The 59055-nt window shown below is 35.7% G+C and overlaps 4 protein-coding genes and 1 long non-coding RNA gene across 6 annotated transcripts in view; all 5 read right to left on the bottom strand.

Moving 5' to 3' along the window:
- Positions 1-1108: 1108 nt before the first annotated feature.
- On the bottom strand, positions 1109-4767 carry LOC136800862 (uncharacterized). 2 transcript variants are annotated; one of them, XR_010845761.1, is made up of 3 exons: positions 4583-4767; positions 1699-1934; positions 1109-1405 (listed from the first exon to the last, which is right to left on the bottom strand). It is a non-coding gene; the product is annotated as an uncharacterized lncRNA (long non-coding RNA). The 2 variants fall into 2 exon arrangements; XR_010845762.1 differs by having other exon boundaries at positions 4596-4767.
- A 6924-nt stretch (positions 4768-11691) lies between these two features.
- LOC136800884 (uncharacterized) lies at positions 11692-13983 on the bottom strand. The gene has a single exon (XM_067057493.1). The coding sequence runs from the start codon at positions 13981-13983 to the stop codon at positions 11692-11694; it is 2292 nt and encodes a 763-aa protein (XP_066913594.1).
- A 47-nt stretch (positions 13984-14030) lies between these two features.
- LOC136800883 (uncharacterized) lies at positions 14031-17243 on the bottom strand. The gene has a single exon (XM_067057492.1). It carries the CDS (start codon positions 17241-17243, stop codon positions 14031-14033), a length of 3213 nt encoding a protein of 1070 aa, XP_066913593.1.
- Positions 17244-28708: 11465 nt separating this feature from the next.
- Positions 28709-31909, bottom strand: LOC136800908 (uncharacterized). The gene is made up of 2 exons (XM_067057520.1): positions 30324-31909; positions 28709-29762 (listed from the first exon to the last, which is right to left on the bottom strand). Exon 1 carries the CDS (start codon positions 31846-31848, stop codon positions 31150-31152), a length of 699 nt encoding a protein of 232 aa, XP_066913621.1. The 5' UTR covers positions 31849-31909; the 3' UTR covers positions 28709-29762; positions 30324-31149.
- A 15790-nt stretch (positions 31910-47699) lies between these two features.
- Positions 47700-59055, bottom strand: part of LOC136800882 (splicing factor 3B subunit 3-like) — a 20767-nt gene continuing 9411 nt past the window's right edge. Inside the window, exons 11-22 of the mRNA XM_067057491.1 lie at positions 58493-58644; positions 57868-58179; positions 57165-57305; positions 56496-56560; positions 56143-56200; positions 55767-55921; positions 55143-55317; positions 54450-54661; positions 53616-54091; positions 53244-53371; positions 50450-50593; positions 47700-47738 (exon numbers count right to left, since the gene is read on the bottom strand). Of these exons, the coding sequence (XP_066913592.1) occupies positions 47700-47738; positions 50450-50593; positions 53244-53371; positions 53616-54091; positions 54450-54661; positions 55143-55317; positions 55767-55921; positions 56143-56200; positions 56496-56560; positions 57165-57305; positions 57868-58179; positions 58493-58644 (2057 nt within the window). The remainder of the gene's footprint in view (positions 47739-50449; positions 50594-53243; positions 53372-53615; positions 54092-54449; positions 54662-55142; positions 55318-55766; positions 55922-56142; positions 56201-56495; positions 56561-57164; positions 57306-57867; positions 58180-58492; positions 58645-59055) is intronic.

The raw sequence follows: 59055 nt of genomic DNA, 5'->3' as shown, positions 1-59055 counted from the left end.
CCATGACTCATTGAATTTAGTACCAACATTCATATGTAGATCTTTTAGACTCCGTCTCCTAAAAAATTAAATAACGAAAACATAATTTTTTGATTTCACATGATCTTTAATAGCGATAAATCATTAAAAATACCGTAATACCGACATAAAAAACGTCTTTTAACGATATCGAGATGCTCTTGGAATACGGATAACTAGTTTTTTCCCCTAATACCGAAGCACCGATCTAAAAAAGACCAATAGCAATGAACGGTACACCACCCGTCTAGTTCTAGGTCGAAGATTTGTAGTGATGATATCATAAATAAATTACCTTATTATACGAATATTACTAGTCATTTTATTAACACAAATTGAAAAATTTCCTTAATTAAAAACCGCAGCCGTTTCCTTGAAAAAGCAGAAATTCGTATTAATTTCAGATCGTGCAAATTTCAAGGCTGTTGAATACTTGCCTAGTAGTATTAGTGTAATAAGGCAACAGAAACTGGAACTTCATTTCTTCAAATTTCAAAACTTTAAATGTCATTTCTGATCGAAACTTATTGGGAGAAGAATTAATAAAACAGACACCCAACAGACGCTTTTGATAGATACAATCTGCTTTAAAAATCTCAACCATGGCAATACACCATGTGTCTCAAACCCGATATGCTAAGAATTCGAATTAAGAAATTAATCCATGAAACTATTCCAATTGAAAACTGAATTGGGCTTTGAGACAAAAAAATAGTAATCGTCTCAGACACAACAAATTAGGAAGATTTTTTTAGATTTCAATGAATTTAGAGACGGGAAGGTTTCCTTCGGTTCCCTTGAAAAGAATGAAATCCACTTTACACGGAAAAACTTAAATTGCCACGGAAGCGTATGTAGCCGTGCTTTGCGATAATTACACAAGATTCAGTGTTACTACCAAGTAAAATTCAACTAGTAAATCGAAATTTGAACCAAGAAGCTTTGAGTTATGCACTTTTATTAAAGAAAAACTTGTCTTGAACGTCCAATTTCTATAAAGAGGTTTTCAAATGTAGTATTCTTTGAAAAGTAATTTCAAAAAGCTTAGAAAATAAGTGCCATCAGAGGCGGATCAAAGGGGGATTAAAAATCTATGACGAAGAGTTTATTTATTTTCTTATAAGAAATATAAAATATGCACAAATTGTTGTGTCACTGACGTGTCCTGATATCAACCTTCAGTGAGGATCATCTGCATCGACATCAACCATGGTTAACTGAGCTCTACATTCTCTCTGCTATACAGTGCTATAATCCGCACCATGTTTTCCAAAAGACCACAGAAGAGATTCAAAAGTTGTACCATACGTTTTGCTTCGAAGTCTAAACAAATACGAATAGAGTGCTTCCAGGATCTTTGAATTTCACCGTCGTTTGAACAGATTTCCTGAAAAAAGCGAGAGAAAAATTTTTTAAATAATAATCATAGACGATCAAGCTGAGCAACCTTTAAAACTTAAAACAATGATATAGCTGACGAAGTTTACAACGGCGACTTAATAACAGAATCTACGTAAAAAGCATAAAGCAGAAGAACTGCCGTCTCAATTAACACTACAATATCTATACATATATACTTAGTAGCAGTACACTATTTTGGCAGTGAATTAACCAAACGTCCATCAGAATATCATTAATGGGTCCCAAAAATGAATAAATCCAGGGGGTATACAAACTTACATCATATCATAATCTGCAGCGATCTTCAAAGCTCTATATGACATTTTCTCTATAGCGTAAACCATGGCGAGGCTAAAGTCGTGCAGTCAATGCCAAAGTGTTAAGGCTCGGTCCTGTATGCTGGTTATTTCGACGATGTTAATAGTAATCTCTGGCTAGACATGATCAGAAAGAATGGTATAGATCCGTGACATCCAAAACCAATAAGTTGATTCGCTCATCACGGATGAATGAAACTGAAAAATAAGATTGAAGATCTATAAGAAAAGGTATAAAATCAAAAAAAAATTTTGTAAGCACCCCTATTCCAAAAAAGTTTTAGACTTTCAAAAACCATACAGAGTAGTAAGAACATTCTAAAGCCTTGCGGAATCTAAAATATATCTTGGGAACATGTAAAAAAATAATCCCACAGTGGTGAAAATAAGACCATGTTGAGAACATTTTCAGGGTTGAAAATCTAAAAGTTAAGAACATCAGAAGGTCTCAAAAACTTTGGGTATTCTTATAAAAAACATAGTAGATGATGAATTTGAAAATTCATTACACACATAAAACGTTAACGCAACAAGTCAAACGCACAACAATCCTTACAAATTTCGAACAATTTGACAAATAATGATGCTGGATTGTTTACACCATAGTATAAGAAAGCCGCGGCTGGAATATGTACCGCATTGTCTTTTCAGTTAATTGTTGTTCCATCTCTGTCTCCGAGCTTTATAAGAACATCAAGATGATCAGTTTATTATTGGAAATAGTTTTTGAAATTTTTCTCTTATCTTCCTTCACAAAAATGTTTGTTGTTGCTAGATATCTTTGAATCTGTACCCAATAGAACACTTGAACTAATTTTGGAAATATTTTAGGGGTATTCTGTGGAAAAAATAGTTTTTTGCCAAAATTGAAATTATAAGAACTATATTCAAGATGACAACTTTCCTGTCAATTTAAATGATAAATTTTGAAGGTGCTGGCTTGAAATTTTCACAGTGTTATCTTGATGTACTTTTTCATAGATTTCTAAAAAGATTTCATTGAAATATTGCGAAGGCATTTCGAGGCACCTCATTAATTTTTGAGTTCTTTCAGCCCAGCCATTTTGTGCTTGTTTCCAATTTCGTAGTGTTGATTTTTCCTTTACAATGATTTTATAATGCAAGTGTATTATCAAGAGCATCATTAATGTCTAAAACGCACTGAGAAGTAAGTATTAACGACAAACCAATAAAATTTACCATTAAAGATGCTACTGATTACTGATTTCTTGATCAACAAATAGTCATCAAATACGACAGAGATAGAATAACAGAAATCATGAACATATAAACGACTGGACATCCATCTTTAATTGTCTCTTTGAAGCAAGCTTCGTTGCCGCCTGTATTTCAAAATTGGTATGAAAAATCCGACAGTATTCCGTCATAATTTTATATCTTTAAATTATTTAGGTATAAGGATTGATAGAGCTTAAACATTACTCCTCCTAATGCACGAAAAAATTATTCTCCAATTTTTTCACAAGTTTGCAATATATTTTATCAACATTTTTCAACTCTGAAATGCAGAATTTCAACTGCGTGTATACTTTTGAATTCCTTTTGTCACACCAATAATTTTTTTTATGACTTGAAAAAAATAGCTTGCTAAAGTTGAGAGCCTGTGTCATAAGAATATCAAAATTAGAATGTGACACTCTCTAAAGTTATTTGACACTTTTAAGTAAAAATTTAGAAATATTAGTCGCAGTTTTGACAAGCTGACGATGATTTTGCCTCTGTTATGATATAGATAAAAGACTTGAGAAGAGTAGAACAACAGAGACTTTTGTCGAAGTTTTGACGTTGTTGTTAGCAAAGTATTCCCAAGTGGTATATCATCAAAAATTATTGTTTCGTTTTATGCTTTTAACGAGGCGGCAACGAAGCTAGCCTACAAAAAGACAAAGGAGATGGATGTCCAGTCGTTTATATGTTCATGCAGAAATTTAGATGTTATCATTCCAGCCGCGGCTTTCTTATACTATGTTTACACCATATGTACAAACCTTAAATTGACATTTCAAGAAAACCTACAAAGAAGAATTCACAAAAATCATAACCAAAACTAAAGATTCTAAAACCCGACTCCCGACCAGACATTCTTATTTCAAAGTTACTATCTTTTCAGTTAACTCTTGCTTATTTTGAAAATCTGAAATAAAAACAGAAATGCAATACAACTGTTCTGGATTTCAATGCACAGCAATAAATTTTCTTTCAAAGAGTGTTGCAATAAAATTTGAAACAAAGGATAATTGTTTTCCAAGTGACAAAACTATTTTCATCGTTAATTACTTTAATCCCTATAATATGGGTTTCATTTGTGTGTAATGTTAATCAGGAACAATTAAGTTTGCATTTTCAAGGTAAAAAAAAAAACGCACAGAAACGTATCATCCTTAAAGTGCAAATTCTCAAACCAACATTAACGGTACAAAAAATCTAGCTTCACAAAATACTCAATTGATGTATGCGAGCACCAAAATAAATATAATTTCGCACCCTCTTGCCATTAAAAGCTAATTTCGTTTTTTACTACCTGACAGAGAATTAATTGAATACTCTTTCGAAAACTGCCGCAAACAAAGCAATTTAAATTTCCTAAAGAAACGTCAAAAATAAGTGTTTCACGAGACAATTTTTCTTAATGTATGAGAAAGACATGATTTCTCAAGTAAACAAAAAGATTCAAGAGCGAAAATCAAAACACTGAAATTAAAGTTGAAGATTGCCTTGTTTTGAGAAAAAACGATCCCTTAAATAGAGGAAAATCTATAGCTTAAAAACATTCAAATTGCCTTTTAAACTTGTCAAAACTGCAAAACCGCTAGATCGAAACATACCAAAGATTCATACCATAACATTCAGACAGCACATTGTGATCCTCTACCACGTATCTTTCCTTTTGTTCGTTTGGTCATGTTAACATCTTGGCAGGTATAGTGAATTAAAAATATTCAGTTCTAAAGTCAAATTTCCAAGACAATAATCTCCCGAACCACCGTCCTTCACCACAACGAGAAGCAAATAGTCCTGATGAATGCCACTGCGTTGCTTTTAAGGGGATCTCTCACTCTTGATTCTGATTGGTCGAAAATGCATCCAGTGAGCCGAGAAATGCCATAGAGATAGCGATCAAACTAATTTCAACGGATGCCATTTCACGGTGCGAAGTCCGTTTCTATGGTTTTTCTCGTTACACTAGATGCGTTTCAGAAAAAAGGGCGTAAGCTGACTTATATAAGCAGCGGCGCGAAGTAATCATATTTTCAACTGGTCGCGACGGAGTATGGTTCGACTGAAGCTTGTCACGGACATCAAATTGAGCTTGAATTTTTCAAAATTCACTGAAATTTTATGAGAATTTGTCTATTTCTAAGAAAGGCTATGAAAGACTTCCAAAGAAGAAGAAGACGCTGAATTTGCCACTCAACTGGTCACTTTTAAAAGTAAGTTGTATTTTTTTGTATTCATCAAACCATTTGTAAGGTCACTTTTTTGTTTTGTCCATTAACAGTCTTTTAAAATATGATGTAGAGGTGTCTTATTGAAATTTTGAGACATTATATGAGTAGAATTTAGCTTTATCAACCTAGCAGAGTCCGTTTTTGTATACTTTTTCGAACCTTAGTCGAGAGGGTGGCAAAACACTTTTATTTCATTGTTGCCACAATTTTGAGTACAAAATTGGTTTAGCAGACTTTGATACAATTTCTATAAATGATTTTAAATTATCGTAGTATCGTGAATACTTAAAATCTCACTAATGTGAATTTTTCTCTTGTTTCTTCAGGTGCCAGGACCATTCTACCGACGAAATATCACGCTGTCTAGCTGTCTATCCCATAAATTCTATGGTTTTTGCAGTGTTTATCTTATTTCGGATATGATTTCGAGTCGCCAAGACTCGCCTAAACATTTCCTTCCCGTCTAGCACCTTAATGGCATCGCACTTTGCGCATTAAGGCATTCTTTGGTTGGAAGCAGTAATAGACTGTGGGTTTAACCTTAGAATTACCCAGCTGGGATCAGTCTCTTGTCACTTCAGTCGAGGAAACATACTAGCAAAGCTAACGGCGTACGGTGGCAATACTTGTCTCGGGCCCTCCCTCTTACTGAACGTTCTCAGAGAGAGTTGATATTTTATCTTGAGACAATGACGGTTTGATATTGACGCGGCATTACCCGTTTAAGTTGGTTGAAACGTCAGAATCTCTTGATGACGTACCAACTCTCTCGCCCGTGGTTTAAAAGCTTTTTGCGTTCAGTAACTTAAGGTTTTTGAGAGACATATAGCTAGACAGCTGGCAGCAAAGAACGAAAAGACAGGGCTGAAGATAGCAGGTAAGTGAATTCGAAATACTTTAATATTTTTACATGCTTGACTTGAGACTAGAGAAATTTAAAACGACTAAAAAAAATTTTGGCAGTGCATCACGAACAACTGATCATAATGAAAAAAGGTATTTCATTAGATAAACACCCAAAACTTTATTTTATGATAAGAGAGTCTTGCTTAGTGCATTTCTGCTTTCAAAATTACAAGTTCTTTAAACTGTATAAAAACAAAACGTATTTTCGAGTAAAGGAGCATTTTAGAGACATTAAGACTTAAGATTTTTATAAATTTCGTTACGAACATCTCTTATTGCAGTTACACGTTTTATTTATAAGAACATCAAGTCTTTGGGTGTTCTTAACTTTTTGAAATTTAAGCCTACATATGCTCTTAACATGTTTTTATTTTCGCCATTTTTCGAGTATTTTTACTGCACGTTTTTTTTTTTATAAGAACGTCAAAAATTTTCGAAGCCTTCGGATATTCTTAGTTTTTTGGATTTGAAGCCTAAAAATGTTCTTAAAATGTTCTTATTTTCAGCATTTTGATGTAGCATGTTTTTAAGTCTCCAAAGCCTTAGTATGTTCTTAGAATGTTCTTAAATTTTTGGGCTCGAAGCCTTATGTTCTTATATAGTTTGTTCTTATAAAAAAAAACGTGTATCTTTCTAAGAAATTCTTAACTTGTTCTTAACATTTTATGTAAGCCATCTAAGCCTTGTGTTCTTTTATAGTTTGTTCTTATAAAAAAAATCGTGTATTCTTGAAATGCTCCTTTTTTGTTTTAATCTTTCTCATTGTCAAATTTCCAGCTGCATTGACCGAAAAAATATACTCTGCTTTACTCTGCTTAACTAATCTTTACGAAACAAATGTTTGGTCGCTCGTCTCGCTTATTTAGACAAATAAATCATTTACTTACTTACTAAAAAATGATCGGTTGAAAATTTTGTTTAAATCTATACTTCATCTTAAGTGCAGAGTGGAGATAATTTTCTCGACAATGTGAGTTTGGATTTCTTGTTTGGAATTTTCAAAGTATTTGAAGCAATTGAATCTTGGGATGTCACCGGTTGGGAGGACGAACAAAGTTGTTCTAAGGTTTTGGGTTTTTGGGTTTTCCTCGGGTGGCTGGATGAACAAAGTTGTTCTAAGTTTGGGTTTTTTTTGACGCGACCAGATTGTCAAATTCTTGAAAATTTGAAATCTGTTTAGGTATGCTGTAATCGAATATTTTGTAAATCAATGGATTGAAATCAATCGATTAACCCTTTTCTTGATGGACAAAATTAATACATTATGAATATTTTCCGGCCAAAATATTTTAAAATCTATCTTTGATAAATCAAATAAAAAAAACAATTCAGTGCATTCATTATAAAATTTAAAGAAGATTTATTCGCAAAAATCAGAAAGTTGTTTAAAAACGAGCCAAAGCTATTGATTGACTTCAGATTGATTTATTTACAAAAGCGATTAAAGATTGTCATTAAATTTGGGAGAAAAGGTTTATTATCGAATGCAAGTTGTTGTCGATAATTTACCTCCAAATTTCAAGTAGAACAAACGATGTTTTTTTATTAAAAATCATTGTTTAAAAGCGTTCAGTTCGATTACTGCCCGCAATCAAGACAAGTCATTTCGAATTTTTGTAAAATTTTGATTCAACCTTTTTAACTATTTTTGAGCGCATGGTCTTGGTGATCCATTGAGTGGCTTTAGGTCGGTTTTTTTAGGTAACTAGGTTTTTCAGTGGGCCCATATATGCGTCTTTCTGAGTGGCTACTGGCTCTCAATTATAGATGATTCTGTTTGTACTCTCGCTTTAGTTGTCTCGATCCCCTTTCAGCAGGTTTTCCCTTTCTAGCGGGTGTTCCTCATTTCAGCCGGTGTTGCCATTTTCAAGCCGGTGTTCCTCTTTTCAGCGGGTGTTCCTCTTTTCAGCGGGTGTTCCTCTTTTCAGCAGGTTTTCCCTTTTAGCGGGTGTTCCTCTTTTCATCGGGTGTTCCTCTTTTCAAAGGGTGTTCCTCTTTTCAGCAGGTTTTCCCTTTTAGCGGGTGTTCCTCTTTTCAGTATGTAGATTCATTTTCAGAGCATAAACAAGATTTTTATTAAGTTAGTTTTCAAATGACTTGTCTTGGTTTGAACCGCAACGCGCATTGGCAAATGCAAGCGATCTGTTTCACAACTAGTTAATGAAAATAGTTATATATAAACCTTTTTATCAACCCTTAGCGGCATGGTAAACTTTTAAGGGGCTGGTAACACGTTTACAGGGGGATTTCTTCTTGGCTCACTTTATTTTTAGGCTACATCCAAATCAAACCAAGCAATTTAACGTCAAAACTTAACAACATTTTACCAAGTCTTTACAGTTGTGTTTTAGATACCATCATCGAGAACAATTTTCATTATATTTTCTTCACCAGTCTCCCTAAAACGTGGACCGCGCTGCTAAGGTTGATAGGTATATTATTTTTATTGCCGAACTCAACGAGGGGATTCAAGGGCTTCCCTCCGTGCAAAAGTACACGTTTTCTTTTTATAAGAACGTCAAAAATTTTCGAAGCCTTCGGATGTTCTTAGTTTTTTGAATTTGAAGCCTAAACATGTTCTTAAAATGTTCTTATTTTCAGCATTTTTTGAGCATTTTGATGTAATTTCTTGAGAAATTGCATGTTTTTAAGTCTCCAAAGCCTTAGTATGTTCTTAGAATGTTCTTAAATTTTTGGGCCTCGAAGCTTTATGTTCTTATATAGTTTGTTCTTATAAAAAAAACGTGTAAACAAAGGGCTTTTCATAAAAAGGTTTAAATGCCAATTACTTACTCATTGATTAAAGTGAATATTTCAAACAATTCCATTCTGTTTTTTTCGATTCGATCACATGACATTTTCATTTGTTGATAGAAATTCAAAAATAGTACCCCGACAATGATGTATATGTTAAAGTCTATCTAGATATAATTGGCAGTTGAAAAAAGAATGCCTGGAACTTTTGATAGTCAAATATAATTGCAAAAGTTTTTCTTTCTTGTTACGGAGGATCAAAAGCACTATATCTAAATGTATTTTTGATTGAAAAATTCGCGATTTTTAGCGGTTAAAGTTGCGATTACAAAAATTAAGCTTTTTTCTACTTCTGGCTATGACTAAGGTTGAACTACCACTGGTGTAAAAATGAGCATTAAAGCATAACTAAAAAAAGCTCCATTTTTACACTTAAGTTGAGTGTTCTTCGTATCCATAATTCTGTTTGTACTCGAGGTGTAGTCTGTACTTTGGTGGCTGTTTTTGTCGGTGTTTTTAAGAATATACAATAATGACTTTTAGGGAATATTTGACCTAATTTTTAGAAATGGTGTATGTTTTCATGAGGTTTACTTTGATATTAGTTAAGGGTAATTGAAGATGTAGAACTGTGAAAAAGAATGCGGCTATTATATCTTAATTTTTCCCGACATGTTTCGGAGTCTGTTTTCAAGGCAATGATATTTTTATAGAAAAAAAAATTGATTTTATACAAAATAAATTGACGTCAATTTTGGCAAATACGTCATTTTAGGCGATTTCGGCTTGAAAATGGGTTGGTGTAAATGGGGCCATCTGATAAGGTGAATTTGGTCTAAAATAAACTTAAAGAAAAAAAACTCAGACTTAGGCGCTCGCTTGGAGACGATTGAGTTCTTGGTTCAATCCATGAGGTGTGACTGTTCTCAGTTCTTTGATCCAGAAGGGTTCTCTCTGTAGTATAATCCTTTTCATGTTTTCTATCTGTTTTGTTGATCTGATCGATGATGGTGAACATTGCGTCTCTGTTGAAATCGTGGTTGGTTTGGTAGAAATGTTTACACGCCAGAATTGTCTCTTGTCGTGGTCTGTATGCATTACTTCTATGGTTATTGAGTCTTTGATTGAATTGGGTCTCGCTTTTTCCAATATATTGGATGTGATATTTGTTAGATTCCAGGAGGTAGATGATACGAATGCTTTTGATTGCAGTTGACGTTGTGGAAGATCTGGTATGTCCTTTTGGTTTGTTGGCTGGTGAAGGTTGAGGTTGATATTATTTGTTTACAGCAAAGGTTTCCTGTCCTTGTTAAGCAAGGCTGGCACTTTCCTTTCAGTTTTTTATTGTTTTCTTGAGACTGACTGGTGTTTGTTGGAAAGTATCTTGAAACCGTTCGTTGATGTTTAGGATATCCCAGTGCTTTTCCAGTAGTATGGATAGGTGTTAAGTGTTTGTTATAGGTAGTGATGAAGGCAATTTGTTGTTTTTTCTTGGTGTTGTTGTATTTTAGGAGATCTTCCCGGTTCTTATTCTTTACTTTGTCGAACTGTTTATGGAGGCTTCAGCTTTCATCCTCTTCTGGGGAATTCATCTTTCATTTGGAGGAGGAATTGGTTGTATTCTTCGGGGTTAGAGCAAATCTTTTTTTTTAGTGCTTGACCTTATGGGATGTTGTGTTTTAGGTTGTTTGGGTGGTATGAGGTATTATGGAGGTATGATGACCGATCTGTATGTTTTTTGAAGATTTTGTAATCCAGTCGATTATTTTTTATGGTTGTGTCCAGGAAGTTGATCTCTATATGAGAGTATTCCGTCGTGAATTTAATTGAGGGGTTGTGGAATAGTGCAACACACTTGAGGGGGTTTGTAACAAGATATTGATTGAAGGATTGATATCTTTGCGTTCAAACTGAATGAAAATAAATTAAGGAATAATAAGTATTTGAATTGATAAAATAAATGAAAATAGTGACTAAATGACAAAATTAGGAGCTTAAATTGATAATTGATTTATGAAACTTAGACTAATTTGAGAAACAATTTGAGTGAACAGAAAATCATATGAAAGAATAAAAGTATGATATAATCTTAGAAAAAATTAACCTAACCTAACCTAGGACAGCAATGGGTAGAAGCCTGTGCCAAAAGGGCAAATGCAGAGCCTAAAAGTTGAGCCAACCTAAGACTAGGAGAAGAGAAAACAAAAAGTGAGAAATGCAAACAAAAAGCTTACCGGCTGGCCCAATGTGATTGCTGTGAAATGACCAGTGAAATGAGTGGATTACCAGCTGGGTAAATCCACAGTGAAATGCAAATTATTATTAAAAATTCAATTCAGCAAATTCCATTTACCAATTTAATAAGTTTTAAGTTTGACTCTGACTGACAACATGTCAACAAAGAATTGAGCTCCTTGCTCTACAATGTTTCAACACAGAATGAAAAAAATGAGAGAGTTAAAAAAAAAGAGAAATCTGAGGTGATAATTGCTCCCCAATTATAAAATCATTAAGTGAGAAAAACCTAGAGTAATTATATAATACAAAAGAAAATATACTAAGTGTGATGTGATGTAATAAATGATGATGTGAAGTGATGATTTGCTAATGATAAAGTAATTAAATATACAAAAGAAATGAAATTTTGAAGCTATTTTTTATATAAGAAACTAAACGATTTTTAACTGAATTTTTATATTTTTTATAAGAATATTTTTCTAATTTTGATAAGAACATTGAGCAGACTAATGCTGTTCATGTGACACTCCCCCAAGGAGGTTTTAAAATTTCATTTGAGTTTTACAAATACCAAAACATTTAATCATTTAACATTTCTCTGCTAATTCTTCCAATAAATCAGACTCATCAACAGAATGAATCAAAATCAACTCTCGGACAGAGCGAAACGTTTCACGACAAACATTTTCATTCGAATTGCAATAACGTACCATGACTTTACGACAAACGTCATCCTTACCAATTTCGACTTTGGATATGATACCATACTGATAAGTTTTCGACAATGATGAATCGTGTTTTTTGAAGAGGACAATGTCTCCAACTTGAAATTGATGACCGTTTATGAACCATTTGCTTTGAGTCATCAATTGAGGAACATGATTGAGTAACCATGATTCGAACCAACTGTTGTAGACGTTTTCGTTGTCTCTCATCAGCTTTGAAGGGTTGTTTGATAGAATCATGTCACCGATGGGGCTTCTTTCGTTATTACGTCCCAAGAGTAGGCGATTAGGCGTGATCAGATCGAGATTCTCCAGATCAGTTTTACTACCAACACAAATTGGCAGATCATTGATTGAGTTAGCAATGACAGCAGCTAACGTTTCCCATTGCATGAGTGATAGTCGCTGATTGTTGATGAACTTCTGTAACGATTTGTTGACTTCTTGGATTTTTCGTTCAACTTTTCCATGCATATTATGCCCGCCAACTGGGCATATAGAAAAGTCGATGGCTTTGTTTCGATGTAATTTGGATTGAAGATCGACAAAGTCCAACTTCATGTTGTTACATCCTTTGATCAGTTGACTTCCACCATCACAGTAGAGCTTCTTCGGATATCCATGGTCGCAAGCAAATCGAGTGAATGATAATATGAACGAATCAGTAGAATAATCGTCCATCACTTTAATAGATATAGCTGAGGTTGTAGAACAGCAGATAACAACAAGCCAAATCTTCACAGTTGTGCGCTTGTGACTAGGTGAAAAGGATAAATATGGACCGGACAGATCAACTTGTGATGCATAGAAGGCTGGTGCAACTGTTAGATTTGATTCTGATATGGGCCCCATGACAACTTCAACTGATTTCTTCATTAGGAAACGACATCTTTGACAGTTTTTACGAATGAGCTTGATCATGGACCGATATTCGATAATGTAGGCTTTCTTTAGAAGATATCGAATTGTTGTTTCAACTCCAGTGTGTTGGCAAATGGGATGGTTCCAGTGAATGTCGAGAGCGATACTGAAAGCGATAGGTGAGTGATTGCTGAGTACAGGTACGCAGAAGGTATCGTTTGAGAGGTCTTTCATTGTTGAGGTGAATTTTCCAATGATTGATACTTCATCTGATGGAAGAATTCTACCAGTATAATGTAGAATACCATTCTTTTCTTGAGTGATCTTGTCGAATTTCTTTGGCTGAATGAATTGAAGTACTTCTCTTGTCCCAATTCTGAAGAAATATTGCTCTGAATCCTTAATTTCCTCATCTGACAAGTTTGCTTGATAAACACAATTTTGATTTTTAATTCTCTTCTGGATGTTCCGACAAAAACGAATGACGTATGCAATGATTCTGACAACTTTTGTGAATGAGTGACGATTGGGATCAATTAGATAGTTCGAGAAAGCATAGTAATCTTTGACGACATCATTGACTTTTGAGACGTGTGAATCGACTTCACCTGGGTTGAATTTGAGCTTGACTTCGTCTGGTTTGAAGATGGGAAATTCGCTATGCTCGAGTTGCAACCAAGGATGACCATTGATCCATGCTGAACCAGCATCAACGTCCTTGATGGATGCGCCTCTTCGAGTTCCAATATCAGCAAGATTATTATCAGATTGGATGTAATACCATTGATTAGCAGTCGTAAAGCGAAGGATTTCTATTACTCGATTCCTGACCCATTGATCCAAAGGCTTTTCGTCGTTGGTGATCCAGAATAGACTTGCTTGATTATCGGTGAGTTTGATTGCATTCTTGTGATACTTGTTGAATGATCTACGAACAACTTCTCCTGTGTAGGCGTTAATCAAAGCTGCGTAGAGCTCGGCTCTTGGTAGTGACATTCCTTTAGGTACAACACGTGTTCTGGATAGGACAAGTTGACATGACGAGCCTCCTGATTTCTTCTTGAAACGAACATAGATACAGGAGCATACTGCTGACTTGCTAGCGTCGCCAAAATCGATGGTTTCCAGGTCGAGAGAAATTGCATCTTCAGGAATGATAGCACGTTGATATTTGAGGTTGTTGATTTCCTTCATCAGGTCGAAGTGTGATTCCCACAATGGTCTTAGTTCATCTGGGATCTTGTCATCCCAGTCGAGTTTTCGGTGAACCAGTTCTTGTAGATCCAACTTCATAGCAGCAACGATTGGGGTGACTTTTCCTGTAAGATCAAAAATTTCTGCTACTTTCGATGCGCAGTGTCTTCGAGTAGTTTGGCAGGAATGATGTTGACAGTGTTTGATGGCTTTTTACCACGACATTTCTTCGCAAAGTTGAGTTGACTGATATTGAGTGATAACATATCGTCTTTAGGAAACCATCGCATTCCACCAACGTGAATCGTCTCTCCATCGTCTGTGAGATTCTCCAACGGTTTTTCTCCAGAAAAAGAAACACCTTTCAGTTGGAATCCTCCTTTGTTGATGTTGAGTTCGATGTCGTCTGCCAAAATGTGGGCTTGTTGGATTGATTGAGCACCAGTGATACAGTCATCTACGTAGACGTCATTCTGTATCACTTCGTTGGCTTTTGGATATTGATCTTTTGATAATTCGGCTACCTTTCGTAATGCATACTCAGATTGGTTTCCACTCGATCGAACGCCATATATAAGTGTTTTTATGACTTTTTCTTTGGGTATCTTCGAAGGATTAAGGTTTTCTTCCCAAATGTATCGTTGGTAGCACCAGTCTGATTGGTTGAGTCTGACTGTATTGTACATTTTTCTCACGTCGGTATGAACTCCAACTCGGTGCATTGACCACCGGATGATGATTTCTTGGAGTTTATTTAGATTGTTACGACCCTTGGCCAATAGATCATTAAGACTATAACCAGAGGACGTAGCTTGAGAGGCGTCAAATACAATTCGGCAAGGTGTGCTTACCGAATTCCCCTTCCACACAGCACGCCAAGGAATGAAGTTCTGGATTGGATGGTTTTGCAGTGAGTCTTGAACGTCTTGTGGGAGGTTTTCAACGTATTCGACATAATTGAGTTGCTGAAGCTTCGATTCCGAATCCAAAATGTCTTGCTTGTCTTTGATATTGGATGGGTTGTTCAGCTTTCTGAGTTGTTGCTTGAAGGTTTTCATTGCACGATCTTTGTTGGCAGCAAGGCGATTTGGGCTTGAGATGAATGGAAGTGAGGCTGTTGTAGTTGATGTTTCCAGATTGATGGTGACAGATGCATCGATTAGGCTTTGCTCCACTTCCTCCCTCAAGCTGATTGTTTGGTATTGGTCGAAGTGCTTGCAATCCTTGCACGTTCTGCAAGATGGACATCTGTAGGACACTTCACAACCAGTAGACTCGACTTGTTCGAACAGTCGCTGTTGATGTGTGAGATGGACATCTGAGTGATTCTGATCGTCAAGAAGCAGTTGTTCTTCCTGATAACCAAGTATTGATGGATTGTTGAATAAGTACCTTCCTCTATTAATAAAGAAGGCTGTTGATGACGTAAAGAAGCTGTTGTGAATTTCGGTAAATAGTTTATGCGGACCTCCGATGACACCTCTTCCTCCGTCTGAGTTGATGAATGAAGATTTATAGATAGATAATCCAGAATCCAATTGGTGAACAAGCTTTGGATGATAGCGCAGATACTTGACACCAATCATCAAGTGGACTTCTCCTCCAACATGAGGTGGTAGTTTGGGTAGAGGATCAATTCCTCCTGATGATTTGTAGTGGGTAGTTATGTCCTTCTCAACCTCAATGAGTGGGTAGATGGGAAAGTTTGATGTGATTTGATCCAAGCAGATTCCTGAGAGGGTGACGATTCTTCCATCCTGAAGTGGAAGATTGACTTTGTAGCTTCCTGAAGATACAGTGGCTGTGTTTCCAACACCTCCAATGTTGATTGATTCGCTACTGAATTTGATGGCTGATGATCCAAGAAGTTGAACAGCTTTGGTTGATAGTATGAAGTCAGAGCAACCATTGTCGTAAAAGATGTTGACTCTATTGCCATTGACAGTAATTGTCTGAAGAAGATAGATTCCCTTTTCGGTGATTGAATCATCATGAGGTGATACATCAGACTTGAATGAAGAGTGGAATGACAGTTTGATTTGCTTCACGAAATCTGGTAGGTGTGAACTTCGCATGAATCTAGACTTGAACCGATCGAGAATATCTTGATTTGATTGATTGTCCTTGTGCTCTTCGCATAATAGGACATGTTTCTTGATGGTATACTGGTGGTGACTGGGGTGTGGACATGTAAAGTCCCTCTGGCATCGACCATCAGAGTGCTTTCCTTTGGATGCGTCAGCACCTGGCAGAAGACATTGAGTGCAGAATCCCTTTTTATTGATGATTGCTAGACGAGCTGCAGGTTTCTTCTCGACGAAATCTTTGCATGTATAGTATTGGACGATCTTGGAACCATTTGGACCATTTGATACCATGTGCTCTGATGATGATGGAGCTTCTCCACACAGTTGACATTTGACTGGATCGTTTTGGTTGCCAAGGAATGTCTTCTTCTTTGGAATTTGATTTGTTTGAGGTGGATCCTTCTTCTCGTTAGTACGTTGAGTTTGAATGCTGACTTTTTGTTGATTCAGCTTTTCCTCTTTCTCAAGAAAAGTTAGCAACTTTCCCCAAGTTTGTTTTGGAGTGAGTTCATCATCGCTGATGCTTGACAAGAATCTTGTGAGACGACCCTCACCGAGTTGTTGGTAAATTCGTGGAAGTGACTCTCCAAAGTAAAGATTGTCTTCAATTTGATGTTTGTGAGCAAGTTGCATCACTTCACGAATGATATTTGAGAACTTGCTGAGTGCGATGACAAGTTTTTCAGGATCACGACTTTTGGCGATTTCAGATTTATTGAGTGTCTGAAGTCTTTTCGTTAGAAGAGTTCTCGAATCCCCAAAAGCTACTTTTAGACGTTGCCAAATATCATCGATATTGTCAAGACTTCGAACGAGAGTGATGGCTGGCTCACCAAGATGATTGTTTTTGAGAAGATCAGGTAAGTAGCTTGAAGGAGTTGATTTGATATATAATTTCTCAAAGTTCGATTTGAAAGTATAAAAGTCAATAGGTGATTCATACCCACAGAATTTGTCGAGCTTGATTTTAATGTTAGTCATACTGTGGTCTTTCTCCAGTTCTCTCTTGGTGTACTCTCGATGGACAGCAGTATTGAAGTCGAGTTTTTTCGAGTTGAGCTTGATGAGAAGTGCACCCATATTCATGATGGCTTCTGAAGCATCACTATCGGTGATTGGTGATTGAAGAAGTTTCTCGTACTTGATGGATAACCTGTCAAGATTGTCGGAGAGTTTGGATGATTCGTCCTTGAGTTGGGTAAGTTGTTTATCGTCCAACTTTTGAAGATCTTGAGTGATAGTTGAATTGATTTCGAAGAGATTTTGTTGCATAACCTCAATACTGAATGCAATAGATTTCTCATTACTGATAGTTGTTTGTGATGTCACTTGGGTATTGGCGAGATTTAGTTTGGACTTGTGATCTCGAGCTGATATATTGTACGTCTTGATTGATGTTTCTGCTCTCAGGGCTGATAGAATGAGGTCATCTTGATCATCAGGTTCGATTCTATGCACAGGAGTCTCAGCTCATCTCGTCTTGAATTCATTTGTGAAATGGTTGGATCGACTTCAGTGGCAGTCAAACCATTGATTGGTGTCTCATCGATTGCATCATTGATAGCTGCAATTAGGACTTTGATTTTATTGATGGTGCTTTCATTTGTCGAAGGCATGATGGTTTCACGAAGTGAAAGATTTGCAAGTTGACTGGAAAGATGGTCCTCGACGTGGATACTCCGACCAGTGTTGTGAAGTTCCTTATAGTTTATACGAGGAAGATTTCTCTTTGACATAAATGTTTGGCTGAATTGATGAAGTTGATTGAGTTGAGTGTGATTGGAGGGTGTGGCTCCGTTTGAATGTGGAATAGTGCAACACACTTGAGGGGGTTTGTAACAAGATATTGATTGAAGGATTGATATCTTTGCGTTCAAACTGAATGAAAATAAATTAAGGAATAATAAGTATTTGAATTGATAAAATAAATGAAAATAGTGACTAAATGACAAAATTAGGAGCTTAAATTGATAATTGATTTATGAAACTTAGACTAATTTGAGAAACAATTTGAGTGAACAGAAAATCATATGAAAGAATAAAAGTATGATATAATCTTAGAAAAAATTAACCTAACCTAACCTAGGACAGCAATGGGTAGAAGCCTGTGCCAAAAGGGCAAATGCAGAGCCTAAAAGTTGAGCCAACCTAAGACTAGGAGAAGAGAAAACAAAAAGTGAGAAATGCAAACAAAAAGCTTACCGGCTGGCCCAATGTGATTGCTGTGAAAATGACCAGTGAAATGAGTGGATTACCAGCTGGGTAAATCCACAGTGAAATGCAAATTATTATTAAAAATTCAATTCAGCAAATTCCATTTACCAATTTAATAAGTTTTAAGTTTGACTCTGACTGACAACATGTCAACAAAGAATTGAGCTCCTTGCTCTACAATGTTTCAACACAGAATGAAAAAATGAGAGAGTAAAAAAAAGAGAAATCTGAGGAGATAATTGCTCCCCAATTATAAAATCATTAAGTGAGAAAAACCTAGAGTAATTATATAATACAAAAGAAAATATACTAAGTGTGATGTGAGGTAATAAATGATGATGTGAAGTGATGATTTGCTAATGATAAAGTAATTAAATATACAAAAGAAATGAAATTTTGAAGCTATTTTTTATATAAGAAACTAAACGATTTTTAACTGAATTTTTATATTTTTTATAAGAATATTTTTCTAATTTTGATAAGAACATTAGGCAGACTAATGCTGTTCATGTGACAGGGGTGAACTGGACGATTGCGAAAAATTCTTTTAGATCACTTTCTGTGTCTTTCCATATAAAAAATATGTCATCTGTGATGATGATGATAGGGGAAAGGGTAGATACCTTTCAACGCGAGACTTTTATAACTTTTATTTTTTAAGAAAAGTTCTTATTTAAAGCCTTTCAATTTTTTCTTATAAAATGTTATGATAACCTTTTACTTTTTATAAGAAAAACTGACTTATGTGTTAGAATCTTTTTGCTTTCCTATAACTTATTTCGATTACTTGTTACGAGATAGAAAATGGAAAAATAGAACATGAAGGCTGGAAATTTGTTTCATACTTAGGTCTAGCTTTTGTGTCTATTTTTTGGTATTGAAAAATCTTTAGTAGCATCATTGCAGTATCTCTTTGAAAGTTTAAAGAATTATAATAGTCTGTTTTTTTCTATAGGCAGCTTATTTGTAACATTTTAGCTATATTTTATGATGTTGTGAGTTATGCGTGGATAGATTTCTCGTTCTTCGAACTCTCCCATAAAAATGTTTTCATACGATGGGGCAAATCTAGTATCCATTGCGCATCATTTGATTTGGAGATAGTGTTTGTCACTGAATATGAAGTTGTTAAGTTGTTGAAATTACTGTCATGTCTTTAATGGACGACTCGACGTTTGTTAATGATTTACGAATGGAGGCTATGCCTTCGACATTCAGGATATTGGTATATAATGCCGACACATCCATGGTTACAAGAGTATCGCGTGCGTTGGTATATCTATATCTTTGGTTGTGTTGATAAAGTCTATTGTGTCTTTGATATATGAAGGTAGTGATTTTGCATGGTCTTGTAGGTGATAATTGACATATTGGGAGATGCGTGCTGTGTGACAATTGATGGAGCTGATGACAGGTCTGCCTGGGTTATATGGTTTATTTTAGGGTTGTTGTAAAATGTTGGTGTCTTTGGCTGTGTCTCGGTAAGCATTTAAGTGGTTTTATCGTCTAGCAGCTTGAATTTTCTCAGTGATTCTATGATGTCTTTTTGTTATGTTTTGGTGTGAGGTCATGTCAACTCCTTGTAGAAAGTCTGGTCATTTAGTTGTCTTAGGGTTTCATTTATATAATCTGCAATGTCTTGTATTACTACGGCGCCTCCTTTATCAGCGCTTTTTTATGTAGAATGGTTTTTTAGCCACTGCTACATTAGGGTCCATTCCAAATTTTAGATTTAGTTTAATTTCTCTTGCGAAATCGTTTATGTCGTTCTGTAGCGTTGTTCTGTTGTAGTTACCTGGTGTTGGACAAAAGTTTAGGTTTTTACCAAGTAGGTTGTATTCTGCTTTTGTAAAATTTTGTTTTGAAAGATTAACTAAAGCCTATTCACGATAAGTGTGCACTCTTTTTTCTTTTATCTATAACTTTTGAAGGAATTCTTTAATCTTTATAAATTTGGTATCATTGGAAAGATATTAGTAAGTGGAACAATTTGAATTAAAAAAAATCTTTAGAAAAATTCTAAAAATGAAGATGAAAATGAAGAAGAAAAAAATGAAGATCTTGTAGAAAAGTGCTATAACTATGATTTTTACTGAAGTGAATCCTTGATCATCGAACGTCAACACTGTGGAAAAATTTCTAAAAAATAATCTATCAGTCATAAGATATCAAAAAAAGTTATAAGCTGATTGACGTCTAAAAACGCTGTTTTCTGCAGTTTTTGCTGTTTTTTGGGGTCAATCACTTATTAACTTTATATCATAACTTTATATTGATTAGATATTTTGATGAAATTTCTTCACAGTGATGACCTCCTAAGATCAAAGAATCTCTCCAGTGAAAATAAAAGTTATAGCACTTTTCTACAAGATCTTCATTTCTTTCTTCTTCATTTTCATCTTCATTTTTAGAATTTTTTTAAAGATTTTTTTGAAAGTTTGAAGACAATTTGATAAACCATTTTTGAGAAATTTCCTTGGTCAAATTTTGAAATGTTTTAAATTTCCCTTGTTGCACTCAGGAAATTTCAAAAAATTTCAAAATTGACCTCGGGAAATTTATCCCGAATTTCCCTCATAACCATGATATTACTAGTACAAATTCACATAAGGACTGCTTTGTATACTCCAGTAGTGGAAAGAGCGTTTCTGTAAAAAAAGTTGCCTTACACAATTGTCTTTGGTTTTCATTCTGCCGGCACCTCATACGACTTATACTACCGGGTGTACCAAAAAAACGTATACAGGTTTGTCGAGATATTGTGAGCTTCAGGATTTGGATTTTTTATTCATTCTTTTTTTATTGTATAGAGGATGCTCTAACTTGAATTTAGAGCTATCATACATTAAGTTTGAAAAAGTAGTTCGAAAGTTATTTCCAAAAAACTGACTTTTTTTCCAGGTCCAAATTTCAAAAAATCAAGATGTTTTAGAACTACCTACTTTTGCAAATTAGTTAAGTTAACGCGGTATCATTTGTGTATTGTTGTATTGTAGTAGAATATGAGTGACAGAGAACATTTTCTCTTGACTTTTTTGACTAAAAACGCTCTCGATGCACAAAGATTGTCATTGAAAATGAAAAAACACGTCCTCAGAAAAATAACAAAAATATTTCTTTAGATATCTTTGATGATGTTAATGTTATATAGTTTTGATTATTTTGAATGACTTTACCATGACAATAAGTTAATATGACAAGACTATGCGAGCGAATCGAGCGAATTTTGTCGGTTAAAGGGCAGCTGAGACAAATTTGAGATATTTGTAGAATCGCTGGTTTTCTGAAATGTGTGGCGTTATACTACGGAGATAAAAAAAGCATTTTTTCGGAAATAACGACGTTAATCATGAATAGATGAAAAACATGCTGTGGCGCCCCGCTAGGGAGATAAATGTTAAGTATATAAAAAAACTTAAAATATTAATTAGCTTCTGATTCAAACCACAAGTGATTAAACAGCTCAAAATATACTGCCTCATCAAAATCACTAATCTCGTCAAGCAACTTAGCAAAACTGCCACAGTGGTTTAGCTTATACATGTATTATTTTTAAAAGCATACAAAAATCCGAAAACAGGCTCAGAGATGCTTAGGTTCAAAGCTTTAATAAGGCTGAAAAATGCTTGAGGGGATGCTTGGATCTAAAACATAAATTTAAGGAAATACTGAAAATCCGCAAAATTCCAGCCAAAATCAGGAAAAAAATATTTTTCATAGGTTCAAGTAATGTTTGCCATATGCCTAATTTTCCCCATATCTGAGCCTAGATATGCTTATAAGTGCAATGCTTATAAAAAATATCCATATTTTCAAGTTAAATCACGCAAACGAGAGTGTGGAAGTGGATCATTGTCTAAACCGATGAATTCTTCATCAAATTTAAGGCGGTCGTTATCCAGTGATGTGAGCACTGTTCTAGTTTTCACGTTCACGCTGATATCTCAATTCACGTATTCACGCGCTCTTGCTCCACCACAGCATTCAAATATCCATGTTGCTCCACAACAAAGTCAATCCAAGCGTGCTATTCAAAAATAAAAAATGGCAGATAAAAAACGTGTGCTCGATACTTCTAGAGTAGATAAGTTATGGTTTTATTCGGGACGGTTTGCAACTATGATACTCGACAGTTTAATTTGAGCTTTTTTCCAAGGAATGATTTGGACAACCTTTCCCTGGGGTGATTCAAAGAATAAGTTGAAGTTGGTTTTATATTCTACGTTTGACATTTTATATTCGTTTGATTTTCTCAAATTTGCGTTTTGAAGTTTTTGTGACGACTTTTGGAATCAGAAACTATTGGAAGCCAATAGAGTTTATTCTAAAGGGTATCTGTGCAAAATTTCAGCGCTCTCCTTCGCAGTGTGCTCCCCCTAAAAATTTGTAACCGTCAAACCTCATTTCAGCCGAAATGACATAAGTTTGGCTCCAGTGTGCGAGAGCGGTTATTATTGGAACTGGAAACTATTGGAAGCCAATAGAGTTTATTCTCAAGGGTATATTTGAAACATTTCAGTGCTCTTCCTCGCAGTGTGCTCTCTCTAAAAATTTGTAACCGTCAAACCTCGTTTCGTTTCGGCCAATATGACAAGTTGAGCTCCTGTGGGGAGAGTGGTTATTTTTGGAACTGGAAACTATTGGAAGCCAATAGAGTTTATTCTCAAGGGTGTCTGTGCAAAATTTCAACGCTCTCTGTTGCAGTGTGTTCCCTCTAAAAATTTGTAACCGTCAAACCTCATTTCGGCCGAAATGACATAAGTTTGGCTCCAGTGTGCGAGAGCGGTTATTATTGGAGCTGGAAACTATTGGAAGCCAATAGAGTTTATTCTCAAGGGTGTCTGTGCAAAATTTTAACGCTCTCCGTTGCAGTGTGTTCCCTCTAAAAATTTGTAACTGTCAAACCTCATTTCGGCCGAAATGACAAGTTGGGCTGCTGTGGGGAAGAGCGGTTATTTTTGGAACTGAAAACTATTGGAAGCCAATAGAGCTTATTCTCAAGGGTGTCTGTGCAAAATTTCAACGCTCTCCGTTGGCAGTGTGCTTCCTCTAAAAATTTGTAACCGTCAAACCTCATTTCGGCCGAAATAACAAGTTTGGCTCCTGTGGGGGAGAGCGGTTATTTTTGGAACTGAAAACTATTGGAAGCCAATAGACCTTATTCTCAAGGGTGTCTGTGCAAAATTTCAACACTCTCCGTTGGCATTGTGCTTCCTCTAAAAATTTGTAACCGTCAACCCTCATTTCGGCCGAAATGACAAGTTGGGCTCCTGTGGGGGGAGAGCCGTTATTATTGGAACTGGAAACTATTGGGAGCCAATAGAATTTATTCTCAAGGGTGTCTGTGCAAAATTTCAACGCTCTCCGTTGCAGTGTGTTCCCTCTAAAAATTTGTAACCGTCAAACCTCATTTCGGCCGAAATGACAAGTTGGGCTCCTGTGGGGAAGAGCGGTTATTTTTGGAACTGGAAACTATTGGAAGCCAATAGAGTTTATTCTCAAGGGTAGCTGTGAAACATTTCAGCGCTCTTCGTCGCAGTGTGCTCTCTCTAAAAATTTGTAACCGTCAAACCTTATGTTTCGGCCGAAATGACTAGTTGAGCTCCTGTGGGGAGAGTGGTTATTTTTGGAACTGGAAACTATTGGAAGCCAATAGAGTTTATTCTCAAGGGTGTCTGTGCAAAATTTCAACGCTCTCCGTTGCAGTGTGTTCCCACTAAAAATTTTTAACAGTCAAACCTCATTTCGGCCGAAATTACAAGTTGGGCTCCTGTGGGGAAGAGCGGTTATTTTTGGAACTGGAAACTATTCGAAGCCAATAGAGTTTATTCTCAAGGGTGTCTGTGCAAAATTTCAACGCTCTCGGTTGGCAGTGTGCTTCCTCTAAAAATTTGTAACCGTCAAACCTCATTTCGGCCGAAATAACCAGTTTGGCTCCTGTGGGGGAGAGCGGTTATTTTTGGAACTGAAAACTATTGGAAGCCAATAGAGCTTATTCTCAAGGGTGTCTGTGCAAAATTTCAACACTCTCCGTTGGCATTGTGCTTCCTCTAAAAATTTGTAACCGTCAACCCTCATTTCGGCCGAAATGACAAGTTGGGCTCCTGTGGGGGGAGAGCCGTTATTATTGGAACTGGAAACTATTGGGAGCCAATAGAATTTATTCTCAAGGGTGTCTGTGCAAAATTTCAACGCTCTCCGTTGCAGTGTGTTCCCTCTAAAAATTTGTAACCGTCAAACCTCATTTCGGCCGAAATGACAAGTTGGGCTCCTGTGGGGAAGAGCGGTTATTTTTGGAACTGGAAACTATTGGAAGCCAATAGAGTTTATTCTCAAGGGTGTCTGTGCAAAATTTCAACGCTCTCCGTCGCAGTATGCTCCCTCTAAAAATTTGTAACCGTCAAACCTCATTTCGGCTGAAATGACAAGTTGGGCTCCTGTGAGGGAGAGCAGTTATCTTTGGAACTGGAAACTATCGGAAGTAATTATAAGGTAAATCAGTAGTACCATTAGGCACAATAAGATTAATACTTAATCAAATTATGCAACTTATGCACCCTTGAGTTCTTAATTGCCCTCTGAAGTAGTTCCAGAAAGCTTTTGCAAAGGACTAAGTTATGTGTAATACAATACAAGGCAGCTGTTTTTATAAGAATGGTGTACTTTGGTTGAGCAATATTCTTATTTTTCAATTGTTCTAAACAATAGGCCTATTAGTCTGGGAGCCAAACCTGAAAGATGGCATCCTGCTTAACCCAAGATTATACAGGATAAACTATACAGTTTTGGAATCCTCAACTATCCTAGTTTAAGAGATGGTCGGTTCCCAAACTAACTCCTGGTCAATTTTTCATATTGGGCCCGAGTTTATGGGGTGCTTTTTACCCTTTGTAAGGATTTGTTAAGGAAAATATCTTTCCATGTATGATTTAATTTGCTATATCTCATGAATAAATTGACCAATTGCTTTGAAACTTTGCCAAAAATTTCAAGATACATTGGTGATCATCATTGGCAAAAGAGTTTTGCGAAAGATAATTCTTGGGGGTTTACCTGAGGCAAAAATAGGGAAAATTTGGGTATTTTCACTGAATTTTGACACTTTATAAGACTGGGACCTACGTATACCAAAACAATTTTTAATGAGGCACAAACTTTGTGTTATGATAAAATTTGATGCGATACACCAGCAAAATTTCTTGTCAACTGTATTTAGTTTCATTTTTGACGCTTCAGGGGGTGAAAATGCCCATTTTATTGAATTTTTACATAATTTGAGCAATTTTCAGCAATTTTCACTGCTTATCTCGCCTAAAATATCATTGAAAATAGTTTTAACTTGATCTTTGTGTAATATACTCTGGAAAATTACAATTCTGACTTGAAACTGTCACATTCAGAGTGCAACTGGACAAACGAGGGGATAAAATTGTCCGTTTTAGTGGATTGTTATATTATTATTTTTTTTTTTTGGACCTATTGACCCATGAAAAAGTATTAAGGTTTACGAAATTTGATATTCAACTGATACTTTCTGATAGATAATAGAGGAAATCAATCTGTGGTTTTCATTAAGTATCTGGCATCTGGGATACAGGTGTCAAATCAGGGGGTAAATATGCCAATTTCTAGTTCGCAGTTGCCTGAGTTTGGATGTTTTTCTTGAGAAGTTTCCTCAAAAGCCTATAATTTTTTAGGATGGACACCAGCTCTAACAAACTTTAAATTACCATTCCATCATTTCTTAGTCCTTTTAAAGACAGCTACACAACATTTCGATGCTTTTAACTGAAGTTACAGCTGCATAGTTACAGTGATTTAGCGTAACTTTATAAACTCGAGTATTTTGGCACTTTCCAAGTGATATTTCTTTTTTCTTAACTTTAAGGATAAGGATAATATGATGATTTTAGTTTATTAATTTTCTACATTGTATGCACTGAAATAAGAAATATGAAAAATATCTTCAGATTTTATTATTATTAGGTTTGTTATTTTTATTATTAGGTCCAACTGTCAAAATTACTGATATCCCGACACAAAACTAAAATGTTCAAGTCTTATAAAGAAAGTTTTTATTTTTTTTCATTTTGCCTAAAATGCTCAGTCAATAGTTAAATTTCCTAAAATTTTGTGATTTTTAGTACTCTTTCACCTAATTTGGGATTTCAGTACACATGGTACTAAAATACTTTTTAAAAGCCTTTTTTTGTAATATCACCATGTCACCTGAAATTTTAGTACCGACCCCCTCTGTATAGATAGAACTTACCCTCAAGCTTAAAAAAATCTTCAATAGACACTCTAACAGTGGGGGTAGCGTGCAATGATTTTGGTTGAGACAAATTCTGTGACAAAATGGAGGTGAACAGGAAATCACTGCTTTAAGAGCAAGATGGAAAAAAGGTTTCAAAACACTTTTTTTGTAGAAAAACATATAAATAAGTTGCCTGTATGGAAAATCACAATTCCAGGTTAAATATCTTCCTGGCAAGAAAGTGCTATGATAAAATATAGCAATCTTTTTACTAAAAATTACAAAAATAAGGAAAATTGACTCAAAATCTATGATTCCAGACAAATTGTGGACAGTTAAAACATTAAAACTTTCAACCCTTCTGAAGTTGATCTCTTTTGATTGAATTTTGTACATTTTTCACAGTGATGATGATCTAAGATTGAAGAACCACTCCTGTGAAAATTGTAGTCACCACATTTCTACAAGAAGTTGATTTTTTTTCTTCATTTTTCAATTTCATTTTTCTTTTTTTTCTAATTTTTTTTTGCTGGATAATATTCCACTCGCAAATATCTTTTTAACAAGCGCAAAATCGCAAATTGATTTGAATTCTAGCAAAAGTTGCAGCCATTTTTTGAGACAGACTTTAATTGACCAAATTCTGAAAATAGCGCTTAGTTACTAAACTCAAGAATTTACTTGATGACTGAGAGAATTTTTTTGAACGTTATTTTGTACGCTGTGAAAAAACCATCACATTATCTTTCTTGAAAGTTCAATTTCATATCAATTTTCAGGAAATTAGTTTTTTTTTATCTTGCTATACTAAATGAGTTTATGAAAAATTTCTGTAACGCTAGCCCAGCATTAAGAGACTTTTTTCACACTTTTGCATTCTCGTTAGTTTGCGCCCGACGTGACCGCAAGGTTATGCCACCATCATTTCGATGTGGATTTGTGATACTTGATTTGTTTGCCTCTTATTATTCGTTTTTTAGCTAATTTAGTCTAATAATATTTATATTTATTCTAATGTTTATCTCTTGGTCCAAATATATTTTCATTTTTTTAAGAGACATCTCCGCCCATCACGGGCTTCACATAGCCGTAAGAGTATACGGATATAGGTAATCTATTAGCGTTTTTGGGGAGAAGTCGTTGCAGTGTAAATTTTGGTCTTTTCAGGTGTTTCATTGTTCTCTTTTTTTTTTTTTAATCAAAAATTTATACAAAAGTATGTTTGTTAATATATTTGACTCATGTAGTATCTCATATCGCGTGCCGACTGCCTCCGTGCAAAGTTGGAAAAAAAAGTGTAAATCTTTCGCAAATTTGAAAACCCGTGGAAATAATTGACGTTTTTTGTTTTTTCGGGACCCTTGGGGCACAAGATAACCTTCATTTTGATCGAATCGAAAGCTAATTTATTGGAAGCCAAGATGATATAGTTTTGCAACATAAGGCGCGTCATACTAAAACAATCTCAATTTTATTTGCACTTTTTGTGTTATCATTTAATTTTGTTTTGTTGAGATTTCTCTTAGGCGGGTGGACTACTACAAACAAAGATTAGCAATTGAACTGCGACTTGTTTGTGTTTCATTTTGATGAAATTGGTTTCAAGTGGCCCCAGACCTTTAATGTTATATATTAATCAATAATCGTATATCAGGATAATGTTCGTTTTGTTTAAACTACGCTTTGTTCCTCCCGTTGAATTATCTGAATATTCGTACTAGTAATATCATGCTCAGGCACGACGGAAGCTTTTTAAATCTGGTACAGCGAATGAGGAAATTTAATCGATTTTACCGACGAAGAGGAAAATTTCGGTCTGGTACGGCGACCGCCGTACCTGCCGTACCCGGTGCTTCGTACCTGATGATTATGAGGGAAATTCGGGATAAATTTCAAATTTCGAGGTCAAATTTGAAATTTTTTGAAATCTTCCGAGTGCAACGAGGGAAATTTAAAAGATTTCGAAATTTGGCCGAGGGTAATTTATCCAGTATTCTACGAAAACAAGCATGGAATTCTTGGTAACAATCCTGAAAGACGTCAATTTAACACTGGAAATCAATCTGAAACTTTAAAAAGAGGTCTCAAAAAGTCAGAAACGCAAAACAAGTTTTAATTGGATAGTATTTTATTTAATTAAGCCTTCAAAGTTAGTAAGAAAATTGAAAACTTATTAGTGGCAATGCATTTGCGTTCCCCAATGTTTTCCAAGCAAGGACCCCCGTAAAAAATAAGAAAAGATTAATATACAGAAGCCAAAATACTCTGAAACAAAGAAAAAAGTCTTTCATTGAAATTCTTTAATTATCTACAATACAATAGATTTCCAAAAGATGTTTAATCTATTATATTACGTCACAAGTTATTAAGCTAAGTAAGGTAAGTACAAACTTCTACTCGTCCTACTTTTCTCGGCTTTAAATTTCAACATTTCTGCTCGGTTCTATGCAGCAGCCAAAGGTCCGCATCGTAAAGATTTTTACCAGTTAAAAAAAAGAGTTAATAAAGTGAAAATTCTTCTCTGATGAATACTACAGAAAGTTCTTTTTGAAGTGGTCTCCAACAGTGTGTTTGAAACACGCTGACCCTGGTTTATATACTTAAAGATTTGACAGTCTTAATCTTTTCATAAATTACGTACTATTTTTTATAACAAAGAGGTTAGTGCTGCACCTCATCATGAGATTACAATCGTGTATAGTTGCATCAGTATAATTCACACCGTATTCAAACATTATAACGGTTTGCCACTCGAATCCATATGTTAAATTATGATCAACAATCAAAATGTTTCCTTCTTGAAGAAATTTGTACGGATTCTCATTTCCTTTAAAATCATTTCCACTTAAACTGTGCCTCTTCCATTTCTCATTCATCTGATTTAAATAAACGTAAATTTCCTCAATACCAAGAAAGACTAAAATTCCATATTTGGTTCGTTTTCTTGCTTCTTTCATTGTTTCTTCAAAGGTGTCAACAAAAATCGGTGGGCAACCTGTTGGGAAATTTTCGGGAGGCATGACGATACCTTGTTTGTATTTATAATCGTTTTCTTCGGCAGATGATATAGTTGATTTCACGATCTCTCGCGCGTTACGGAAATTTTGAGAGAGATCGAGAAAAGTGAATTCGTTTCTCCAAAGTCCTAAAGAGTGATCGGACAAATGATCGGACAAATTTTTTGTCGATGGGACGATCCACAAGAAATCAACCATTTCCTTCATCTTCTCTATCAAGTCACGTTAATGCATGTTGAACTCATCACAAAAGACGGCTTTGATGTCGTGTTGCATGAGATTTTGAAGGATATGTTCATGTTGCTATGGTACGAGCAAAAAATGTTTTTAAAGCTTTGCTAACTTTGTACAATGATTGTAAGGGGCCTCCCTCCCACTCCTTGGGACCAATTGTAACAAGTAAGAATTTTTTGACCAACTTTTAAGAAGAATGTAGATCTTTTGACATCATTTCTATTCGAATATGATTCTGAAATTCAAAAATTTGACAGGGAGTTTTATGCTTTATCCGATGGTATCAATTATTCCTGTTGAGTTTGCTTGTAAATTTAGTCTCGTAAAGTTAGTCTTTGGGCGATGAAAATTTGTCGAACCTAACTCGCGCACACGCACAATTACTAAAGTCTCTAAATAAATGCTTCTTAAAAATGAGTTATTCCACTAAGGAAATTGTTGTCATTCACCCTAATGAATGTCCCCTTACTATAATGGATCGTTTTTTATTTTAAATTTGGAATCGATTTGAATCTTTTTTGATTGTTTATTGTTTTTGAGATTGATTACGAAAATATCGAGATCGTACCCCTCAGACTTGATTTCTGGTGTACAAACTTTATTAGTGTAAAGAAATGTTTTGTTACTTACCGACCATCGTTTGATCTGTATGACAAATATTCCGTGCTTCATCTCCAATTCAACTCTCATACGATGGTAAAGCATGCTTTTCAACTCACTTATTGATTCATTTTGCTCAATTAAAAACATGATTTTCCCTTTATAGCGAGGTTCTCCGTTTAACTGCATTGCTTTCTGCTGGAGTAATATTGTTTTTCCCGTTCCAAACGGCCCACAAATGATCAATTTGTAGCGGGGATCGTTGCTATTCAGTACTGCCATTTGTTGATTGGAATAAAACAAAATATTGTCACTAGTTGAAACATGTTCGATGGCATTCTGGATGTACTCCACCCAGTTTGAGCTGGTTATTGGTGCAATTAGGTCCTTCTTGGAAACGTGGATCGAAAACACGATAATCTTCAAAAGTTTTTGGACCTGATCGAGTGGAGTCAGATTTTGAACGATTTGAACGATTGGGAAATTATCATGGATACTTTTAAGCCATTGTTTGACGTCGGTTTCCATGGAAATGTAATGTTGGGTGCTGACTGAGATGGAACTGTTTTTAACACAAACAACGGGAAAAAAAGTCCATCCAGGCTCCAGCTGATCTCCCAATCTCTCTTCGAATAATTGATGGTTCGACTCCAATTGTTCGAAAACTCGATCGTTATTAAGTTCGCTTTTCATCTCTACGGAAATGATGAGTTTTCTTTGCCATGAGATGATCAAAAAGTCTGCTTCTTTATGCTTTTTGTTTCGAACATTTGTCAAAAAACTGACAGATGAAAGAACGACTGTGTCTTGGAGAATGTCATCTTTTAAAGGAAGAAGTTTTTCATAAAACCGATGTTCAACTTCCTCTCCCAGTTCTGACAACTGAAGCCCAAAAAGCCAAATTCTTCTTGGAAAGACATTCGCGTAGAAAGGTTTTCAGCTCTGGTTCTGGTGATGTCGAAGGCAATTCGTTGATACACCTTTGAACGAAGACTCCTAGGTCAGATGGTGTTGGTGGTAGATCGACTCTATCTGTTTTGAGCTCCTCATTGATCAAATACATGATTTTCAGGTTCACAATCCATTTGTCAAACGCCTTGGTGTCAATACGATCAGCACCATTTTGTGTCTGCATGAAGTTCTCTAATTCCTTCGTCCTCCAGTGTCCTGGTGAATCTTCCTTCAAGTTGTTCAAAAGTCTTTCCATATCTTTCTTAACTTCATAATCAAGTATGGCTACTTTTGATTTCTTCGTATATTGTCGTGAAACAAACGTTGGAGGTATAAAGACAGCTTCGTGTATATCTTTCACGAAAAGCGAAGAATCGCCGTACTCTCTTTGAAGGAGAAACATGGCAGCCTTGATTGGATCGTTAAACGTGCGGGTATTTCCCAAATTAAATTGTTTGGCTTGACGATTCAAAGTTAGTTGTCTGTTTCTGATGATCTGCCAATACAACGATTTGTTTGGATCACATTTTAAAGGATCAATTTGTTTTGGTTGCAACAACAATAATTTCTGACCAATGGTTGAAACGCTGCTTATACTTCCCATCTTGTTTTATATAAAGTTCAAAACAAATCACACAAAATGTCTTCAAATAGCTTACACAAAGCTTCTCCATGAACTACTGCATTTTTTACATTAAACTCTTTTTGTTTATTTTGCATCATTGACGTAAGTAAAATGATAGTTATTTGAGACAGTGTTTATCTTGCCAAAGGAAGGTATTTTTTATAAGAACAAGCACAACGCTAAAATATTCATCATGTTTTATTGCCATATCTAGAATATATTGCATGAGAATGGAGTCAGAATAATATCCAGCTATCCACATAATCTTCGAGCAGATCCTAATATTCTGCGTATGACACGTATTCACTCTAAAGGCCATGGCTACGTTTATCCCTTCTTAGAGCAGAGCGTGGAATGCACAGTATGGATTATCTGTTTTGAGATTAGTTTTGACAACAGGAATACAAGCAACTCTTGTAATATCTTAAAAATAACAAAGGTTAGGGGGGGGGGTATCCAAAGAGAACCTAGGCTGCTGGCATCCACTAACGGATTCGTGCTCCTTATACTTATAGTGCTCCTATACTACCTGGGGTTTTGTAGAGGTCTGCGATTCAGACTAAAGAGACCCACTTATCGTGAACAAATTTGAATAAAATTTCCAATGTAAGTTAACTTTCTGAAACCCTTGAAATTATCTTCGACTTACGCTCTCAAATATTTTTCTCGTATAGTGACCTTTCGATTTATTTTTTGTCACTCCCCTGTCTCAAGATCAAATCGTGTGTTTTAAATGATGTTCTTCAAGACGAGCCTGTCTCAATCCAACTTGTACCTGGGATATGGTATATAAAGTGGACTCGTTTGCTTTGTTACACCCCTGTCTCAAGTTCATATCATGTGGCCCCGTTGGTGTTCAAGAAGAGCCCATGTCTTAAGATCAAATCGCTCATGCGATGTTCTGGGTGGTTTTTAAGACGAACCGATTTTTTTATTACTCCTCTGTCTCAAGATCAAATCTCATGTCTCAAGTGGTTTTCAAGACGGACCCGTGTTCTTTGTCACACCCCTGTCTCAATCTCATATTGTTTATTCCCGGTGGTTTTCAAGGCGAGCTCTTGTTTTTTTTACAACCCTATCTCAAGGTCAAATCTTGTGTCCTGGACGGTATTCCAGGTAGACTCGTCTTTTTCCCGAATGATATCTAAGACGAGTCCATGTTTTTGTCATTTTGTCATTCCCATATCTCAAGCTCAAATCGTTGGTCCTGGATGGTATTCAAGGTGAGCCCGTGTTCTTTGATACACCCCTGTATCAACATCAGATCGTATACACGGGATGGTGTATATGGTGGATATGTGTTCTCTTTTACACCCCTGTTTCAAGATCAAGTTGTGTACCATGGCTTGTATATGAGGCGTGCTTGTACTATGCTTTGTTTTTGTAACACCCCAATCTCGATGACTTTTTTACTCGCTCCATGGATAAAGGTTTCAAACTTTGTTTTCTAACAACTGAAATGTCCATTGGCGATTGCTTGTCATTTTAGTTTAATGCCATGAAAGGTCTGTGTAGTTTTCCAACGGTCCATCAGTAAACACTTTAAACACTCCTTAATCTGACAATTCTCTCATTATAACAAAATTCTTTAAATGCTTGGAACTTGAACGTGACTTGAATCTTTGTGTTCCTAAATTGGTATTTGAACTTTGTACCTCGAAAAAACTTTTTATTATGCTTTACTTACCCGGGGTAAGTTTTAAGATTTTTAGACTGGATGGCGCAATTAAGTGCCATTTCGGCTAAAACCATAATTCGCGAAACTTAAATTTGCTAAATTTCGCGACTTTTTGACCTCGCGAAACTTTCTGCCCTTAAAGATCTGTAAAATAAACCTTTTTAAAATTAACGATGACCTTGATGAAAAAGCAACTTTTTACTCCAATCTTTGATGTATTTTCTTATAAAAAAACCGGACGTGTCTATAAAAATGTCCATTTAAACTTGTTAAGACATTTAGAGACTAATTACTTGCATTGGGTTAATGAAGTGATTAAGGAATAACAAAAATATGTCAATTAGACGAGATTAATTAGTTCATTTCATTAGATGGTTTAATGAGCTTAACGGCTGCAAAAAAAGTTCTCGTGAAAATAATCCGTAGAAGCGGATGTAGAGCTCTGTTGATTAACTACCATTTAGTTAAACAACTCAAAAATTATCCCAATCACAAGCATCTGCAAACATATCTCATGGCAAAATTCGCGTTACATTGCGCACCAGACCTGCCATACAATCAGTATGAGAGCGCTGCTTCACTCGGCATATGAAAATAGTTTTGAATTGTTCAATGTCCTTTTTTTACTCTTTTCTGAAATCTTTAGGGCTAGTAACTAATGAAAAAGATATTAAAGTTTAAAAAAGTTTTATGCTGTCAGACAATATATTGACGATATATTGCTGAGTGCCGACAATATGTTAAAAAAGATGTTCGCAATACATTGTCACCTCCATTAGCAATATTCCAACATTATAGGAGGATTGTTCAAAGAAAGAAAATTTATTTTTAAAGAAGAGTACCTGTTGTTTACTTCGTACATTACGGTCCGAAAACTAAATTGTCGAATATTGCCCACCAATTCATGATATTCATGACGTAATGTTTTCTATGGAAATACCCTGGTTTTAGCCGATAGTGGCAAATTTAAACTAGACAAAGTTGTGAAAATTTGTCACTACTGGCAAAAGCCGGGGTCTTTCCGTAGAAAACATTACGTCATGAATATCATGAATATACCTTATCGGGGAAAAATGTCGGAGGAAAGTGACGAAAATTTTGAGGGGGTGACGAAATTTTTCCCCGACGAAATATTTCCCCCGACATTTTATCACCCGACCAAAACTTGTACCCGATTTTTTTATCCCCGACCAAAACATTTACCCGAAATTTCATACCGCAACCAAAATTCAAATCTTATTTTTTTAACACCTTTATTTACCGAAGTTTGTGCTTTAAACGTCGAATTACAAGATAATTTTTCGAGCTAGTAAAGGAAACCATTTCTTTTGGACAGTTAAGTCGGCTGAAAGTGACGAATTTGAAATTTTGGTCGGGGAAAAGTGACGAAAATGCCTCAAGATGACGAAATTTTTCCCGACGAAACTTTTCCATGACTAATTAAAACCCCGACATTTTTTTCTCCGATAAGGTATTGTGTAGTCTAAGAAGTCCTTTTAAAACCATCATCATTATCCGGGTTTTTCTCTCCATTTTTTCGTGTACAATATTTCTTAATGAAGTTCTTTCTTATATCCCTCAGATATAGTTTTGAGGCTGCTGTTTTTTATTAAGTGCTCACGTCTTAAGCACCCGGGGGGGGGGCACTGGGTTTGCGGACTGACGGTATGTGCGGGCCAAAAATTGGCTTTTAAAATTGCACCCTTACAGTGCAGCAAAAATCAGTGAAAATCATACCCTTAGAGTGCATTTTCCCCCAAATTTTCGATCCCTTTCGTGCAAAAAATGGTCAAAATTCTAGCATTTTTGGTCAAAATATCTAGATTTTTCAAGAATTTTCTGAAATTTCTACCCTTACAGTGCATCTCTAGTTTTTCCGACCCTTACAGTGCATTTGAGGTGCCTTGAAAAAGACACCCTTAGTGCCCGCACATACCCGTCGGTCCTTTTGCCCAGCTGCCCCCCCCGGGCTTAAGCATATCCAGGCTCAAATTAAAAAAAAAACTTTGGATATGCTGAGCCTCAGTTTACGAACTCAAAAATTACATTCATTGTAATTTTAAAATTTACCAAAAATGAAATTAGAGCCATCTCAATTTTCAGATTTTCAGAAGATCCTTTATTTTGAATGGCCTGTCATAAAATATTTGCGTATTTACATAAGCAAAACATAGGCTTATTCGAGGTTCAAAAAAATAAATTATGCTAAGCATAATGAGGCTCACGAAAATTTACCCTTTGCTATGCTGATGACGTGTAGTCAAGTTATATTAATTTTTTTTCTAGAAAGATCAAAGAATGTTGGCAGATGATATCGTTTCTATATGAAGACTCATCACTGTTCAATCATTGTGAATGGTTTCATCATCGAGTTGACGTTTGGCTCACTTTATATGTTTAATGATGCTGGAAAATTTGATAACCTTAAATCAACAGTGAGAATGATTTTATATTTTATTTTCTATGTTTGTCATTGGACTGGCTTTACAATCTCTATTTAACTATTTAATTCTCTCAATAACTTGATTACGAACCTTGATGTCTATCATAATAATATAATATCATATTATAGATAATATGAACCACTTACGTTGTGATGAAGAATTCCTTTTCTGAAAATTAAACAATGGAGTCATACCCTATTCCAACATTCATCTTTACTTTTCTAGGTTAAACCATAGTATAATTCGACTGCAGATTCTACATTCTTTGCTGCAACATGTAGAAGCTAGTATTAAGTGTGGATCCGGAATGTTATTACGTATCACCGGCCTATTTACGATTATTATAGAAGTATGATTTCCCAGCTGGCACACAACGTTGTTTCAACGTTAATCTAACGTTCACAACGTCCATTTAACGTTAGATCAACGTTAAAACAACGTTGTGTGCCAGCTGGGTTGTCTTTTTCATTTTAATAGATACTGGTCTGAAGTTCATATGAGAACAGTACTTAAAAGTTGTCGCAATTGATGAAACAAGAGAACATGATGAGATTTACAGTAAAAAAAGACAATTTTCATAGGCATCATCAACACTCGACGATTGCCCACAAAATAATCGAAAAGACATTAAACCATGACGAAACCCAGTTAAAGGAAATGGCGACTACTTTGTTGTACAGGTAGAAAATAGTCAGTCTAAGCTCTAGTTTAGACGGCTCACTTTTTGCCCTGCCTATTCTAATTGTGAATTAAAGAGGGCATAAAGTGGGCTGTCTAAAGTGATGCATAGCTCTCTTTTGACGTCAATGCAATGTCTTCTTTCAAACCTTTCCAAGCAAAGATTTCAACAACCAACTCCTCACCACCCTCACCTATGCAGGCGAGGGTGACTTTATTCAAGTTAGAGGGGTGCTGCCCACTATGCTCAAGGTGTTAATCAAAGAAGAGGAGTAAAATAACCAGAATAAAAAAACAGAATAAAAAAATTCAGCCAAAGTTTTGCTTCGATATATAGCCCCAAACGTAAACCTCCAAATTTTACTGGTTATTCGAATTCAAAGTTTGGGAATTTTCAATTTGATTCGATTTAAGTGTGCACAAATTTTTGTTTTGCTTGAAATTTTCCAACCAATTCTTCAAATCTAACGAATCATACTTGGTTGAAAAGATAATTCAGAGCACCATAATTTCAGAGGGAAGTAATTCAAAAGGTTTTAGAAAATGAAGATGAAAACGAAGAAGAAGAAAATTTTTACCTACTTTTGTACATAATTTAGTGTTGGCAATTTTGATGCTGAGGTAATTTTAAAATCTCCTGATATCAGATATACAATTATATCTTAGTCGAGACGAACTTTATTCGTTGTTTTACGGGCGCGACCGACCCTGAAATTCCAAAAATCGAAAACAAAAATTAAATTGGTAAAATTTGGTTAATTCTTGCAATATTAGATTTCGTATTTATAGGGAATTTTTGCCTTGCCCTTTCCCGCGAAAATTTATCCTCATGAAATTCTCGAGATCTAGCATTGAGAAGAAAAAAATATTGTAATCTTGATGAAATAACTTACTAACAACTAACAATAACTAGCATCTTTATCTTTAAGAATCACTATTTTATAACGTACATCGATGTTCTTAGCGAAATTGCTCAATTTTTGATGAGATGAGATATTTTCTTGCTCATGAAAGCTTAATTTTGAAGAATATTTGTGTTTAGACATTAAATGTTGGCTCCTAGACGTGTTTTCATAGAAAAATTGGTCAAATTCGATATTTTTTTATAAGCACAATCCCAATTACTTAGTTATCAGCTTTTCTCGAGATTGACTCATTCATTCTCTATGTTTTTTTTTGCACAAAGGTGCCTAACTATAAACTCTCGAATGTAACGGAGCCCGATTTTGGAGAAAAAAAATAACGACGAGTTTTAATAAATCGTCACTATTTGTGTTCCGAATGATTGTTTTAACGGTCACGCTCAAGTACATATCAATTATCATATTTGTTAAATGCATAACCAGATAGGTCCATAAAAGTATCACTTGTTTATTTTTAGTCCAAATGCAAGAGTCTACCCGTAATGCAACTAATATGGAGATGACGAATTTGAGATTGACACCAACTTCGAGAAAATAAAATGGCAGACGAATAAAAGTAAAGGTATAATGTGCCGAAACGATTTTTATTTTCAATCTGTTCTGCAGTTGAGAAGACCGTTTCGCGGTTAAAATGGGTAATGATTAATCTTGCTTAGCTGCTCAGGCCCCTTGTTCCACATGACGGTAGTTTTCTAAGCAGGTCTATCCATTGCAACGTTCTGGAGCTGATCCATTGTGGATCCAGTATCGATCTTTTCATATTTTTGGAGGTCTCCAATGTGGTCTAAGTTGCTTGAAGAATTCTTTGTATGCAAAGTTTATTGGTTTCACAGAATCTATGAATCACAAAAGCCGCCTTTTTCTAGTGGTGTCTACGATAGTTGATTTTACACCAAGCCGCTATTTGATAATATCATTACGAGAAGAAGAAGAGCTCTAAAACATCACATTTCGAAGACTTAAAGTATTAGTGTCTGGGTCTTGATGATGCGTAGATAGCAATTGGTACGATTAGAGCGTTGTATGAACGCATTTTATGCTTGAGACTGACACCATCGTTCTCGTTTCTCAAACAGCCAAAGCTGGCGGTTGCTAGGCCCAGTCTTCGTTTTATGTCATTGATTGTACCTAGTTGTTACTACCAAGGAGTACACAACAACACAACACCTTCATGAGTAATCTTGGCCGATTTTTTTCTATTTATTAATAACGATTTCCAACTGGTCTGATGGTCATTTGATTGTTCTTTTGGTATTATTTTCCCATCCCATATAGAAAACCAGGGGGCTGGTACAAAACATGTTTGGACGTACTTTATACAGACGTATAGAATTGAGACCATATGTATTCATTCAGAAAACCCCCCGATTTTAAAAACTCATTGGCGTTAGATGAACGTTTAAATTGAGATGATGTTAGTGAACAATGGGAAAGTACCTATATATTCATCGATCATAACGTTAGATGGACGCTCAATTCATGATATTCATGATGTAATCTTTTATGCGGAAGCACACAAAATAATCCGGAACTAGTGGCAAAATTTGCCACTAGTCTTTTGCTATTTTGCCACTAGTTCCGGGTTATCTCGGGTGCTTCCGTATAAAAGATTACGTCATGAATATCATGAATCGAGACAACGCTATGTGCAAAGTGGGAAAGTCCCTAGATTTTGAAACCTCCAGGGCGTTAAATTGACTTTTAGTAGTAAGTAAGTCTGCGACCGCAGTCGGAGGCGACCGAAGGCTCCTCTTTCGATAGCTGTCTACGAAGGTAGGGGAGGGCGCCACTCTTTCTTCCTGGACTGCTCCACTTACCCTTGATCCTTCTCTTAATTGCTGAGCATCTAGCAGAGAGGCATCAAGTACCATTTTGGGAATCTTTGGTATGACCCGGCTGGGGGTTGAACCCACAACCTTGTGCACCGTAGTCGGATGCTCTACCACTGCACTACGGTCGCTAATTGACTTTTAAATAAAATTGAGATCCGAATTTCAATCCATTCGAAGTACTGATCAATCAAGTATATACGTAATAAGACGCGGTTCTTATGGTCAGGTTTTGTCCATCTGACATTGTCGACAAAGATAATGTGGAAAGACCATGTCAAAGTGGATCTATCTGAAAAGCAAATGCATCCAACGTCTCGGGGCAGACAATGAAATTAATAAAGTAATAGATAAAAAAATCGGTCTATTTTAGCGAATTTCTTGGTTTTTTTTCTACTGCTCTCTTTTATTGGTCAGCCTAAGCTGAGCATTCAAATAGGTAAAATTCGGTTCTTCCATCATAAGACGACAAAAAAAAAATCCGATTTTCCGATCTCACTTTTATTTCTAAACTTTCTTCCGATCGGGTTAACTTTTTGGGTACTTTTAGCGTGCGTTGTTTTTACAGATCATAATGTAGTTTCAAGATGGCGGCTCAAGCGATAGTCAGATGTGATAAGTCAGTGTAGTGTCAAAGTATTTCCAGTGTAAATCTGTTGCAAGCTTCAATTTCTGTCATTTATTTTTTTAACTCGGCAAATCAAACACATGATTTTCATCAAGGGGATTCTTTTTCTACATCCTTTGAAGGTTTAAAGCCGTTTGCTCAAGTTTTTGTTTATGTTGAATTTTCTGATATATACTTTTTATTGCTGCTTTTTAATAGTTTTTGCAATAAAAACATATTTTTCTTGTTTGCCTCTAGGGGGATTGATGGTGTTATAATGTTATTGGGATTTGATAAAGTTTACGAAAGTACAGCTACTGTATAAATTTGATATAAAGACTGGATGCAATCGTGCTTTTTTGGACTTGGACGTGTTTGTGATAAAGTCGAATCGCAAAAAAATGTTTGGTTCCCGTCATTTCTACTTTAAAAAGTGGGAGTCGTTCGGCCGGTCAGTCGAAAATATTTTTCTGTTAAGAAGCAGCTATACGTCTTGTTGAAAGGGAATTCGTGTGGACTGATCCGAATTTTAAAATTGAGAAACCGTGGATAAACTGGTGTTTTCGGTTTACTCTCCATTAGCATGCGGCTCTCTAACTCTACTTCGATTTGAAAACTTTTAAACACAGAGCGTGCAGAGGTCGACAGTGGAAATCCAGCAAAGCAGCGGAAAAGCTTTCCGACTCTCCATCTCTACCTGCTGACCGTAAATCAGATGACGGGAACCAAATGATGACATCACATCTCCTATTATTTGACTTGCAAAATTATGACAAATGGTCTTTGGAATTTGATCATTTATGATTATATTAATATTAATATATACAGTTCTTGTTGAAATTGATCAAACTATTTTTCACGCAGTTCCGGACGCAGATTGTGTTTTTCTAACCTTTTTAACCTTGGCACACATTTTGACTGAATGATGGAATGGAATGAATGGCGATAACAGTTTATAGATATCTCTTATCAGACTTGCCGAAAGCGGGCTGCCGTCAAGTTACACAACATGCACACTCTCGCCACAACTTGCACAGCCATAACAAACAGATCAATCTGGTCTTCATTTAACATTGTTTTAAAGTTTAAAAAACAAGAAGGCACAGAAGAGAGGACTCCCAGTTGAAATTAATTCCTACACCGCTACCCTGTTGACTTTATTTATTATGGTTGTGTGTTTATTCCGCCAAGGCGGTAAATCAATCGCCCAAATTCATAGACCAATCAAAAGCGAGTTTAAAGCAAAACGGGGGAAAAATGAGCTTCCCCGCATAGTTATGAATTTTAAGTTTTGCTTTCGATTATCATTTGCGACCAGCAAAGTCTTCAAGATGGTTGTGTGCATGTTGTGTAACTTGACGGTTACTAAACTACAAAATTTATTTACCCAGACTGGAGGGGCCATCCATATAGTATATACGTACACAGTGAAGGGGGGAGAGGGGGTTCAGCAAAAGCGTACATCTATTGTTTAAACAAAGTCATTTCTATTGTTCTCTGCGTACAAGGGGGGAGGGGTGTCAAATATTTGGAAAATCTTTGCGTACGTACTATATGGACAATGCTAAAGAGAAGTATACTTTGAGCTTCTCGTGGGGGGGGGGGGTTGGAGGAGCTCTCAGGCTTGTTTTACATAATTTTAAATCAAGTTATCAAATGTTTCACATTTTGTACATTATTCAACATATTTAGTCTACTCTGTTTCAGTGCATCTCTTACATCTGTTAACCCACTTATTAAAGCTATCTAGCTAAGCTCTATTGGCTGACCTTCCAGCCTCGGCTGGTACAAAAGTTTCGTTGATATTGACTTTTAAATAAAATTGAGATCCGAATTTCAATCCATTCGAAGTACTGATCAATCAAGTATATACGTAATAAGACGCAGTTCTTATGGTCAGGTTTTGTCCATCTGACATTGTCGACAAAGATAATGTGGAAAGACCATGTCAAAGTGGATCTATCTGAAAAGCAAATGCATCCAAAGTTTCGGATTACTGTCCTTACACCGACGTTTTGTAAGGAGATTTCCTATCAAATCTGGACGTTCTTTTGATGCTCTCATTTTACAATTTCGAATTTTCAAATCACGCCATTTCTCCATCGAAACTCCTTATCTGGAAAAAACACGTATACTCAATCTAGCGAATTTAATATCATCTAATTGATCTTTTAATTTTTCTTAGCATTTTGGGCTGACCTTCCAGCGCAGCTGGTTTGTTAAATTATTTTTCCGAATGGTTCGGATTGCGACGTCGCAATTTCGACTTTGTAACGTCACTTTTGGACTTTGTAACGTCACTTTTGGACTTTGTAACGTCACTTTTCGACTTTGTAACGTCACTTTTCGACTTTGTAACGTCACTTTTCGACTTTGAAACGTCACTTTTCGACTTTGTAACGTCACTTTTACTAAATAAAAGTCAACTAATACGAGTTTTTTTGTGCCTTTATATTTTAGACGTGGGTCTTTTTCTAATTGTAGTTACATCATAATTTACACCCCTGTCTCACAGCCCCGGTGAAACCTTTTCCTATGATGCAGCTTCTGGTCAAACCAAATTGTGTGTCCATTCATACTCAAAATCTCCAACTCATGCTAGTGGAAGTTTATAAGAGCGTCAAAAATATTGGAAATAAATTGGACTTGAACCATTTTGAAATCATCCAGCGTGATACTGAGAACGAGGATGAGGATGTGGATTCCCCACATGCTCCAAAATTCCGAAGACTCGCCGCTCAAATTAAACTTCCTCTACCAAAAAAATTCAGTTTGCTTGAACTCCTTCAATTATCGGACAGGACAGGCTTGGAATAGACTGCCAAATGAGATTAAAACATCAGACTTAGTAGTTTACTTAAAACCAAAATTTTGAAAGCAAAAATATTGTTCTTGCAAACTGTGTTTAATATCAAATTTTAATAATTTTAATATTTTAATTTGATAATATTATTTGATAATATTATACTATTCAGTAAATATTAAATTGTCATGTTGGTTTTAATTAGTCTTTTTGTACTATATTATGTTTCGTACCAACGATAAATAAAGAATAAATAAATACAGCGGGGATGAAAGTTTCGATTGAAATGTCAATGGGGATAAAAATTATATTGTTCCAAGGTTAAAAAATTTCCAGTGTGATGGTTTCGAAGTGCAATTTCTAAACAATGAATATCGAATGAGGATGAAATCAAAGTCAATTTCTCAGTGGAGCTAGAATTCTAGGGTATTTTTCCCACCGGGGACGAAGTTTTTGCCAAATTTCATATGTGAATGGGGGCCCATCGGGTATGTGACACAGGGGTGTTAATTTGGCAAAGATTTACAAAACTAATATTATGAAGCTATTAAAATATACGAATACCTGAAAGTGAACAAATTTTGGCACTAACAAATTACAATAGAACCTCCAATTAGCCTACACTCTAAAAGGCAGACACCTCTAATTAGCGGACAAAATATTTTTCCCCGGCCGTTTCCTAGTCAAATCCTTATAAAAAAGTCTCCAAAAGGCGGACACTCAATTAGCGGACACCTCCATTTAGCGGACAAAAATTTTTTGCACGGAATGGTCAAAAACCTGTTTTTTTCCCTTTTATTAGCGGACACCGAGGAAAACATAATTTCAGACATTAAGATACAAGTGATAAGTGATTTAAACCATTTATTTCAAGCATTTTTTGTTTTTTTTTCTCCAAATTTTGTTTGCAAAGATTCAGTTTTTCCTTTACCCAGTTGACAAGCTTTCCTGGGCCAGTAAAATAGTAAATGATTGGCTCTTCAAGTCCATAGCCTATGGAAGCCCAAATGCACAAAAATATCGCAAACTAGGTTTGCGCCTCGTAAACAAAACGGAAATTAGGGATATGCCTAAAACCATAATTTCATGTTTGCAACCCCCTAGTACGGTTTAATTTCGAAATTTGAGCCTGAAACTCAAAACCCTCCAAAAACTCCAAACAAAAGAAAAGCTTCAATATTGCAATTATAACTTTTTCTCTCTAAAAAATAATTCTTGGAAAAAAATGTGCGTGGATTTGTGTGCTAAAGATCTTTCATTTGAGTTTATTGTGTTTTGAGAGTTTGTTGTTGCTTGATAAATTGTACAGTCGTTTATACAAACTAAATCCCGTAAAAATAATCGTATTATCATTTAACGCCTGTACTAATGAATTACACGCATTATAAACGACTCCAGTCTATAAAAACATAAAAGCAGCGTTAATTTCTGACCGTATCAACTGGATTTAATTTGATTAAGTTCTGTATCAAGGAGAAGAAAATTCTTATTCAATCTTCAATGAAATTGTCACGAATTTATTACTACCTTATCGGCACTTTTCACACCGCCCCTTATTGGCGTTATTTTTGGGCTCGTGGCGGGATCGTGCCGGGCCGGCGTTAAAAGGGACGGCGTAAAAAGGGCCAAGATTTAGTAATTTTAACCTAAAAATGCCGTTTATTTTTTATCATAATTTCTCAATTTAAAGGTTTTTAGGTATGATTCGAAGACGAAAATTATTATTATTATTATACAGTATACAAGTTCACAGGCCCGAGGTGGGCCTCTACGAACCGGTTTGATTACAATTCTAATTTGTTAAATATCTAAGTTTGTGTCTTTTCCACGCTTCATTAAGGTTTTGTTTAAACAAGTGAATGGAGGTTGACTCGACGACAAATCGTGGCAATGCATTCCATGTAGGGATTGTTCTATAGTAGAATGACTTTGTTTGCGCTCCTCAAAGACCATCAGCAGCAAAGTTTGGAACGAATTCGTGATCGTGAAATCTGGCTGGACGAGTTCTTTTAACTAGCTTGTCCCGAGTTGTTTTTGTATCAAAAAAATGGATATGCTTATACATTTGGACCATATCGCAGAAAAGTCTTCTAAACTCAAGAGATGGAAGCTTGAGTCTTTGTAAACGCTCCTCATAGTGGAGATAACGATACTGCGGAATCAGTCTTGTTGCCCGTCTTTGGACCCCTTCAATCAGATTAACGCTGCGGCGTAATTTCGGCTGCCATACTGATTGTGCATATTCTAGATGCGGTCTGACAAAGGTCGTATACAATGTGCAAAATGCTGAAGGACTCAGGTCACTAAAGCTTCTTTGAATGACTCCTAAGATAGAATTCGCTTTATTGACTTGTCTAGAGATATGTTCCTCAAAAGATAATTCAGAGTCAATCAAGATGCCTAAGTCTTTTTTTTCAAAAACATGTTCAAGTTCGTTACCTCCAAGTTGGTATCTGTGTGCATGCTTAATATTAGCAAATTTACCTATAGTCAATACATGGCATTTGTCAGGATGAAACTTTAGTAACCAATCTCGGGACCACTTTTCCAATTCACAGATATCTTTTTGAACAACTAGAGAGTCTCTAATGGAATTGATTATTTTCACTATCTTCGTATCGTCGGAAAAGAGAAAAGCATCGGAGACTACCTTTTCTGGCAAATCGTTTATGTAGATAACAAAGATCCATTGTTTTACTCCATATTTAAAACTTCAGTAAAATATTTATAATATATTAAAAAACCAGTGATTTTCGATGGAATTTTCAACAGTTTACTACTGAAAAATGACATTTTAATGTAAATTTTAGTCATTATTTACTAATTTTAAGCATAAGTAGCCATTTTTACAAATTTTGGCGTTATTAACCAATGAAGTATAAGCCCGAAGGGCTAGAAGTCAATCTCCTTGGTAGGATTTGAAGCCAACAAATCCTACCAAAGTTGCGCGGCCTTGAGCGGCTCGCCTGGTTTTTACACGAATGACAGATTGAAACAAAAATTTACCGCTTAATTTCGAAAAAAACATCAATCGTAAACAAAGGAATTGCTAGATTCAATGCGGCGCATTCTTAAGGCTTCACTTTTTCTTGTCTGAGAAAGGTTAGAGATTGAGCTCTAGCCCTTCGGGCTTTAAACTCAATGTTATTAACGGCCCTAATTGGCGTAAGCCTAAAATTAGGCTGTGGTGTTATAAGGGCCGATAAGGTAAGTAGTATAGGATGTAAGATTATGTTGATCATGACCGTGATCATAACCACGAAGAAATACGCCATTTCGGAGTTCGCGACGCCATTTTGCAGGCGGAGCAAAAAATGGCCGTGGAGGGGCAGAGGTCGGTGGAGATTCCTTTGTAAACAAAAGAGAATCCCCTTTCTAAAACTATTCTGCAATTTCCTGCAATTTCTTGGTGGATGGAAAATGGAAATAAGAGAAGGCTGTCTTTTTGTATTTGTTCTCTAAATTACCATAAAAGTGTTTAATTACTGCTTTACCATTGTCTTTTTACAGTATTATGTACTGGTTAGTTAGGCAGGTATAACCTTCTTTTCTGTGTGTGGTCATTATACCTTGCTTTGATTGTTAGAAGTTTTTTGTTGGTTTTGGTAGCTCTACTAGCTATCTCAGATGTATTTTTTATACCTTTTGCTCTATTGGAATATACACTAGTAGATATACTCTAAGGCGCTGTGGTATAGTGTTCATTGATCTTGGTTGCTTCGAGTCTTTGCATCGCCCGGGTCAACCCATGTCATGTGAGGGGGATTGGGTAGTTAGTTCAAGGTGCTGACTGGGTGCTAATTGAAAGCGTCTATAGTTGCGAAAATGGGCCTCAAAGCCTCCTGCGACTCAACCAAATAGAAATAGAAATAGTGGTTAAAAGGTTTTAGAAGAATTTGGTGCTAGGGATGGGGATCCTTTTTTCTAATAACAAAAATCCAACAATTACAAGTGTGGTTGTGAATTATGCCCATATGTCAAGCATGTTTTATCAGGATGGTTTCACATTTTCCTTTTACTTATTTTAGAAAAAAAAAAAAAAAGACAGAATGAATGAATTTAGCAGAATTACCAAGAAGCATGGTATAGAGAGAAAGCAAGCTGTTATCTATTTGGCCTTGTTGATGGTTGATGTTATCTGGTTTGTAGTAACAAAAGAGGAAGTGCTTTTAATGGCAGACAAATTACTCTCAAAGGAAATTTGAATATTGGATGTATATTTTTCTTTTGATAGAATTATGCTACAAGTGGCAACACAGACAAATTTTGTAGGACACATTTTTGTTGGAATACTCCTGATTTTGAACCTGTCCGTCAAAGTTCAACCGATGGGTTCATGATGATATGATTGGATGCTGTTATATACAATGTACAATGCTTGGGCAATTTTTTAATATAAACTAAATCTTAGACTGTGTTGTGTATAATCATCAAGATTTCGTGAATGGGCTATCCGTTGAAAAAACCATATTTTATAGACAGTCAACGGTGTAAAATTATGAATAATGTACCTGAATGTACGGATGAATTTGCTCTCACCACAGCTGCTTAAAGACTTTATAAAAGTTAAAACAAATGATAGTGTTTTTTTTTCTTACAAAAATTTACTTCTGAATATACTCAAACTTATTCCTTCCTTTTAGTTGAATTTCAAATATATCATCAAATTACTACTACAGCCATTGTTCTCTTAATTAATAGATCTTATTTTTTATATTTTTTAATGAGCTAATGGCAGTATTTAGCTAGAGATATTTTTGTTAGCCACAAATTCATGTTGAATATATAAAACTCTGTCCATCTAACAAAACAATAACAAACTGGTGTATAATTAGCAAAAGTACACACTTTTATTACACCATTATTTATCATTGCTTTGATGCATGGGAATTTCCAATGGAAAATACCTAAAAAAAAAAGAATCAGAACAATTCTTTAGGAGACTCATTTTGTTTGATTCCTGTTTTCTTTGATATGATTATATAGAGAGACCCCAGTCACAGCATTGTTTTTAGATGTGAACAATCAGGCAATGAAAAATAATAGAGGACTCTTGGTAAGCTAAAGAAGAGAAATATTTAGGTTTTGTGTAGAACATCCGTGATAGATTTAGTTCTAAGTGGAAAATTATATCTTGACTGTTTGAGGATGAGTTTTAATCGAATTTTTAAAGGTTTGTTTACTTTTTTGTGTAGACACGACGAGGGAGTGCTGGAGGAATCACCCCAAGGGGCTTGTTTTGCTCTATCTCAGTCGGGTACAACTCGATAATAGTCCGAGATCGTACCTTACGGCTTTCCGAAATGATTCTCTGGTTGAGGCCGACTGCACCCCCGCCATTAGATTTGCTCCGCTTACAAAATGGCGTCGTGAACTCCGAAATGGCGTATTACGATTTTTATAAGGTATTAAAGCGTTATTTACGACTCTAATTAATTGAATGCAAGGCTCCCTTGAGAGACAACAATAGACGATTTATGTCTTTTCATTCATTCGTTTTTTGTAATGGTAATTTTCATGGTAATTTCCTTTTTATTTGGTCATTTACTGTTTCTATAGAATTCCTCAGGGAGCAAACGATAATAGTGCACGATTTATGAATGTCCTTTATTATTTCTTAAAAAAACGTGATATATTTCGAAAGAGCGTTTGTATCAAGATTTGAACTTATTAAAAAGATTGACAATGAGAAGGATGGTTGATCTAAAAATGTAGTTATATGTTTTCTTTGAGTGGCGATTTTTTTGATTTGTCTTCTTTTCGTACAAACCGTTCAAGATTTCTTGTCGAAAATTTCTTGATGAAAATATGTATTGATGTTTGACGACTTTACAATAATATCTCGGTAAAACTTAGCCTGAATTTCGTGGATATAATTTGTCCAACTTTAATGAGTAGATCATATAATCCAAAAGATAGGTACAAAATCAAAGGTTATAGAATGGTATGGCATTCAGTTAGCCTGGGAATCCAATCGTTAAACTTTGTTCACAGTCTAGTTTATGATATTTTTGCTATAATCTTAAAACTTTGTGAGGTGAGATATTTTTGTTTTTTTTTAAGATTTTGAGCTCGGATTCCCAGGCTAAGCATTCAGTGTACAACAAAAAACAAAATTTGAATTATAGTACTTCAAGTTTCATCTTTTTGATGGGCTTCCGTTCATGTCATCATTATGTCATCTCCCTTTGTCAAGTGTGCTCAAAGAAGCATACTATTTCTAATCAAAATGATGAAAAATTGTTAATTATGGAAAAAGGGACTTTTTTTGAATCTCAAAATTGTTAGCAATAATTTTACACAAATAGCAATTAAGAAGGGCCTTGGTCACGTGGATATAAATATCATCCAAAAGAAAAACGGTTGCCTCTTCTTTTCTATGATGAGGTTTTCTCTGAGAAAAGTGAAATAATTTAGGTGATTCGGAAAGTGTCTTCTATTGGTTGTGATGTTTATAACTTTGCTAGTCTTTTAAACGATAATGCCAGTGAAAATGCATACATAATGTCCGAAAATCATATCATTTCGGACATTCTGAATATTTTGTTAATGGATTCTTTGAAATTTTGTGCATACCAATGCACTTTTTAAAAAGCTCATATTTTCTTAAAACTTTTCGATAAATTCCAACGCTCTGACAAATTTATGACTCAACAGATTCGCCAAATTCTGGAGCCGCTCACTACGCTGCCGTGCGCAGCTTGTAGGGAAAAAAACTACTTTCGCTTTCGTTTTTAGGTAAACAGGAAAGTTTTTAAGCGTCATTCGCAGATATTTGATAAGAAAACAGTGAGACTCTCCCTTCTTTTTCAACAAAACAACAAAGAAATAGGAAAAACAGGTTGGATTTATGTTGAAACTTTTATTGGATTTCAAGACAAAGAATTTTTGTTTGAAATTGTATGACTTTTTTATTTCTAATTCCAATATATTTCCTTTGTTTACAGGCTCCATCGCCAGAATTTCTTACCGAAAAGGTTCACACTTAAACATCCAAAAGAAAACCACCATCCAACCGAACTTTTTGACTTGAATTAATGATATGTTAATAAATGCTGCCTATGAGCTCTTAACTAATATAACCTAAAGACACATGGAGTGAAAGTAAGAAATCAAAGATGGTAAAAAATTACAAACTCGTATAAAGGTTGTACAGCAAATGTGGTATTCAATTTAATTTTGAATGTTGGCTAAGAATATTCAGCCGTCCAAAAACTTATACTATATGGATGCAAATAATCTGTATGGATGAGCAATGTTACTTTCAGAGAAAGAAATTTTTCAGTAGGATCTCTCAAGCCTATTAACCACTTGTGGTTTTTTCTCTGACTGGGTGATAATTATCAATCAATTAGAAAATTAACACCTATAAGTAACGGCTTAAACTTAAAATCCATGACATCTTTCGCGGGACTCAAGTGGCAACTTCGTAAGTAGATAGGATATTGGGAGTTTTTTGAGAGGGACCCGGAAATTAGACTTTGCGAAACCGGCGAGCAAGAAGTAAAATATATATACTCTAAAAAGTCCTGAACTCAAATACACAATGAGATCTCAAAACCTCAAGTTCGTAACTCAAAGACAAATCTAACGAAGGAATCAGAAATAGTGGCCTTACCTCTCTGGATGTGAATGGGACCAGCATGCCGACACCTCCAGACAGTGTTGTGTAGACCAAGGACTCTGAACCACCAGGAATCAGAACGGCTTTTTGTAACGATAACAATGTTTCACCAATGTGATACACGCTAACTGTGTCCATCTAAGTAGGGAAAAATTAAAAAAGACACGTTATTTTTTTGTGAATATCTATAATTTTTGAAGCCTTCGGGTGTTCATAACTTTTTGCTCCGGCCTAGGAGCCTTTAATTCTCTCTTCCGACAAGAAGGAGGGTCAAGACATTTTTTGTCTGTTTATCTAATCCGATGATCTATTCCGATTTAACAAAAACGGATCACTGATTCCGATAATACTGTGATTTGATTGGCCGAAAATATTAGAAAAAGATGGCTATCGAAAGGTCGTGGACTGGTGAGCTGTGAATACTGACAAATCTCAGTGAAAAATTGATCATTTTCATCCTTATTCATGATGTTTTGAACATGATTTATAAGAGGTTTGATGTTGCGTTGTACGTTGTACTGCTATTGTATACTGAATTCAAATACGTGTGTTTCTCATGATTTTATGCTGTAAAAATGATCTATTGTGGACTTTTGGTCATCTAATTGGTGGTTGTCCCTTTTGGATTTTCAAACTTGACAATGAAACTTTCAAACACACAGCCATTGATACACAGTATTTTTTGTGGTGTTATGTATGGCTGAAAATGATCCTGTTTTGGACTTTGTTATTGTTGTAATTTCATCGCGGCTGGCGACCGTTCCTTTTGATTTTTCAAACCCGACACAGATTTTTTACAAACACATCACTATGAAAATTCAGTAAAGGATACTAAAACACAATTCCTGTGTAAATTTGAACAAGATCAGAGAAATTTTCACAGTATTATGGCTGAAAATGATCGTTTTGGACTTTGTCGTAATTTCGTCGCGGCTGGCGACCATTCCTTTTGATTTTTCAAACCCGACACAGATATTTTACAAACATATCACTATGAGAATTCGGTAAAGGATACTAAAACACAATTCCTGTGTAAGTTTGAACAAGATTGGAGAAATTTTCACAGTATTATGGCTGAAAATGATCGTTTTTGGACTTTGTCGTAATTTCATCGAGGCTGTGGCGACCGTTCCTTTTGATTTTTCAAACCCGACAAAGATTTTTTACAAACATATCACTATGAGAATTCAGTAAAGGATACTAAAACACAATTCCTGTGTAAGTTTGAACAAGATCGGAGAAATTTTCACTGTATTATGGCTGAAAATGATTGTTTTTTAACTCTGTATCGTACCGTCAACTGCTCCAACTTGGGATGAGTGTACGCAACATGGAACTTGTTGATATCTGGTCTGTATTTTCACTTACTGTAAAATCGAAAGAGAAATCGGGTATTTTTTAATACGCGGTTCATTAAACTCAAATCTAATGATTTTTGAGGTTTGGTGAAATGCTGGTGGAATGGCCGTCCCATGTTGCGTAAGATAGTCCCAAGTTGGAGCAGTTGAGGGTAATTTCATCGCGGCTGGCGACCGTTCCTTTTGATTTTTCAAACCCAACACAGATATTTTACAAACATATCACTATGAGAATTCAATAAAGGATACTAAAACACAATTCCTGTAATTTCATCGCGGCTGGCGACCGTTCCTTTGATTTTTCAAACCCGACACAGATTTTTTACAAACATATCACTATGGGAATTCAGTAAAGGATAATAAAACACAATTCCTGTGTAAATTTGATTTTCACAGTGTTATAACCGGAAATGATATTTTTTGGACTTTGTCGTAATTTCATTGGCTGGGGTGACCGTTCCTTTTGAAGATTTTTCAAACCCAAAACAGCCCAAAACAGGTTTTTTTCCAAGTATACTACTATTTATTACATACACACTATTGTACCATTTTAATTGGTTTATCCTACTCTCCCCCAAGTATTATCCCAACAGAAAAAATAATGCTTAGCTAAAAGCCCGTGGCCTCTAATTTAGGCTATTTTTCTCCCCGAAATTTTATCTGGACAATCAAATCAAGAACTTGGAAATATTGACTTCTAAATGTTTATCTCCTTTAGCTCCAATTTTGAACTTTTTAGTCGAGGTTGAGTGGGCGGGGGGTGGGGTTGGTTCTTTAGGCAAGAAAGTGCATATGTAATCACTTAGAAGAGCTAAACTACCAGCTGGTTTATTTATTCGTTAAGATTATTTCTCATACTCGCTCTGCAATAGAATTATTACTTTGCTTTCTGATCTGTTCTGATTAGCAGTTTGTGGGCAACGTTCTAACACAACTAACTCAACAAGCTCATCTTTCACATCTTTTAATCTCTTAAGCCGGAGCTTCCAGCGCAGCTGGTTTATTGAGTTTCAAGCCTAAAAATGTTCTTAAAATGTTCTTAATTTCACCGTCTTCTGAGTATTTTTGTTCGATTTCCTGAGGAATTGGGTGTTTTAGAGCCTAGGAAACCTTAAAAAGTTCTTAGCCTTTTTGCCACCGAAGCTTTATGTTCTTTTATAAAGAAAAACGTGTATGTCTTATATTAAAGACTGTGGGCTTGTCAATTATCAGAAAAAATCCAACCCTCTATACGACGATTGGAGAAAATTCCATATAATTCTCATCTTAACTAGTCTAGCAAGCTAGACAACTAATTGATGGCGGGAACAATTTTAGTTTATACAAACTAAATCCCGTAACAACAATCGTATTATCATAATAACGCCTATACTACTGCATTACACGCATTATAAACGACTCCAGTCTATTAACTAAGGTTAAAGGCTTACTTTTTGTGAAGCACCATTCAAGACACCACGATCCCATAACGCCTTCACGCCCGTTGGGTCTTCCTCTACGTCATCTTTGACGTCAGTCGGTAACCTCTGGAAAAATACGTTGCCAAATTTATCCGCTCCTAAGGTATGAATACAATAGATTACATTTAAAATGAGATGAATAAATTTGAATCAGAAAGGATCGAAAGTTTTTTAATTTGGATCTCTGAAAATAAATTAATAGAATCAAAGTGACGGTCAAGACGGGAAGACACCACAACTATTCGGTGGGATATGAAAACAAGCAATGGAAACAAATCTTGAGGGAAAAGGTTCCCAAAAAAGCTTGCTAAAGTGTAAATTTATCTTTACAGACTGAAATACCTGCTACAGTATCATAATCCAGTATACATCCACACGTCAAAAATCTCGGGTGCGTGTCGTCAGCAAACAACACCAATTGGTTATCATTTTTCTTGTATTTCAAACAGTGAAAGGATTCCTGAATATCATTGGCAACAATACGGTACCCCGTCGTCTCGATGCCCGTAATGAAGGTCGCAATTTTCTTATTTTCGCATTTCCGCAACAATTTCTTCTTTCCTATATCGTAAATACGTAGTATACGGCCCACTCCGGCTAGTAGCCTACCCTGGAAACCAGCCAATGCTCCGGGTACGTCATCTACCGGTGTCTTGTGTAGGAACTCTAGGTAGACGCGACCACGGTCGTTTTGATGAATCCGGTATGTGTGAATGGATGCGGTTAGGCAAGTATGCGGATTGAGGGTCATCTTGAATGCACAACCGACTATGAGGAAACGTTCTCCTGGGCGACTGGCAAATTCAGCAACACAGATCCTGAAAGCAGAGAGAAGAAAAAAATTACTAAATTGTTATCAACTTTACACGTTGTAAAGTAAAGAGGTTTTATTGATCCAAACTATGACAATAACATCAAATGTAACGCTATGGCTCTGTTGTGAAGCGAGAACAGTGTTAACGGTGTCTGGTAAGAGCTTTAATTTCCCAATCCTAGAATAGGGAATTATCACGGGAAAGTCGTCCGCGGGATCATCCTTTCAATATTAGTATATTATAACTTGCGTGAGATGAGATCTTAGTCGGTCTATTTGTAATAAAAATGTACAACAAAAATGGGCCGAAGATCAATTTAATTTTTGTCACATATAATATGAATTATAAGAATTAAACATACGAAAAAGCAGCTTCGTCTTGGTCCAATTCCACTTCGTAATGCGTTTCCCCGCGTATCGGGTCGATCACTCGTATAATTGACGCCCATTTCGAAACGCCAGCTTTTGGGGCGCCAAATTGTGCCTCTACCATGTCCGTGTTCAAGAAACTGGCGGCTACTTTAGATTCGGCTGCTCTTGCTTCAGAATCATTACCGCAAGCTTCTACCATTTCCTAAGGTAATGATGAAAATTTTTTAGTAAAATTTATAAAACTTTCACCATAAAGCTTGATACTTCTTGGACCTATCTTCAATTTAAATCTTGGATATTGTTATCATAGTATTAATGTTTTTCGTGTGAAAATCAAAGATTTTATAAAGAAAGATTTCACGATCAAGTTTAGAAATGGCAATTTCCGGTATATTTTTGACACTTGCGAACAGAGAATCGGACTTTATCATTCTTATTAGCATTGCTAGTATCTTTGGGCAATAAGTCAGATAAAATTATCGAAAAAATCTCAAGAAAATCCCCTAAAACCCGTCATAATCCATGAATTTTTGGTGGGAAATTTTTTTTTATTGAAAATCGGACTTCGTCAAATCTTTGTATTACCAGCTAATTCGATCTGACATAATTCATTCAATTCAATTCAAGGGTCTTTCATATAAACGAACCATTGTCAAGGAGGAGTAGTTAATGCAAAAACATACCTCTGCAATCTTTTGTTTTCGATCTGATTTGAAAAGTGAAGTCATTGCATTGTGGTCAGTTTCGATCATGATGATGGAGCCAGTCTGGTGATCGATGGTGAATTTTCTTGGTGTGTATCGTAATGGTGTTGTTACTTGATTGAACACAGCTCCCAACTTCTCTAGTGCTAAAATCCTATTGATATGAAAGTAGTAGTAGTAAGTAAGTCTTGTGACTTAGCCGGAAGCAACCCGAAGACTCCTCTTTCGATAGCTATCTATTTAACCTCGATCCTTCACTTAATGGATGAGCATGCCCAACTTCTCTAGTGCTAAAATCCTATTGAGATTAACGAATACACAAATAAAATTAAACTATGGTTTGCAGGAACAGGTCAAATGCTAGTTAGTCAAAATAAGCCTTATCTAAATTACAGGATGATGATTGACTTCTCCTAAACGAGCATATCAGTTTCTTATTGAAGGGTTCTTGAAGTCTTCTAAGCGGATATGACTGCTCAAGCGCAAGCTTTTAATACAATATTATGATAGTGATGTTATTGAACAATTATAAACAGTTTTTCAAAAGGCGGCGAGATTAAAATGTCACGACAAAAAACACCTTCCACGCACAGCAAAGCTTACCTTAAAGTGTTACCAGAAATGGCAACAATACCTTCTGGACATTGCTCAGATGCGAAACTTGAAGCATATTCCAACGATTCGTACGATAAAGGTGTAAGATGGAAACGTGATTGGTATGTGTAACTCAACCATGTACGACTTGACATCGCAAGGACCTAAAGTAAAAAATCAGAATACAATTCAGTGCAAGCTAAGTTACGCGGAGCAGTCTAACAGCTAACAAAATTAGGGAGAGAATATTTTGATTTAAAAGCGTATTCACTCAAAGAATAATTGTGCAAAGTTTCAGGCAAATCCGACCATTTTTAAAGACAAGGCAGATAGACGGACAGACATTCTCAGATTCTAGCTTAACTGAATTTAAGGACTATCTTACCGAGTGAGAGCCATACGTTTTGACATCAAAAAGCTTGACTGGCTTCGATCCCAAATATCTGGAGTAAAAAAAAAAACATTCCAAAGGTTTATCAATTAAAAAATTAAAACCAAACATTTAGTAATCAAACAAAGATGGAATTTATTATCAAACAAAGATCGAAATCATTATCATTAGCAATTAATTTTCAGTTGGTATAACGATAGTTCTAAATAGTTGTAACATTTTTATGAAAAGCTATGAAAAGAAAGGTATCATTGACAAACTTCAAATATTTAAAACGTACAAAATTGTGCTTTTTAGAAAAAACTGAATTCACTTCTTAAGATAAGTAGTGTTTACAAAATGTATACCTGATACGCGTATCTGACAGGTCACCGGTAACGTTATCCAACACAGTACGTAACAACACTCCGTTCTACGTAAGGAAAGAGACATAAATTTATTTAAAAAATAAAAAAAACCAAGGATTGGTCATTAATTATAAAGAAACAAAACAAATGTGTATCGAAGATCTGAGTCTGTAAGCGAAGTACTAAACTTAGCAAGAATTTCGCATTGTTAATCGTGTTGCACTGTTAGTGTTTTGGTACAACATTTATTATGATACTATCAAATAGTCGAAGAGAATAAATTATAAAAGTATAGATTCATTAGTTTCAGTGGCAGGTTGTCACAAATAAGTCAATCTACTTGGAATTACGTAAATGATACACGTTTTTTTATAAGAACAAACAAATATGTCTTCAATGGCCAAAATATTAAAAACAAGTTGGACATTTTAAGGCTTCCCAGATTTTAAAACACCCAACTTTTTAAAAACTTCCGCACGAAAATTCTCATAAAGTTGTGAAATTAAGAACGCTTCATTAACATTTTTAGGTTTAAAACTCAAAACGTTATAAAGGACATGTCAAAGCTTCAAAAGTTTTAGATGTTTTTGTAAAAAGAGGAGCTTATGGAGCTTTAGGGAGCTATGATGAAACGAATTAAAGCCTGCATAGATTATCAACAACACTTACAGCCAGTCCTATACTAAGGAAGAGACCACCGGTAGTAGCCTGTTCGCCATGTTCAGTAGCCCCACTTCCACCCATCTCAATGATGCAGAGTGATTCGCCTGGCGCAGGTAGAGCTTGCATACTTAACGGCTCCAAACAATCCTGAATAAATGAAAGGTCAAGGGTTATGAGTGAGATACACGGCTAAATCCTGTGAACTGGAAAATATCTTTAGAGCTATATGTATTGATGTACTGAATAGACTGGAGTAGTTTATGATCCGTGTTATACAGTAATATGGGTGTTATATGATAGTACGTTAATTGGTATGGAACCACAATTTTTCACAATTTGTTTCTACTGACTGAATCATTTGTCTAGCATTCTAGATTATATGCTGAATACAGCTGACGCTCTCTAATTCGATATGCAGTTACTCGATGAGCTCCCGTTTTCGGTGAAAACTCGATTACCTTTTATCAACTGTAATTTCACTTGTATGCCAAAAATTAATTAACTCAAAAAAGATAGCCTCATACATTGCTTTGTCTGATTTCAGATCATTTTCAACTGAAACACGCAAAACTGTGTTATGCATGCATCACAGACGAGTCAGATTTGCGCAGTGTTTTTAATCAGTGGCTGTCTTTATTAAGCAAATTCTTTAGGATATTTACACAGACCGACTACAAATCATGGACGACGAAATAAGAAAACTACTTACGTTCGGATCTAATGAAATAATACGAACAGTATTATCTCCCAGACCGACAGCCAAGAACCTAGACCTCTGTTCACTGGCGGGGACGGGACCAAGGGCCATACATACGACCTCAGCACTCATCTCTTTTCGTTCCGTGTATTCATTAAGTTGGCCCGATTGGTCTAATTCAAAGTAAACGAGCTCATTGCCGGATAAAGCGATGACGATTTGACGTTCGTTGACGGCACATTGGATGATGCTCTTTTTGCCGGGCGTTTTCCATTCGTTGATACGTCTGTCAGACCGGATGTGACGGATACCGTCTGGGTAAATCTGAAGAAAGACGGTGAGCAAAACAAAGATTTATTATGGAGAGCGTAAAGTCTACGCCTAGGTGGAAAAAGTATAAAATTTATAAATATAATAAAAATCGGAATCTAAAAAAACACATTTAAAATTATTTCAAATGATTTATTAATTCTAGTTCTACAAAAAATTAGGGTATCAAAATACCACCTCTTTACTTCTCCATCCTTTACAGGGATCAAACCTTTTGTTTAAAATCAAAAGAAAAAAATATTTTGCAGATGCTCTTAAATTCACCTTATTCGAGAAGAAGAGTCTATGAAAGCAGCGCTTCCCTTACCTGTAACAGAGCGTCTTCGCCGAGTAAAGAACAGGAGAGCGTTGGTGTGGTGCCGAGAAAACCACTATCTGTTACTTCCTCAACAGTTTCTCCGATGCTCAACACAAGAGTGGCGTTCACGAAGGACACAACGATGTACGAATCTTGTTCGTCTGGAAGAGAGAAAATAGAAATGATTTAAATTAAGATATGTCCGAAAATTTGGTTATAGAGAGAGAGCGTCGATATTTTAAGTGGATAGCTAGAACTTTCAGTAAGTCTTTTGATCGTTTTCACGGAGTTTCGGCCACCCGGATCGGCTTTCTATAAACTGAAAGGAGCGAAGTGATTGGAAGGAGCGGGTGATCGAACGGAGAATAAATACTCAGCCATCGAAAAAATAACATTACCCTAATCAGCTCTATTAATTAATTGAGACAAACGAAAGAATCCTTGTGCATTGTTATAAATAATTCTTTATGTGAATCAAGGTATGGATAAGTTTTTATTATTCTATTGCAGGGAATTGTGTGTGAAAATGTTGTTGTTAAAGATAACCTCATACATTGCTTTGTCTGATTTCA

This window comes from Clytia hemisphaerica, unplaced genomic scaffold (assembly GCF_902728285.1).
Source record: "Clytia hemisphaerica strain Z4C2 unplaced genomic scaffold, Clytia hemisphaerica genome assembly, whole genome shotgun sequence".
Classification (NCBI taxonomy): domain Eukaryota; kingdom Metazoa; phylum Cnidaria; class Hydrozoa; order Leptothecata; family Clytiidae; genus Clytia; species Clytia hemisphaerica.
The sequence above is the reverse complement of the archived record's forward strand: the minus strand, read 5'-3'. Positions and strand labels throughout refer to the sequence as shown.

Bases quoted from the DNA above. Each gene is read 5' to 3' on its own strand.
- LOC136800884 (XM_067057493.1), bottom strand. From the start codon at position 13,983: ATGAAGTTGGATCTACAAGAACTGGTTCACCGAAAACTCGACTGGGAT.
- LOC136800883 (XM_067057492.1), bottom strand. From the start codon at position 17,243: ATGCAACAAAATCTCTTCGAAATCAATTCAACTATCACTCAAGATCTT.
- LOC136800908 (XM_067057520.1), bottom strand. From the start codon at position 31,848: ATGGGAAGTATAAGCAGCGTTTCAACCATTGGTCAGAAATTATTGTTG.